This window comes from Cavia porcellus, unplaced genomic scaffold, assembly GCF_034190915.1.
Source record: "Cavia porcellus strain 051 isolate PalLab524CR breed Dunkin Hartley unplaced genomic scaffold, mCavPor4.1 scaffold_30, whole genome shotgun sequence".
In the NCBI taxonomy this organism is placed as follows: domain Eukaryota; kingdom Metazoa; phylum Chordata; class Mammalia; order Rodentia; family Caviidae; genus Cavia; species Cavia porcellus.
Genome location: NW_026947513.1, coordinates 48,336,939 through 48,409,027, shown reverse-complemented (window position 1 = coordinate 48,409,027; position 72,089 = coordinate 48,336,939). Strand labels below are relative to the sequence as shown.

Here is a 72,089-nt window from a genome sequence, read left to right as displayed (position 1 = left end):
CATGTCAATAAGAAAATGCTTATTTTACCTGAGATGTCCAGTGAGACTTGGGGTTCCAAGAGTCACCTTAATGGGGGCTGTGAACCCTAAGCCCTGTCAATCTTCTCCATCAGTGAATTCAAGTAGGTCAGTCAAACCCAGAAGTGGAGGCATTGACATCATTGGCTCCTGTGAGGGCTGAAAAGCAGATGACTTACACTCTGGCAGAAGCAAAGTTGACCTTCCAGTGACCCTCTTGGTTGCAGAGGGGACATAGCCGCAGAGGTGGCCCTGGGTTTGGGCAGGATTGTGCTCAGTGTGCTTCTTTGTTGCACTTGAAGCGGGGTCCCATATGGGCTTGGGGTTGGTGGCTGTCTTCTCAAGTGGTGTGTTGCTTTTGAACCCGAGTGCTGCAGTAAAGAACTGACTAAAGTTTGGCCTGAAGTTTGATTTTCTTCTAGATCATTTTTGGCCTGTAATTTAAGTTCTTCCAATTTATCTTGTTTAAGTTGTTGGCCTCTATTATTAAAAACAAGAAAGGCTGCATCTAAAAGATATTTTAGTGGGGACAGAGGGCCCAAGTTATACTTTTTCAATTTGACCTGAATATCTGGAGCTGCCCAGAAAATGAAGTGATAATTAAGCAGAACAGCCCCTGCAGGGAGTCAGGGTCTATATCAGTAAACTTAGAAAATGCTTCCATGAGCTGAGTTAGAAATGCTGCAGGAGTGTTAGGGATTTAACTGAGTGCCATAAGCACCTATCAAGTGTAAGGTCATGAGTTCAATCCCTAGCACAAAAAAGAATGCTGCAGGATTTTCATTGGCTCACTGAGTTTGTTCTCACAATTTTTGCTAATTAACCTGTTTTCAGGAAATCTTGTGGAGGACTTACATAAGACAGTCAGTCATTTGAGCTATATGCTTGGAGCTATCTGCTCCAGGTTCGTAATTCCATGAGAGGTCCTGATTTGGGATTGTTGTCACCCCAGCAGGAAGTCATGGTCAGTATGGTGTCATTCATCTGTTACCATCTGAGCCACATGCCACAGTTGGGATCACTGCACAGGTGAAAGAGTAGCAGAGAGAATAATTTGGTTGTCTTCATATGTTAACTTACACACTTAGAAGATAAATTTAAGTTGTTTAGTAAATTCAAAGGGACCTGCATCAAAAGAGCCAACAGTGTCAGAAATATGTGAAAGATCACAACAGAAAGTAGAATGTGAACATGAGCAAGACCCTCCATGCCAGCAATCTCACAGAGAGGAAGGAGGGCTTGGGGAGTGGCAGAAGGTGGAGGGGCCATCAAAGATGGTGTAGGGTCAGTGATGACAGAGGAGGAGACAGAGGTCTGGGCACTGGCAGGGAGAGAGGAAGGTGTGGCTGGTGAAGTAGGAGGGGCTGGAAAGGGAGGGGGTGGAAGTGAAGGAGAGAAGGCAAGCAGTCATTCAGGGGAGGTAGGCAAAGGAACAGGGGGAGATGGAGAGTCAAGGGAGAAAGCAGGGGGCAACTGGGAGTCAGTTACAGAGCAATAGGGTGATTAGTAATCAGCTGGGGATGGGGCTGAAGGTTCACATGAGTGTGGGGAAAGGAGTGCTGAGGTAACATTCTTCATAAGATCCAAAAAAGCAGAAGGTGGGTCCTGGTAATGATGCTAAGTCAAAAGGGGAGGGGGACCTGTGGAGCAAACCAAAAGGATTTGGGTCCGTTTACAAGCCTTGAGGAAATCAGGACCTGCCTGGAGTTCAAAACAGGCTTGAACATAAGGTACTTCTCCCCCATTTATCATTATGGTAGCAGTAGTTTTATAAATCTCTGGTACTATCATTATCAAGCGCTAGTCTCTGGACAACACTCAGAGTTATCAAAAGGATAAGCAGGCCAAGCAACTTGGCAAAAAAGATAAGTCTTTTAGGTCCAAGAATCTGTTTGAGTCCTAATGCCTCTAAGTGTTGCAAGAGACACATGAGAGGAGTCATTAGCTCCCATGTGATCTAATTAAGAGTGAGCCAGAGGGGTAAGGAAATAATGGTTTGCAAACCTGGGCAAGGCTGTCACCAACCACAGGAGCTCAGGTGAATGAAAGTCCCAACAATTGAATACTCAAGTCATCACTAGAGAAGACAAAAGGGGAGGCCCCAAAGGTCGAGTGAGGTGAGCGAGGAGTGTTTCGGTGTGGGCTCACAACTTAAGAGACAGGCCCCTGGAGTGAGAGAGTGGCTCATTTGGAGGCTGGCCAGTGGCCAGAGGTAGCTAATAATGGTAATGGCAGGGAACTCCTGAGAGAGAGAGGTCAGGGAAGGCTCCCCAGAAGCAACATGGCCCTGAACACCAGAGTCTAAAATGGCACCAATTGATTGAGAATTACTGATACTCAGTCTATGCATTGCAGAAATAAAATGAGAGGAGACAAGGAGCAGCAAAAGCCTTTAAGGCAGACATGGGAGAGTCATCCACAAAGAACATGAGGACTCTGCAGGACAAGGGGAAGGGAGTTGCTTATATGGACTTTTACTGGGGTGGGGCTTGGTTAGGTGACATTGATGGAGTGGTGTTCTATGAAAGCATGGGGTTGGGGAACCTTTGGTGCACACTGGAAGGGAAGGCAGGGAATCTGCCTTGGATCAAGGAAAATGAAAGCTGATAATATGTTCTTCTGTGACTCCTTTGCCATGTTGGACCTCCCCTATGATGACTATGCAGGCTCATGTGAGTAAAACCCTATCAGGTAGAACTCTTAAAGACAAAGGGATAGGCAGAGAATTCATAAACAAAAAACAAGCTGCAAGAAAAATACTTTGCAGAATCAACAACTGGGATCTCATTTTACTAAAAAGCTTTTACACATCAAAAGACATCTCAAACAAAGTGAAAATAAAACCCATGAACTGGAAAAAAATCAACTGCTCCTCAGACAAAGGACTTTTATCTAGAACATGTAAAAAATTTTAAAAATCAGACCCCCAAAATTCAAAGACCCAATCCAAAAATGTACATTTGAGATGAATATACACTTCTCAGATAAAGAAATACAAATGGCAAATAAATACATTTAAAAATGTTCAGCATCATTGGTCATTAGAGAAATGCAAATTAAAACTACACTGAGACTCCATCTCATTCAAGAAAGAATAGCCACATTCAAGAAAACCACAAGTAACAAATTTTGGAGGGGCTATGGAGAAAAAGGAACACTTCTACATTGTTGGTGGGAGTGTAGACTGGTGTAACCACTGTGGAAATCAGTATGGAGGTTTCTCAAAAAGCTGCGATTGGATGTCCCATTTGACCCAGGTATTCCACTTCTGGGCACATTCACAGAAGCAGTGAACACATCATACCACAATTATATATGTGCACCCAGGTTTATAGCAGCACATTTTGTGATAGCCAAATCTCAGAACAACCCAAATGCCCAGCAGCTGAGGAATGGATTAAAAAGATGTGGTGGTTTTTATATCATGGAGTACTACTCAGCTATAAAGATGGACTACATTGAGGCTTTTATAGGTAAATGGATGTGAGTTGAGACCATATTCACAAGTAAAATAAATCAAACTCACATGTATAAATACTGTAATATCTCCTCAGTGTAACAAACTGCAAGAATAAATAAAATACAAAATTTCAATTAATATGGTGAAAGGGTAAGAAACTGCTGAAATGGGAAAATAAATAGGGAAATGAAGAAAAGAAGGAAGGGAAAAGAGAAAAGATATAAATTTGAATATATACACTTAAACAGCTAAAACAACTGTACTACCAATTCTACTAGTTCTTGGAACAAAATAGTTAACAATAATAATATTAGATCAAATTTGTATGTCTATATCTGGTAATCTGAGTAACTCTTTTGAAAATAACTATGCAAAATAACAACTTTTGTTATGTTCCTACTACTTTGTTTTGAAAGACTATATTGTTATTGTTTGGGGTTCTTTGTTATTGTTATTTATTTGTCTCTTTTGTTTCTTGTTTTTTCATATTTTGCTTTGTTTTGTTTTTCTCTCTAATAGAAAAAGGATAGATGTACATGTATAGGCTTATACATGCCTAGAGTTTCTCCTAAAGAGTTTATAAGAATTGATTTTATTTTTTTTATTTAGGGGGAAAAAAGCAAAACAAAAAAGTGTGGAAATAATACAGAATTTCAAAAAAATAATGGTCAGAAATCACTACTTGATAAATTAATATTGCTATTTTAGAAGTAGTTGTTAAAGGTACAAAATCAAAGCATAAGAAGGGAACAATTAAACAATGACAGGACAAATAATTCTGCTTGATGAATTAACAAAAACATAATAGTATGATTATCTATCTTGCACACTTAAACATGCATAAAGTTATATCCTTTAGGGCACTTTTTTCCCTTTCATTATTACAATATTTACTATACATTTTATTGTATTACTTTTTCAGTTTTTTATTACTATTTTTGTACTAGGGAGATGATATGATATTTACAAATGTGAGTCTGATTGAGATAGTCTAAAGTTGCCTCCTTTATCTATAGAAGTCTCAAGATCATCCTTTATATAGCTGAGTAATATCCCATTGTATAAAAATAACACATCTTTTTCATCCATTCTGTGGTTGATGGGCATTTTGGTTGTTTCCAAGATTTAGCTATTACAAATTGTGCTGCTTCAAATATGAGTGCATGTATATTGCTTGACCTGACCTTTTCAATTTTTCTGGAAAAATACCCAGGAGGGGAATATCTGGGTTGAATGGAACTTCCAATCCTAGTTTTTTGAGGAATCTCCACACTGATTTCCACAGTGGCCGCACCAGTCTACACTCCCACCACAGTGGAACAGTGTTCCTTTTCCCCACAGCCCTGCCAACATTTGTTGTCAGTTGATTTCTTGATGGCAGTAATTCTTTCTGGAGTGAGATAATATCTCAATGCTGTTTTAATTTACATTTCTCGAATGACCAATGATGGTGAACATGTCTTCATGTATTTATTTGCCATATGAGAAATGTGTGTCCATCTAGATGTCCATTTTTGGAGAGGATCTTTGAATTTGGGGGGCTTGATGCTTTTCAATTCCTTGTATGTTCTGGATATAAGTCCTTTGTCTGAGGGGTTGCTGGCTAAAATTCTTTGCCATTCTGTGGGCTTTCTTTTCTCTTTGTTGGTGATTTCTTCTGAAGTGCAAAAACTTTTCAATAAAATGAGATCCCAGTTTTTGATTCTTTGAAGTACTTCCCATGCATTACGTTCATGAATTCTTTGCCTACCCTTATGTCTCCAAGATTTCTACCTATCTAATCTTCCAGTAAATGTAGTGCTTCTGTTTTAATATTTATATCTTTGATCTAGTTTGACTATAGTTTTGTGCATGGTGATAGGCATGGGTCTAGTTTCAGTCTTTGGCATGTGGAAAGCCAGTTTTTCCAACACCATTTATTAAAGAGGCTATTCTTCCAGTGAACAATATCTACTATACATTTTATTGTTTAGCACCTTTGTCAAATATAAGGTGGTTGGGTGTCTTTGTAGTTGTGTTTGCATCTTTTAATCTGTTCCATTAGTCCTCGGCTCTATTTCTTTGCCAGTACCATGCCGATTTTATCACTGTAGCTTTGTAGTGTAATTTCAAGTCAGAAATTGAGATGCCTCCTGTCTTGCCTTTGTTGGCCAAAATTGTCTTTGCTATTCTAGCTTTCTTCTGTTTCCAAATGAATTTTAAGAATGTTTTCTCTAGATCTGTAAGATATGTCAATGGTATTTTGATTGGGATTGCATTAAATCTGTATAAAAGTTTTGGGAATATGGCCATTTTCACAATGTTGGTTCTTCCGAGCCAAGAGCAAGGAATATCTTTCCATTTTCTAATATCCTCTTCAATCTCCTTTTTAAGAGTAGTATAATTTTCAGCATATAGGTCTTTTACATTCTTGGTTACGTCGATTCCTAAGTATTTCATTTGTAGATGCTATTGTGAAAGGTGATATTTCCACAACTTCTCTCTCAGTCAGTTTTTTGTTTGTGTACAGGAATGCTATCGATTTTTGAGGGTTGGCTTTATATCTAGCTACATTGCTGAATTGTTCATTACCTCTAGTAGTCTTTTAATGTGGTTTTGGGGTCTTCTATGTAGAGTATTATGTCATCTGCAAATAGTGATACTTTAAATTCTTCCTTTCCTATCTTTATTCCTTTCATTTTTCCCTCATCTAATTGCACTGGCTAATATTTCCACAACTATATTGAATAGGAATGGTGATAGTGAACATCCCTGCCTTGTTCCTGATTTTAGAGTGAAAGCTTTCAGTTTTTGTCTATTTAGTAGAATGCTGGCTGTTGGTTTGACATATATGGCCTTTATCAAAATAAGGTAGATACCATCTATTCTGAGTTTCTGTAGGGTTTTTAACATGAACGAGTGTTAGACTTTATCAAAAACATTTTCTGCATCTATTGAGATGATCATGTGATTTTTGTTTTGGGCTCTGTTGATGTGGCGTATTACATTTATTGATTTGTGTATGTTAAACCACCCCTGCATTCCTGAAATAAATCCCACTTGATCATGCTATACAATCTTCTTGCTGATTTGCTGTATTCTAATTTGCCAGTATTTTATTGAGAATCTTCGCATCAGTGTTCATTAGTGAGATTGACCTATAGTTCTCCTTTTGGATTAGGTCTTTCTCTGTTTTTGGTATACTTGCTTCCAGGAATGACTTAGGGAGGATTGCTTCCTTTTTAATTTCATTGAAGAATTTGAGGAGTATTGGCATTAAATCTTCTCTAAATTTCTTGTAGAATTCAACTATGAATCCATCAGGACCTGGGCTTTTTGTTGATAAGCTTTTAATCATATTTTCAATTTCAGTTTCTAATATTGGATTATTCAAAATTGTCATATTGTCTTGATTAAACTTTGGTAATTGAAACACTGCTAGAAATCTATCCTTTTTCTCTGTGTTTTCCACCTTATATGAGTAAAGAGTTTCAAAGTAGATATTCATGATCTTTTGAATGTCCATGGGATCTGCAGTAATTTCTCTCTTTTCAGTTTTTATTGTGTGCATTTGAGTTTTTTCTTTCTTTTTCTTGATAAGGTTGGCTAGAAGTTTATCAATTTTGTTTATTCTCTCAGAAAACCATCTTTCATTCACTAATTCTTTGCATTGTTTGTTAGACTCAATTGAGTTAATTTCTGTTCTGAACTTTATAATTTCCTCTCTTCTATGAGCTTTGAGTTTTACTTACACTTTTATTTCTAGAAGCTTGAGAAGTAGCATTAATTTGTTCATTTGTGCTCATTCTGTTTTCTTGATGTCACAATTTGTTGCTATATATTTCTCTCTCAGGACCACTTTCATTGCATCCTACAGGTTTCAGTATGTTGTTTCTGCATTTTCATTGAATTGTAGATATTGCTTAATTTCTACTATAATTTCACCTGTAACCCATTGATTGCTCAGTAGGTTGTTATTTAATTTGCATGTATTTATGCAGGTTTTCCAATTTTTTGCCATTAATTTCCAATTCCAGTGCACTATGGTCAGATATTATGCATGGTATATTTTCTATCCCTTACATTTACTTAAAAATGTTTTATGGCCTAATATATGGTCTATTTTGGAGAATGTCCTATGCATAGCTGAGAAAAATGTGCATTCTGATGTGGTTAGGTGGAACACTCTATAAACAAATACTAAGTCCATTTACTCACAGATGTAATTTAGTTCTGTTATTTCTTTAATGACTTTTTGTGTAGTTGATTTATCTCTTTTTGACAATGGTGTATTAAGGTCCCCTATTACAATTGTGTTCTTGTATATTTGGTTTTTCATGTCCATTAGTATTTGTCTTATATAGTTGGGTGCTCCTATATTTGGTGCATGTACATTTATAACTGTTAGTTCCTCCTCTTGAACTTTTACATTAACAAGTATATAGTGACCTTCTTTATCTCCTTTGATCATTCTTGGTTTGAAGTTCACATTGTCTGCAAAAAGAATAGCTACCTGCCCTTTGCTTTTTTCTGACTCCTGTCACGTGGAATATTGTTCTCCATCCTTTGATTTTTAGTCTGTGAGTTTTCTTTTGAGTCAGATTTGTTTTTCTGTATACAGCATATTGTGAAATCTTGTCTCTTGATCCACTCTGTCAATCTATTTCTTTTAGTAGGTGAATTGGGGCCATTTACATTGATAGATATAACTGATATACACTGGCACAACTTTATTATTTTCCTGTTGTTTGCTTTCTGCTTTTCCTCCCTGTTTAATTACTTTCCGTGTGTGGTGGTTTCTTTCTGTTGCTGTTCTGGAAATTGTAGTCACTTTTATCACTATCTAGCATATCTTTCAGTACTCTTTCTAGGGTTTGTATGGTGGACATGAATTTCTTCAGTTGTTCTTTGTCATGGAAGTATTTTATTTCTCCATTAAATTTCAAAGAAAGTTTTTCAGGGTACATCAATCTGGGTTGAAAGTTTTTTTTTTTCTTTCAGGGATTGAAATACTTCACTCCAAGCTCAAATTAACTTGAGGGTTTGTGTGGAAAAGTCTGCCAATCATCTAATGGGCTTTCTTTGAGAGGTCAGTTGTGTCTTTTCTCTAGCAACTTTTAGTATTCTGTTTTTATGCTGTATGTCTAGGATCTTAATTACTGTACATCTGGGTGTAGAGCTATGTTGGTTGTGCCTATCTGGCATTCTATATGCCTCACTTGTCTGTATATCTGATTCTTTCCCCATGTTTTGGAAATTTTCAGCTATTCTATGAATAGTTTGCAAATGTTATTTTCATTGACTCCTGCATCTTCACTAATGCCTATTAATCTTATATTGTTTCTCTTGACATCATCTTGAAGCTCCTGAATTGTCATCTCATGCTGTCTTGTTATTTTTAAAAGTTGTGTCTTTTCATGATCACTAGCTGCAGTCCTGTCTGTCCTCAAGGTCTGAAATTCTGTCCTTGGTTTCATTTAAATGGTTTCACCACTTTTCAATAGAATTTGTTATTTCTTAGATATCTCTTTGAATTCATTTCATGCATTCTACTTGTTTTCTATTGTTCATTCAAGGTTTCTATCAGTTTCTCATGCTCTTGTACTTTTTTTTATCTATGTCTTCTCTAGCTGTGCTGATCAACTCTTTTATTAAAGTTGTCATTTTCTGTCTTTACATGAGAAATTGCTTCTAATTTAATATCCTCTATAACCTCATGGATTTGATTCTTTATTTCACTTTCTATCTTTTCAGAAATTTCATGTGTATGACTTTTAAAGTCCTCTACTTCAGTGTCTCCTATACTTACTTCTGATGCACTAGATGTTTGAGATTGCATTTTGTCTTTTCATTTTGTCATTTTCACCTTTTGGGTAAATATTTGGTCTTTCAATCCCAACAGTCTCAACTGTCCATAGTGTGAATTTTAGGGTCCTACTGTGTGGTTGATATTTGTTCTATTGTTGGGTATCACAATGAAGAGGAGAACCAATCTCCTGAATTCCTCCTACAGGCCTGTTGGGTGAGTCCTATTTTCTTTCTGGGCTAGCTAGCCTAAAAATATTTTTTAAATTTTTTTCAAGAGATTAAGACAAAAGAGGACAGAACAAAGCAGATCAGAACAGAACAATGTAAGCAACACAGTATTTCACCACAAGACAACCCAGGATTAATAGAACTACTATAATGTCTCTTTCTTTGAAATAGTTGAGCATAACTTCATATACAATAGTATCTAATGTAACAAAATAGTACACAACCATTCAAGAGAATGAAAGTATTACAAGGCATTCAGAACCAAATAACAGAGAATGAGCAATGGCTACTACATTATCTCATTTTCCATAGAAAATTTGTTTATACTATCACACATAATAAAATACAATATGATAAAACCAATGGAAACAGAAGAACAAAAGCATGGTAGGACTTCAGAGTAAGATGATATTAGAGCCTAGAAGTATTGATATAGGTCAACTCTGTTCCTGCTGTTACTAGGCCTTCAGGTTGTTGTGGCCACCAGATCTCCCTGTCTGTAGTGTTTGTGTCAGCTGAGGCCCTACTGGATCACTGGGGGTCTCATAAGCTCTTTTAATTTTCTCTAAATTGGGGGAGGCCTTATTGGCACACTCTTTTACCTGTCTGATGTTCTCTGGGAAGGGATTACCCATTCTCTTGCCAGGTTTGCCAATGTTTTACAGTTGGAAGGAGTTTCACTTCCACTCCTATTTATCTACTGCAGACCTCTATTTTGAGAGCAAACTCACCACACTGACTGGAGCTTGCTGAGGTCTTCTGTTTGGGTGAGGGGTTCCTGAGTCTCCCATGCAGCCAGCATGGTAATCCACTGTAGTCCAAGGTTCTGGGAGAAGGGGTTGGATCCAAAGATCAGCTGCAGTACTAGGTCCATGAGCTAGAGGGTTACCAAAGGGGTGGGCCTGCAGCAGCAGTCCTAGGTGGCTCAGTCATGCCATGGGCTTCCTAGGTGTTCCTGGCCAAGGAGCAGGCCCACAGTGGCAGTCTCCATTATTTAATTCTTTAACCAGAAGTTGCCAGCAAAGCCAAAATTGAAGATTAGCATTGGAAACAAAATTCTAAACATTAACACCTTGCAGGCTTGGTTTGGCAAAGAATGGGCCTGCCACACTGTGGGCCCCATCACTTCTGTGTCATTGCCCAGTGGAAGACAAGGTGTTTCTGTTTGCACTAACTGAGTCTAAAGAATTTAAAAGAAAGAAGCTATTCTGACTTCAACATCTATTTATAGAAAGTTAAGCCCTTGAGTTTCTGCTTCTGTATCTATAAAATGCAAACAAGTTCTACTACACTGGCTGGTTACCAAGTTCAGTGGAAGATTTTGTGTGCAGTACTCTGCAAACACCTGGCACACAGTAAGTGCCCCACGGTGTTGATGCTGACGCCATTTATTTTGTTGTTCTGTCTAAACTCACTTTTCTGATTTTAAATATTGTTTTGAAGTGAAAAATTGTCTCCTAAGTTCAAATGTGTCGAAGTGATTATGCCTGTCTGTTACTTTGTTCACTCTCTTTCTGTATTCATCCTACACATTAGTGTTTAGTGATTTTCAGTGACTCCTTGAGGGTAAAGACCCCTGGGAAAGACCTGCCTCCTGACGCTCACTGTTGTGGCCACCATGCCACTTACTTTCCCTGTACACAGTGGATACTTAGGTTGTAAATAGAATTTCTCTGTGTAATAAATTTGTCTGAAAGGTTTGACATGTAATGTAGCTGAAGAAAAAAGAAATGATACAGGTTTAACAGTTTTCATTATTTCACATGAACTTTTAGGGAAGATGTTCGATCTTTGAGAGAAATGAATTTGTTTATGTCCTTTGAATAAACACTATAAATAATTAACTTTTCTGGTGACTATATTTTTCTAAGGCCACTATGACTTTGATAAAATCAAGGAGTTTATGACAATGAAAAAAATATTGTTTACAAATTACATTCACTAATGAATACTAGAATCTAAAGCAAGTCATGTCAATTGGCTGTATTTTCAACATTAAGACATGAAGACCTTATAATAAACTAATAAATAAAGACCTTTGGTGAGTACTGGTCTGCAATGTTGCATTTCTTGTAAATGTTCAATGGATATGTACAAAGTTCTAAAGTGACAAGGAGAAGCTAAATATATATTGCTGCACATCAAACAAGTGATCAGGGTTAAGAGGTCAATGTTGGGCACATTTTAAAGCCCCTGAGGAGAGGAGTTAAAAGTTAGAAACAAGCTCAAGAGAATGGGTCCAAACTTACTCAGTGCTTATTGTATGTCTTGCTTTGTGACTTTCAAGTGTACTTTAGTGTTACTATTTCTTGAATGAAAAACTAAAACTCAAGTCTTACAATTTGCTCATGGAACACCGGAGGAAAGTCAGGTCTTTCTCACCCCAAAGTCCTTCCACTTAAGAGCTAGTGTTAATAGAGTTGCAATAATCCTCAGGGATTATTTACTCTTCCTGCCATGTATTTCTTGAGTCGATGGTAGAAAACAGGTAGTTAATAAGCAGAAAATTAAGATACATGTAAAGTCTAAAATTTTGGAAAGAGAAGATGACTGATTACTACTTTATTTGTGTACTGAGTTTCCTCATTTATAAATGGGGATCTTGGACTAGAAATTCTCAAAGATTGACAGTTCATTGCTCAATTCTGCTACCCATATATTCTCATTTCTGATTCTTTAAGCAAATAATTTTTATACCTGTGTATGTATAGATGACATATCATAGGTGAGAGAGATTTGCTTCAAAAACAACCAGTAGCTCTGTGGGACTGGGAAGACAAAACGACCAAAGGAAAAATCATCTTCAGCCTATTTCCATCATTCTTTCTGGCATCCTCTAAACAGCCCTGATGCTGAGTGCATCTTTTTTCATGTATTCTTCAAGTTGTTACCTTGGAATCTTAACCTAAGCCCCCTGGAAGCATCAGAAGTGGATCTGATAAGTTAGGTCCAGCTTTTGAGTGAATGCTGTCAGCCTGCATCATTGCAGACTAAGCAGCAATCGCTTCCTTGTTTCTGAGCAAGCTCAGCTCAGATTCATTCACAGCAATACCACAGAACAGCCCCTGTCAATGGACTGGAGTTGACACTAAAGGGAAAACAAAAATTCATGGATGCTAAGCAAAATCTTCCTTTAAAAGAAAGCAAAAACTCCTCCAAATTAACTATCCATAGGAAACTTCCTCTCAGAGATGTTTATGATTACTGGTATGAAATTCTCGAAAACATAAAAAGATGTTGAGTTCTCTACTAATGCTAATGGTGGAACATTATAGCATAATACAGACAAATAGGGGGATTATTCAAAGCCACAGGGATGGGTTTTTTGAAACCACTCAACAGAGTCCATGGAATTTTTTCTTTAAGACAAATGTTGGCCTTTAAAAACAGAAAAGTACAAGCCATATGATGATTTTTAAGTAAATACTATTTGCACAGAATTCTCCCTGGGTCATTGAAAAAATATTTGACAAGACCTTGGGAAGATCCCATGATCCTAGTGGTGACTGTTCACAAGCATGCAACCAGCAATCACTCTTGAGCCATGAGGGGTATCACAATTACCACCCTCTCTAGCATTAGAGAATTCCTCCTGCGTTGGGTCTGGGTAAGTTATATTCATTAGTATGAGTTTTATGTGATAGTACAGAGAAAGATTCACTTGCCCTCCACATGCTCACCTCTCCAGGCACAATATGTCATCTAAATAATCCATTCCTCTCCCTCCTTTCCTCATGCTACACTGCTTGTTGTCTGAAATAGCAGTGGAGAGATTGTCATATGGCAGTTTCTTGTTGTAACTGAATCCATAAGTTGGCAACTTCCTGGATCTCAGGTTTCATATCTGTTGCTCTCAACAGAGGACACCAAGTATAATACAAGCATTAAGTGTGTGTTGTATGTCTTAGTTACTTTTCTATCATTTTGGGACAAAATACTCAGCACCAAAATTAAGGAAGTAAAGGTTTATTTAGCTCACAGTTTGTGGAGGTTTTAGTCCATAATCAGCTGGCTCCAAGGCAGGGTAGCCTGGCACAGGGACAACACTTCAAACTGGCAGAAGACATCAAAAGCAACAAGAGCAAAAAGGGGTGAATAAGCCTCTTTTCCTCCCTTAATGTGTAAGGAGGCTACCACTCCCTCTGGTGTGTGTAGCACTCACACCACCTCCATGCCCTCCTCTTGCACAGGATGAGGACGTTTATAAAGTGAGGACTCTAGACCCATACTGAGTCCTTTAAACTTCTAGACTGACAAAATGTGTCAAGCATAACAGTAAAAAACTGAATTGTTCATTGTACCGTTTCATTTCTGTTTATTAAGTCTATCATTCATTATTTAAACAAAACTTTCTCTCTTGCTATTCTCATTACTAAATGAGGGTTTTTGTAAAACATAGTTAAAGGGAAAAATATCTTAAATGCCTATTATCTTCCGTTATGTATGGAGTAAATTGTGTGACGCTTTCATTCATTTCTCTAAAGCCTTAGTGATGTGATGATCACTACTACAGCTGCATGAAGAAATAGAGTAAATAAAATGCAACAACTGTGAAGACAATAAGATTCATTAAGATGCCCATTCTGGTTGACTATTATCTTCTTTTAAAGTTCTGTAATGTCTCCAGTGTTTTGGTTGTATTCTTTACTGTTTTGTTCAATTTTATTATAACTGATGATTTAGGAAATTCTTCTTAAGATAGCAAGAGGCAGTATGGTAACCATACTAGTATTTTGATCACCTAGTATTTTGTTTTTACATTATGTATTATGTCCAGCTTTTTAATTTGACTGTCTCTGTTCTGATATGTCGCATATGGTTTTATTCTCTTCAAAAAAAGTAATAAGAACTGTGGGAGTAATAAAAGCCAAAATGTGCAATTGTCATTGTACAAAAGAAAAGAAAAGAAGGTGCTCTAAAGGTTATAACTGCATATATGTTTGAGTGTGTAGGATGGATAACCATATTATTGAGTTTTCTTTTTTTTTTTTTAGATCATTGAACAAAACTGTTTGCACTCTCACTGTTTGAAAGTCCTGTTTGAAAGTCCACTTTATATGCTTTAATTTTGTAACTTGAACAACTATTTCTAAGATGAGAATATGTAATCTATTAACTAGTGATTTCTTACTGTTTATTTTTAAAATTTTGTATTACTTGTACCCTTTTTGTTTTTTTCTTTTTCTCCTTAAATAAAAAAAATGCAAGGAACTTATCCAAGGCCCTACAGGTTGCCAAGAACACTTTGAAGTCACACTTTGATGCATGTGCACAAACACACACACACACACACACACACACACACACACACACACATCTACCTTCAGATTAGAAGGAGTGCTTGAGCCCCTTGAACTACAGCATGGAGTGCCTGTCATCCTGGTACTTGTGACAGCATAAGCTACTGCTTTCTTGCTGTCTTCTTCACTCAGCAAGAAGATGAGCCACACTATCTGGCTCATACCTGTGTTCACAATGTCTGATACATGATAGGATTTAATAAACATTTGTTGCTTAAATGAGTAAGCATACAAAGCCCCGCTGCGTTCTAAACACTACATCAGAAGAACTCCATGAATATCCTTATGTATAAAACCTTACAGCTTTAGAGCATGATCAGAATAATCAGGCCATGAGCTCACTTCTTGGGTTCACCTCTCTGTTGAAATCACCACTAATTAGTGACCTGGGGTTTTAGTGTAGGACTGAGGAGGAAAACCACAGTGCTGCTGACACCGTGGCTGCTCCTGCATACTCTAAACACCAGACTTGGCAAGAACTACCATGTGGTCCTATCAAGGAGGTCATGTAGGCAGTGGCTAAAGAATATTGCTGTGGAATTAAAGAACATGAACTCAAACTTTAGTTTTGCCAGTTACCAGTCTTTATTGCGTGGAACAGATTAGTTTATCTCCCCAAATCTCAGGGAGATTGTAAATGGTACCTTGTATAAACTCGTTATGACTAAATGAGATAATGCATGTAAAGTACCTGGAACAATACCGAGTACATTGAAAACGTTGCCAGCAGTGAGTAGGATAAGATGTGCTAGCAGAGGTGCATGCTTTCAACATTCCATCTCCTCCGTGGTGGCATGAACAGGGTCTGGTAGCATTCTGTCGTCACAGGGCTAAAACAATTATAACTTCCATGGAGTAGGGCAGGTACCACCAGTGTGCAAAAGACATTGACAGAATGAATGAATGATACTGCTTAATTTGGTGATCAGGTTGATAGATGACATCAGTGTGAGAAATAACTTTATACGTTTGTTTCATTGCTTCAATAACACAATTTCAAGTAAAGATTTCAGAAGAATCCTTTTGCTTCCTTCTTCTCATGAAATGAAATTCACTACCAGAAACATAGGAAGCATCTACATTTGTCTTTGCTGAAAAGAAAAAAATTAATTTTATGAATCTAAGGAATACAAAATGTTACAACTTGGGCAAGAGAAAGTCATATATTTACTAAAACAGCTAGAGGTACTGATGTGTTGTCTCTTATATTTGAAAACCTGCCTTCTGTTGTGATGCTTGTGTCTTCTTCCTGCACAATACTGCAGCAAGACTGTTGGATTTTGTGTCAATTCTATCTCAGTAGACAGTTTGTATCGACATTTTCAGAAAAGTTTTATAGAAGGGCTACTGGGGCCTGTCTGCCTCCCATTGCTGAGCATTTCCCTCTCCGCTGTGCATCAGCACTGGAAATGCAGTGGTCACCCTTCTGGTCCATACCACTGAAAGCAATGGCAGAAAGGCAGAGAACTGGGAGACTTTTTCAGAAAACTACTTGGTAAGTACAGGCAAAAATGCACAAGTGCTAATCCATAAACAGTGCAGGTCTATCGGGAGAAATGTGAACTCCAAGGTAGTACAGGGGCTGGAAGCAAACAGTGAAGCAGGAGATGAAAAGCCAGCGAAGACCAAATCAGCAGCAAATTCCCTCGGCCCAAGATTGAGGTGAAAGGAATTACCTCTGGTGCTTTCCATTTCATGTTTCTAAGTAGCCTGGCTTAGGAGCCAATGTCTGGTCTCTGAGAGGAGAAAGAAGAAAATCACAAAGGAAGAAAATTTTAAGACACTCAGATTTTATTTTTGAAGGGTGAGTTACCCTGAACTTTGGGTTGAAAGTAAATTGCTTCTGTATCACATAAAAAGGAACATATTTTCTTCTTACTTGAAGACCAACACTCAAGTCCTTTTCTGAACTCTCAAAAAGTCCATCTCTCTCTTCACCTGGTACTAATACCTAAATGCTAGATATTGGTTAATATCCCCTAACTAAAATTGAGCATATTTTTTAGAAAAACTAATACTTTGCACCCCTCCCTATGATATTCCCATAGAGAGTAGAATATTCTCAACCAGATCAAAGAACTGAGTGCTGGGTACAGTCATGAGTGTGCCTGAACCATAAGTGTTGCAATAAAATGGGTTCTCCTGAGAAACGAGAAAGGAAGTTGGAGACAATGAATGGGCACGTCCACAAAGCTGTCCAGTGGGCCGAAAGCAGCTCCACAGTCACTGGAGCAGCATCTTCCTGCTTCCCTCCCTTATTCCTTATCCTTCCTATCCCTCATGGAATCTCATTTGAGGATGCTGGAGAAGCTGCCTCCGACAGTCTTCAGGCTTCACTTTCTGACCATCTTCCTGCTCTTCTCCCTTGAACTTGATTATGATTTCTGTGACAAGTCACTTTGACTCTCTATTGAAACTTAACACAGAAAGGTAAGAATCAAGAGAATATTAAAAATAGATACTACCATTGTCATTTACAGATGGTAAACTGTGATTCAGTTTAAATTACATACAAAGGAGGTTGGGGATTCAACTCAGCAGCGTAAGCGCTTAACTGGCAAGTGCAAGGTCATGAGTTCAATTCCCAGCAAAATCAATAAATAAACAAATAAATCATGTGCATGGCCAAGAATACAAGGATTAGAATGTAGGTTCTTTTGACAGCATTTTCTGACTGTGGAGGAGACAGTGCCCAGTCAAAATGCTGTCTGTATTTTGGCTGTGGAGCATCCCTGTTCCCACTCATAGACATGCGGGTACTGCAGAAGGGAGGCAGGGCCTTGTAGGGAGTTCTATTTTATTTTATTTGACCAGGAACACTGTTGAATTTCAGTTGAAATTAAATATAACTACCTTTTCATGAAAACAAGCTTCTGGTTCTGGAGCTGTGCAGCATTTCTTCACCCCAGTGATGAATTGTGTCAACAGAGATAGCAGCTCCTTGTCAGCAAGTTGAAGCTTCAGTCTCACTAACTGGATAAGAAACCTATAGCTCAAAGATACCAAATGGAGTTACTAAACGATTTCCTCCTGAAGCTTCTCTTCTCCACAATGCTTGTTAAAGAATCACATGTTGTGGAGTGTCAGCTTTTATGAATAAAAACAGTAAAAATATTGAAAGTGTCTTCTAAAACTTTAATGTTATACTTACAAAAAGGACTCTTTGGAGGCTTAGGTAATTGCAGACAAAATTATATAAAAACAAGACCATATATTAAGTCTTTGTTATGCACTGTATTACAGAATATATAACTATATTTGATCCATCTAGAAAACCCACATCCAAAACAACCCTAACCCCCTTCCCCAAAGGTTGAATGCTGTTTCCACTACACTTGATACAGACATTATCTAAATAGAATAAAAAAGGTCTTACTTCTCTGGCTTAGAGAATGAAAGTAAAATTACTGTCCCTTTGGACATCTCTTTTTTTCCAAACAGTAAAAAAAAAAAAAAAAAATTCCCCAAACAAATACTCGCATTCTCATACGAAAATCCAATTCGTTTTGAACCTGTCCATTAGCTTTGTTCCTAGCTGCCATAATGCATGTTACCAGCTCACAGGCTACAGGGCATTCCAAGTCCAGTAAAGGAAAAGACAACCCAGGTTTGTACTTATAAACAACAGCAATAAATATGCACCACTGTTTTTCTGAATAGGAGCAAGTAGACAGTTGGGTGAATGGACAGGACTGTGATGCCAAAAAGCACACACTCTTTATAATAAAAGTTCTCACTAAATAAAAAGAGGAGGAGGGGAGGAGACCAATTGTACCTGTATTTTTTTCCCTGAAGCTCCTCATTCTGAGACTGACACCAGTCGACAGGAAAAACAGATAGATCTTGAGAAAGCGGGGGAGGTATGTATGTTTTATCAGGTTTCAAACTCTCAAAGCAGGGCCTTCTGAAGGCAAAATTGGCTGTACAGCAGTGGTCCACAGCAGGATTGATGGTTCGATTTTCATTTATTCCACATAATTCTCCAAGAACTAAATCTGCCTATTACCAAGGAGATTTGGGATTGGGTATTATTTTAAAACTTGTACAACATATAAAAAATTATGATTAAGTAGTTCTAAGATTACTGTTTTAAACTTACTCAGAAAAACACACGCCTTTGTGACACTACACTATGTACAAAGAAAGCTATAAGTTGGAGTTTTAATCAGCAGCATGACAAAAGTTTAAGCAAGAGCATTTTGAATGCCTATGACTTTTTTCATAACATACACATTTTTGGTTTGTTTTTTGTTTTTTTGTCTTTTTCCTTTTTATCAGTACCGGGGATTGAACTCACGACCGCCTGCTTGCAAGGCAGGTGCTTATGCCGCTGAGCTAAATCCCCAGCCCCAACATACACATTTTTAATTGTGAGCAGAGAGCTGTGAACAGCCAACTCAAAGTGGCAAGTAACCCTGTGTATTGTCCTGAAGATGCAGGGCAGAAAAGAACAGATTTCTTAATGAATTCAACCCTCTTGTGGCAAGAGGGAGAATTTGTAACGTTACTTAAATCCATACAGCATCCAGATTGAGTTATAGCTCAATGTAGGGAGCTTGTGTCACATGCATAGGACCTGATAACTATCATCACAACAAACAGAGTAATACTAAGGTTCTCTGCATCATTTTGAAACAACATTGAGATTCCTAAATCTTTTTTTCTAACCAACCACTTATTCCATAAACAAAAAGTTAAAGCTCCATAAATAAAAAGTAGAAGGATAATTTAGAGAATCTTTGAAGACTCTTTAAGACATTCTTTAGCTTTTTTAAGATTTTCGCAAGGAGCCAAAAGGAAAATGTGACCTCCATTATTTGACAAAGATGAAAACAAGGAGGAAATGAAGGCAGATAAATCAACAAGTAAACATACTCTTTTTTCTTTACTTTTTTTTTTTTTCAATACTATTCTCACTGTAATGGTTGATTCATTGTGTCAACTTGAGAAGTTTAGAAGTTTAACTCAGCAGGGAGGCAGGATCTTGTGCTTTGTAAACATTTGTGAGTGCTACACTTGCTGGGGGAGGGGAGTGGCCTGACCTGCTCCCAAAGCAAGGGAGGAAAGAGGTTTGCTTCCGCCTCCTTCGCTTGTGCTGTTTTTGCTGTCTTCTGCTGCCTTGAACTGTTGCCCCTGTGCCATATCATCCTGCTTTGGAGCCAGCTGATTGTGGAGTGAAACTTTGACAAACTGTGAGCTAAATAAACCTTTCCCAATTTAACTTTGGGTCTTTGTATTTTGTCCCCGTAATGAGAGAAAAGTAACTAAGATACTCACCAAATCATCAACACAGGCAAACTCATCACTTAGTGTGCAGCAGGTAGTCAGAGCTGTCACCATCTCCTTGCCAAGAGAGATCAGTTCTTCAGTGGAAAGCTGGGGGGCTATTTTTGTGAGCTTAATAAGATAGCTAAAAGAACATATGTCTGTTTTTTTCTGAAGAAAATCAAATGCCCATTTGCCATTGAATAGCTACGCAAACTCAAAACCTTCATTGGTATGTGCAAGGTGAACCTCTGTTCTCACAGATCGCAGCAAAATGTCTCTTTACTCTGTTTCCTCCAGCACCCATCCTCTGCATCTCTACAGTTTTGCTTTCTTTCTAATGTCATGGTTATGTAGATTTTCTTATCTTGGATAGTAAGAAAAGTCCAGCTTCAAATTTTTTATATGGTTAGTAAATATTTTAAAGAGAGAACTTGGAAAATGCATATTGAGAATGAGATAAAGGAAACTAATGAATTGACTGAATTCTCTGCTAACAATCATAGTTACGGAAATACTGAAATCACTTTTTAAATTGTGCTTTGTTTTAAATTGAAGACTTTTAGTTTCAACAGATGCCAACTAGTGTGATAATTCATTAAGAAAACCTGAGATAACTGCATATAATTCATGAACACTTGCAAGAACACTGAAAGAATAAAAATTGCAGTGGTAAGCAAATCTAGAGCTATTTCTACAAACTCAGTTAAAATGGCTCAAAATCCTGGGCAAAGCATCTCCTGCCTGAGAAACTGTTGCCACCTGAATTTTGCTCTGCCCTACCTGCAAACCAGGATGAAATGCAGGATCTTCATCTAGAAATGAGAAAGCCAAGGTCAAACAGAAACTAGAGCAGCAGTTTAGCCTCTAGCGTTGCCTTCATTTCTATCCTCATGTCCAGGAAAAGCTCATGTGACAGCTCAGTGTGCTTTCCTGACAATTGCATTTTAATTCCTTCCCAGAGTTTATAAATTGGCCATAACTGAAAGGCTAACCTAGTTTATTTTACACTTTGGGGAATTTTACACTTAGTCCACTTGTGGAATCAACTTACTGATATTTCAAGCCATCTTCCCCCAAGTTTTGGAAATGTTTACATTCTTGTTGTACAATCTGAAGGCTTTTCCCAGTTGTTTCATTAAATTTGCCTTCCTGAAAATTAAAAATAATCATAGTTACATTTCAAAGTCCAATTGCTCATCATTTTATACCTTCTTAGATCTTTTAGAGTTGCAAATATAATTCAAAATTTATACTGACAATGACTATATTTGATTCTTACCTCACAATGATCAGAGAGGTTATGCCATTGCTGTTAAGAAAAGTTTCCTTGTGAAATTAGATGACTTTTCTATGACTCAACTAGTAATTATTGCTACAAAATATTTTTCAGACTTTATACCTTTTTCTAGCAATTTAGATTTGGAACTTCAAGCTTTCAATAGTTTTCTTCAAATACTTGACAGCTCCTCTTTCACATGACATAAAGTCTAACATTTACTGTGTGGTCACTGGAAAGAACTACACCATAAGAATGGATGCAGTGGGACAGATTGTATCTCCATGAGAAAACAGTATTTCCTAAAATCATGGTCCATTTCAGGACCAGAACAGACTACATCAGCTGATGATGTTGCTCTGCCTAATGATGATCTTACACTGAATCCAAACTAGACTCAGATTGATTAATCACATTTTATATAAAATGTGATTTATTAATCACATTTATTTATTTATTGACTCCAAAGAGGGGAGTAAAAATCTTCAATATAAATTTTGAGTGTTTTATTTGTTACTTTTCAAAGTTTTGAATCTACAAACCTACCACATGACGGTAACAATCTGTGGGTGTCTCTCTGCTGCAGCAATCCCCCAGAAAATCCTCATACACTCCAGTAATTCTCAGAAGCTCTGATGTAGACAGGTCTGGATGTCTTCTTGAGTATTCATAAAGAAACCTGTAATATGTGAGATATTACATATATTAAAACAGAGAAAGATACCCAGCTCCATTTTCTAGTCAAATGCAATACTACCACTGCTGTTAAATATCAACTTCTTCCTCTGGTCTGGTCAGGAGGTCTTTGAGGAAGATAATTTCAACACAGAAGACCATTTTATAAAAGTTCTTTTGTTTTCTTTTAGACATTTTTTAGTTGAGACAACAACATTAATAAAATAATGTAACACATGAGAAACATTGCCACCAGTACTTTAAAAACACACATTGAATATAATTCTGTTGGAGAATGCATCCAGAATTCCACCTTGAAACTGTGGGTATGTGATTTTCTCCTTATTCTCAATCTAACATGGCAGATATAAGGCATGGGTCTCTGTCCATCCTGGCACCTGGGCATGAGGCAATGCACCTTTCAGCTTTAAACCTTTGGCAGTGGTTTCCATGGTCAGGCCACAGTTTCATCACCATCTCTCACTTTGACCTTCTTGACTAATCTGGCTTCCTAACATGATCTCTCCAGAATCCCTTTGTTGCCTCAACTCATGTACAAGGTTATTTTCCAGTGCCAAGGCAGCGGTGCTTCACCTCCAGAGTCAGAGCCTCTCTTAGCATCTACTGTGAGCCATGGGCTTCATCCCAGGGCAGTAATGGGAAGGACACAACTAAAAACACATTCCAAAAGTGTTGCAAACACAAAATGCTCGAAGCCTACTGAGGGGTGGGGTATCCATTGCATTTTAGCTCAGATATGAGCACCTGAGAGACTGCAACTTAGGACAGATTCTGACTGGAAGAAGATGGCGGCTTGCTAGGTAACTGGGTAGAGAGCCTCTCTGGGAAAAACAACTCAGACGCTGAAATTTGACAACATGGAAAGGGCCCGATGAGTGGAGAGGGATCCTCATGACCCCAGGAGGAAACTGAAGGAAAAAGAAAAATAGGAAGAGGAAGGAAAAATGTGGGTGAAGGGCTGGAGCCGGATGTGCTCACTGAGACCCATCCTGCACTGTGCTGGGAGCACTATGGAGTTGCACAATCCAGTCGGGCTGAAGCTGCAGCTGCCGATAATGGGAGGACCTTGGCAGGAGGACGCAGCACAGCACGGAGTGGAGCCAAGGTGGAGAGCTGCATTAATTCTTGGTGAGTGCTGCAAACTAAGTCCTGCAGTGGGTGTGGCTGGCTGAAAGACATCTTGGAGTGGGGCAGAGTCCAGCGCTGCGGTGGCATCAGTCAGCCACCCCTGGCCCAGAGAGGACTGGTGGGATCAGCTTGGACTGAGTCATGCCCCTGGTGAGGACCCAGGAGCCAGGGACAAAACTGTCTCAACCCTGTGACGTCCACCACAGCACAGCCTAAGATGCTGAAGGCACTTGCCAGTTGACTATCTTAGAGGACAGGGACCAGCCTGCATCGTTCCCGTGTGAACCTCAGATAACAGTAAACTGGAGAAGGCAGCAAGCCCCCAGCCAGCACACTTCAGAAAAACTGTAGGCCATCCGGAAAGGGCCTGAGACCTCCATGAAGAAAGATATAAAAAGATTAATTAAAGAAATGCTAAGCCCCTCTCAAGAAAACACAGATGGAAGAATGGAGGAACCCAGAAAAGGAAGAGAAACCTTTGGTGAAGAATATAAACAAAATCTAGAATACATGAAACAGATCCAAAGAGATTATCAGGAAACTAAAAACTCCATTGAAAGCTGGCAAAATGCCTTGACAGAAACTAAAGTTAGCCTTTTGAAACTTGAAGAGAGACTTACAATGTGTGATCATAAAAGAAAAAAACCTATTAAAAATAATGAGGAACTAGGAAGTAACAATTCAAAGGCTAGAAGATGACAAGAGGATCTATAACTTAAGAATAAAAAATGTGAGTGAAGAAGCAGGAGTACCACAAATTAATTACAAAGACTATTCATAGAAATAATTAAGGAAAACTTCCCGAGCATAGGAAAAAGAAATGATATCCAGATAAATGAGGTGTACAGAACTCCAACCAACTACAACTAAAACAGATCTACACCCAGAAATATAATAATCAAGATCCCAGAAATCTACCACAAGAACAGAATATTAGAAGTGGCCAAAGAAGCAGATCATCAATAAAAATCAATAAAATAACAACAGACTTATCAACACAAACTCTCAAATCGAGAAGTGCCTGGGGGGAAATAGTCCAACCCCTGAAAGAAAATCACCTCCAACCCAGATTGATATACCCTGAAAAACACTTTCTCAAAATTAATGAAGAAATAAGATGTTTCCAAGACAAGGAGGTACTGAGGGAGTTCATGGCCACTAATCCAACCCTACAAAAAATACTGAAGGACATTCTAGTGAGGGAGAGGAAAAAATACCAGGATTCCAGCAATAGTGAGAGGCCTCAATGAATGGGGCAGACAGTGGAATGAAGGAGTAAAGTGGACAAATAATAGCAGAATAGAATAGCAGAGATGCGGCAGAGAAGGTAGGCTATAACCTTTAATATAGATAGCCTTGATACACTAACAAAAAGAAACAAAGAGTAGATTAGGAAGCAGGCAGGATCCATCGAGATGCTCTGAATAGGAAATATACTCAACCTGAAAAAAGGTTAATAAGCTGAAAGTCAAAGATGAGAAAACGATGCTCAGTGTGACGGGGAACCAGAGAGAAATAGGGACAACTCGTCCAGCAGCCGCAGATAGGTTGGAAAGTTATGACACTTTTGTGCAGTGTAGAACTACACAGCTAGAAGGAAGGAAAATCTTGTGGCTTTAGTAAGTAAAGGAGTTCAGCTCAAGATCAAGCTCAGGGGTAAAAAGGTTCAGCACCACTCAGATAAATAATGAGTTGACCCCATAATCTAAAAACTAAAGAGCTAGTGGACCCAAAATATACAAAGGATCCTGAGAAAGTTCAGAAAGGTGAGGAACTGCCTAAAAAAGGAAGGCAGAGGACACTGTTAATAGTGTATCAGAATTTAAAAGCCACAGTAGTCTTATCACTCTGTTTAGTTTGATTTTATTTTGTCCCAAACTGTCTACTCATACTAGATTTGAGAGCACAGACAGCTATTCCAAAAATAGCAGGCTATACCACAGTAACTATCCTTAATTTCCTATTCACTTAAACTGAAGCCCTGTATTACTTACATTGTCTTACTATGACTGATCTGATTTGAAGCTGGTTTATTAGAGTGCTGTTTGCCTTGACTGATTTTATTTGAATTTGGTATGCTTGATAATATCAAGTTAAGAGTAGAGGCAATTACTCTGAAGATGACAAGATATAATAAGATAACCATTCTGGTTTGATTATTAACTGCTTTTGAAGTCCTACAATGTCTCCAAAGTTGTATTTTTATTAAAATAACCATGCAATGCTATGTTCAATTACATTATGTCTGATGATGTGGGCAATTCTATTGAAAATAACAAGAGAAAGCATAATAACTACTGTAGATCACCTAATATTGTGGTTTTATATGTCTTTTTCATTTCATGTTTCTCTAGGAATTTGTTTTGTTGTCTTGTTATGATGTTTTTCCCTATAATACAGAAAGGATATACACATAGAGATTCACACATGGTGAGAATTTCTAAACAGCTTACAGGAACAGGTTATATAATGCACAATGTAATGAACAGATACTCTAAAGAAGAAGAGACACTAAGAATCCCAGTGCTAATTCTGTAGTGTGATATAAAATCTAGCAATACACTGTTCAGAGTGATATTAGTCTAGTCTCTTATGTTCAATTTCAGCATACGTAAAGATAAGGACAGCTACTACGAAGAGAATGTGAGACACTATGGCAGTCATTATTGACTTCCTCAATGTCAGGTCTTGAAGACCTAAAAAGCCTTCATCATCCTGTTATGGTTACATTAGTTCTGTAATGTTCAGTATCTATTCAATGTGTGTGAAGATGGGACAACTACTTGGAAGAAAACTACAGCCAAAAGGTAGACAGTGAAGATCTCCAGTGGACTTGCTTTGAAATCTGTGTTTCCTAAAATTGTTTCCTTATGATCTGTTTTGTTCCTTTTTGTTATGTTTAATCTTACCCTCTTTTAAAAAATGTTTTAAAGAAAGGACTGGTTCTGACCCAGCCTTCTCATTCCCTTCCCTTCCTCCCTGTGCATCCCTAAACACTGTACTGTCACAGTAACAGTCACACCTATGAGAATGAAGATGATGATGATGACGGCAGTGATGAGGATTGCTTCCACTTATGGCACACATGTGTCAGACAAAATTTCTAGTTTGGTTGAGTTTAATTTATCACTCTCCATGGCTCATTAGAGGTGACATAATTCAGAAGTAAGAGCAGGAGTCTGGAGCCAGATTGGCTGTGCCAGGTATTAGCTGTGTAACTTAGTGCAAATTTCTTAACCTCTCCATGCCCACTTCATCACCTGTAAAGTGAGAATGATAAATGCATACTAAGTTCAGAGGGTACTTTTTAAAAACCTAGTTGTCTAGTAGATGAAAACATAAAGCTCAATAAATTTTTGATAAAAAGTAGCTGCTTAGGGGCTGGGGACATACCTCATAACACAGCACCTGCCTGGCAACTGTGAGATTGTGAGTTCATTTCCTGATACGCAAAAGTAAAAAGTAGATGTTTATTTAACCCAGACCTATGTCTTCAGTCTAGATCTCTTGCAGGACTCAGGTTTATGACATAATTGCCTCATGCAAGCCTCAGCTACTCTACAAGTACTTCTAAGTCAGTGTGCACTCAGTTCCTAAACATGTGATTTTTCCCACAAAGCCTGCTTCTTCCCCAATGTGATCCATCTCATTGGATGAGAAAGCCACACACGAAGTTATGTAAGGGCCAAACAGAAGTATCCCAGGTGAAGGTCCTAAAACATAATTAAGATGTTTCCTCTCTTTCCTTCAATGGAAATACTTCAAGATTGTTCAATTATTTAGGATGCCTGTGATCTGGCTCCGTATCTCTCTCAGTCCCCTGATCTCTCAGTACAGACCCTCTGATCACTGCCACGTATACCAAGAACTTCACACGCCAAACCACACTCTCCCTACCTTGTCTGTCTAGATTACCAAAATTTCTTCAAGTAGCACTTCCTATTGAGCCTTTCCAAGATCTCCAGATTTAATTGACTGCCTCTTCAATTACTTAGCGCATAGTCCTAGTGCTATGTGTTGGAACTAAAAGAACATTTTTATACTTATTCAAAATAAATCTGTCTCTTAATGGTTTCAGGAAGTAGAAAACCACTAAAGTGCTTGGAATATATTTCATTTCCAATAAATGTTGAATGAATGAATATTCATATATGATACAATACAGCACAGAACAGTTGACTTGTCCCAGTGATGCAACCAGATTCAGATTTAGTTCTCACAGTGTAACATAAAATGCCATCCCACCAGCCAGTATATTTCAGTTAGCCTGCTAGTAGCGGTTCCTGTCACCGTTCTTGTTAATTTTATTTCTTAGAAATGGTTGGTCACTGTGATGCATATATGGTCACTAAATGCATGATACACTGTGTCAACTTGAAAAGTTTAGAAGTTCAACTAAGGGACTAAGCAGTGAGCCAAGTTCCTCACCTTGCAGACATGCTCATCCTGTGTAAGAGGAGGATGAGGAGATTGTGAGTGTTGCCCCTCCCTGGAAGGGAGTAACCTGCCTACAATATGAAGGAGGAAAAATTGCCTGCTCCCCACCATTTGCTTGTGTTGCTTTTGCTGTCTTCTGCTACCCCTCTGCCGTGACACCCTGCCTTGAAGTCAGCTGATTGTAGACTGAAACCTCTACAGTGAATTAAATAAGCCTTTCCTTCCTTAATTTTAGGTGTTGGGTATTTTGTCTCAGCAATGAGAGAAAATAATGCATATTGTAAGAATCAATTAAAAAATAGCAAGTACACTACCTATGCACATCCCCTGTATAGATCCCACAAACACTTTTCTCCCTAAGCCTTTGGGGCCTGACAATTTTATAACTCCCATTCCTTGAGAATTCTACCCTGGTAAATGACACTGCAGCTTTCTAACCAGAAAAAGGAAAGAAAGATTTATTTTGTTCTGTTAGAGGACCCCACATCTGACCTGCCTCCTCCTCACTTCCAACAGCCCCACGCTGCCCAGGCAGCCCCCAGCCCTCCACTGCCAGCCCAGGCTCTTGCACCACAGCCTTCTGCTCTCCCAGATTCCACAGCTTCACTACCAATAACACCTGAGCATCTCCTGAGCCACAAACTCACTTCCCGTCATGTGTCATCAACATTGATAAAAGTATTGGCAGTCCCATTGGCCTCTAGGACGTGGACTGCAGCCTAGTCAGCCACTACCTCTCAGCTGAGGCTCCAACTCACCTCCAGCTGCCATTCTGCATCTGCTCTGAAGCTCAGGGAGGCACACCCAGTCAAGTATTCCTGATGTATTATCAACCTTCCACTCCACTGATCTCCTAAATTGGAAACATCACAACCTGTCCTATTCAGAGAAGGCCCAGGTATGTACTTGCATCCATTTTCCAGACCCTCCTGACAATTGTCAGCAACTCATTCTGACTCTGTTTAACACCAAGGAATGCCACTATATTTTAGATGGAGGTCAAGTCTGGGTAAAATGAAAATTCCCCACCACTGTGGTTGATTCTGATGCTTGGATGAGCTCTTCCCTAAATGTGTCCAGATTGGGACTAGAATATGGAAAAAGGCCATGAAGCCTTAGATCAATCAGTACCACACTGCTCTACTAACAAGCCTCAGAGAGGGAGGCAAAAAACCAATAAACATGTCTAAAATTACTGAAGTTACTCTGGAAATTTTATTATGATTCTGTGAAGCCTACTGGGTCTAAATATCCTTTGACCCTAAAGCCCCTGAGACTCAACAAATGGTTAGTGCTGTCTTTGTTGTATAATCAGCCTCTGCCATCAGGAGAAAAATTCCAAAGCCAGCCTTACTTGCATTCAGGACCATGATCCTAGACCTGATCTTGACTCTGTATTCTAGGAAGAAGGATGACATTTACATGAGCCTGAAATGCCTGATAGTCATAACCCTGAAGTTTTAAGAGACTTGTGTCCAGGAGCAAAGGACTCACTCTCCTGCTATTAACCATGTCTCCTTTGGTGATCTAACTCTGTCCTACTACAACCCATGTTGCTGTTAAGAGATACTCCGTGTCACAAAAGGCTCAATTTAGCATCCAACCTCACATCTCTTGCTTGAAACAGTGTTGACTCCTGATAGACTATCAACCTCTCTCCCTTCCAGCTCCATCACAGTCACCCACACAAACAGTTAAAATATATTTATTATGCCTGTAGAGCCAGTTCAGGATCTCCAGGCTGTCAGTTCCACTGCAATTGCCCTCGATATACATTGCCTCAGTCTGCTAACCACAGTCTGCTACCCACAGCCTGCTGTGTACCTGTCTGGCAGTCGTCTGCCACCCAAAGCCTATTGGTATACCTGCATGAACCTGAAGAATGAGTTGTTATGCCTTCATTTGGGCTCCTGTCAGCCAGCCCCTCTTTGCCTTCAAATGAAAAGACCCCAGTTCTGAACTCGAAGGTTAATCAACCTGGACTCAACCTCTCAGAGATTCAAAAACCTGTTCACCTTGCTAGTTTCCCAGATGACTGCACTTCTGATTAACGACACCCAAGCTGCCTGATGGAAAGACACAAAGACTCTGCTACAATATCTGAAGAAACTGGCTAAAAGATATCTTGGGGAAAGGTTCAGAAATTCCATATATAACTGAAACTAAACTTTTTTATTGGTAAGTGATGATATGTGACTTCAAAGACTCTTAGTCAGACTGTCAGCTCCTGGAAGCACCCAGGAGCCTATTTGTGTAAACACCTGACCCAGTCCCTAAAGGTTTTGTCCCTGATTTGCCTCTATTCTCTAAGAGCCAATGTCCTTCTGATCAAGAAAATAGACAGGCTCACCTTAGTCTGAGACCTAAGGTTCAGGTGTCACATACTCTACTAGACCTCCGAAATGACTGTGGACCACTCAATGCTGCCACATACCTGTCCACCAATCTGGGCCCACCAGATCATGATTGCCTGGCACTGACTGATGAAATGTTCTCAAGATTTCCAGACTTAAAAATGACCCCCTGACAGATGCTGAGTGCATCCTGTTTACAAATGGAAGTACATCTGTTAAGAATAGAGTCTGATAAGATATACATGATGTAGTCACCTTGGACAAAGCTATTTCGACCAAAGCTCTCCAGCAGGAATGTTCTGCACATCAGAGTGCTTCCTGAAATTGTTTGGAAAATGTCAAAAGTGATTCCAAACCTGCACTCAAAATAATCCAGTCCAGAGGCCTAAGCCATCTCTGAGTATCAGATTGATTAAAACATCAACCTGAGCCAGAAAAGTACTTCCCGGTACTTCTAGGTCCATCTTAACCAAAGCCAGACCTTCCCTCACCAAATGTTCTGCAAGTTCAAGCCACAGTGCTAGCGTCAGTACCCCTGCAGCCAACCCAGGCTTCAGAGTCTGTTATTGGCCCCGACCTCCACCCAGCAAACAGATCGATTTCACTAAAGTGAAGCCTCATAAGGGCTAACATATCTGTTGGTACTTATATACACCTACTCAGGCTGGTCCAAGGCACTCCCTATCTGCACTGAGAAGACTACAAAACTCTGTAGGATCTTGCTGTGAAAAATAATTCCCAGATATGGTCTACCTTTCACCACTGGTAGTGACAACAGACCTGAATTAGTAGCAGAGATAACTAAATAAAAACTACGTCCAGCATATAGGCCACAAGCTATAAAAAGTTTAAAAAAATATTCCTGCAGAAACAGCTTGTAACTAGCTCCATAAAAGTTTATTGAAAGGACAGTTATACCTGTAGTCATGCCTACACACACACACACATAACTCAGTCTCATGTTAACTACCTCTACAAGTTTCAAAAATCCAGCTTTAGATTCACCATTCCAGAGTTAAAAGAGCCCATCCAGATGTCTATTGGAGAGTTTACCTGACCAGAAAGTTCCTCTAAAGTTTACTCTAAAGAGACCACACACTCGAAGCCCTGATCTGGTCACTGGACATTGTCCATGCCTGGGATGAGGACACTGTTCACAGAATTGTTCCATACGTATCTTCCTTTATTTTGTGCCTTTTCAGGCTGTTTTCCCCTGTCCTTGCTTTCATTTCATCCCTGCTCTGTTGCTAGCTGTGGCTTAGAATAAAAAATAACCAGTAAGGCCCTTTCCCTTATTCTACAGTTGACCAAAATATGAAAAGTGTCCTAGGCACATTGGACATGCTCCAGGGTCAAACTGAATCCCTTCCTAGAGAAGTGTTAAAACATGTCTCTTCCTAAAAACAACTTAAGGAGGGATTCTATAATAAGGAAAAACTTTCCAATTTGGGGGACCTTGACTAAGAACCCATCCTAGGACCACTGACAGCCCTAATGTTACTGCTTCTAGTTGGGCCTTTAGCTCAAAAAGATGACATGTAATATGCTCAAAAAAGATTTGCCAGGGAAACTAAAAGAATAGGGGAAATGTAACACACAGTGTCCCCTTAGCCAGTATACTTCAGTTAGTTACCCAGGTAGCCTTTCCAGTTCCAGGTCCCATTACTTCTACTTCTTAGAAATGGATAGTCATTGTGATGCATAGTTGGTCACTATGATGCATACTGTGAGAACCAACCAAAGACACCTCTGTACCTCCTACTTTACAGACCCCGTAAAAACCTCCATCTTCGACCCTTCAGAGTCTGACATTTTTATAAGGATAGATTCCTTACCAGTGCCTGTCTAACAATAATTAAATCTGCCTCCAAATCCTGAATGCCATCTCAGTGTTTCTGTTATTATAACAATGGGTTGTCAACCATATGCCTTTCCCTCTCCAATGAAGAGTAGCTCAGACCAGCAGCTAAACCAATGACTTCCTAGCCAGACCTTCTGGGCTCAATCCTTGCTCTGCAATTTTCTACTGTGAATCTCCAACAAGTCACTCAACTTCTTTATATCTCAGTTTACTCATCTTAGAAATAAGAAGAAACACTTCTTATTTTAGATGAAAGGAGAATTGAAGTATAAAATATTTAACCTATTGAGCAAATATCAAGTTCTCAATAAATGTTAGCTATCGCTATAGAACAGCTTCTTTTTCTTAATATTATGTGAAAACATTATAGCCTATAACTATGATTGTCAAAAATTATATGATACCCAGTGAACTAAGCGGTTGCTTATCACACAAAATTAGCCAACAGGAGCAAACTTTGCAAGTTTCTATTTGTCTTATCAGTGTTAACAGACAGTTACATTACTTGGCAAAGAAGTTGTCTGGGTCTGTATCTCTCTCTTGACACAAATGTTCACTGCCAGTAAGTTTTGCTTCTGTTAGAGACACATTCTTTGGTCTGTCATCTTTATTCGAGTTAATTATGCAGTCTTCACGTTCTGGTATTTTCTTCTCACAGCACTCTTTGATTTTGCTGGAGATGGAATCTTGTTTTGAACAAATATGGCTCATAACCTTGCTCTGTACCAAATAAGAACAAAAAATGGCTTTATTTTCAAAGTTTCCTCAGGGCTGCACCCTTCATAATGGAATGGTTGTATGCAAAACCAGTCATGAGCACAACATCTGGAAAAGCCTCATCAGTCAATTTAATAAATAATATTTATTTAAATTTTGTATTCATGAAATACACATGAAATTTCATATTAACACAAACTTTTTCTCGTCATATAATTATAAAAATAAGCTATATCACAATTCACATTTATTCTTAAGTATAAAACTGTTAAATACTCTTATTCTTCTGAGTTCTTGGCATCTTATATTCTAAATAGTATTGCTTTCCCATAAGAATTCACCTGTGTTGTCAATGGTGATCTTTAGAGACATGCCAGTGTAGTATTCTACACTTGGTCTTCATTGGGCTGAAACTCCATTGCCAAATACATGGCAAAAACTCAATAAATATTTGATAAATGAATGGAAGAATGGGAAGCAAATAAGCTATGATAGCAGCTACCAGATAGGTCTCAAATATAGGAAGCTCTTCTACTCATGATATTATCTTCCTATGGACATGATGAATTTGAATTTCTTCAAAAATGTGAAATAGAAAGCTTTATACTCTCCTCTGTCTCTATCCTTCCTCCTGATTCAGACTCCTCCATAAAGTTAAAAATTAAGGAGAGTTTAAGGGCTACCTAATTTATACACTAGCTGGATAATTTTTAAAAGCTGATCAAATCCCTGGTCCCCCTTCCAAACTGTCCAGAATGAGTCTGCATGTTCTTCTCACTCTGATATAGCCTTCGTCGTTGTTTCTGACCTCCCTGAGTATATACAACCTGATCCCACTGGAATCTTCTGGTAATCTAAGGTGAAGCATGGGATGAATCTGAGGGCTGAGCTGAACAACAGAATGGGGCTCAATACCATGTTTCCAACCAGCCACACAGAGCCAGTCTGCAAACATTCAGTTTGCTGAGCGTATTGCTGTTCCTGGCCCAACCTATCATGTAGTCTCTGAGAACTCACTTCTATTTTTAGTTAGACAGAATGAAATTTGAAATGTAATATGACCCCTTAGTCTCAGTCCCAAATTTCACAGAAAATCTCAATTGTATCCTAATTTTACAATTAAATTTAACATTATAAAATGCACATTTCTATAAATAAATAAATCATGAGTAAATTCCTTTAACGAAGGTACAGTTAGGAATAAAATAATCCTTTGACACCTAATGTCCACTGCTTGAAATAAAATGAGCATATCTCAGTACTCAAAAATTCAAATTATTTAATTAGTATGCTATCTTCATCTTAAGTCAAAATCACTATGATAAAACCTAATTTCAATGAATAAAAACTCAGAATTTTCTAAGTGAAATTGTATTATCATTGATTGCAAGACCAGTTTAAATTATGCAGCAATATATTTACTAGTATATTACTGTAGAAGATTGTTTTAGTTACCAGAGGCCAGGGATGAGGACACTGGGTAGATGCTGCTGTAAGGACACGAAATTTTCATTTGACAAGAGCAGTAAGCTCAAGAGATCAGCTATACATCATGATGACTATAGCTAATAAAAACACTATGTACTTCAGAAGTTCTGAGAAAGTAAAGTGTTTTTGTACCGGGGATCAAACTCACAGGTTTGCACAAGCCAGGCAGGTGCTTGCACTGCTGAGCTAAATCCCTGGCCCGAAGAAAGTAAATTTAAGCAAAGGTTTCCCTCACAAAAATTGTAAGTGTATGAAGAAATGCATATGTTAAGCAGCTTGATTTGCCACCCCATAGAATATACAGATACCAACATAATCATGTTGTATGCTATAAATAAGCAAAATCTGAAAAAAGGAAAAGAAACAAAGATCCCAACAGTATTTCATTTTAAAATTTGAAAAAAAAGAGACAAAGACACCAATATTATTTGAAAATATTTAGAAAACTGTACCTAAAAATCCTGATGAAATTTTCAAGAAAACAGCATTTTAAAGACATAATGATAAGTCATTCTTGGGCTTTACTACCTCTTTCTAACATCTCCAAGAGGGTTTGTGTTATAAAGGAAACTTCAATCTGGAATAAATATATTTTCAAAATTATAAATTCATAAATTTTATGTTAAGATGTTTAGTCATATAAAATACAGTCATGATAATAATCCCATGTATTTTTTTTAAAATATAGGGGAATTCATTAAAAATGTTACTTTTGTTGTGTGTTATTTTTAATAATATATTAACATTCTGTTTTCATTATAACGAAGTAACCACAAATTAGGGGCAACTGTAGAGTAAAAAATAGTCGTTTTCTTCAAAAAGCAAAACAAACAAACCAAAAAAACCCTCTAGTTTGTATTGATGCTCAAGGCCCAGGAATAGCCAAATCATGAGCAAAACAGCAAAGCTGTACCTAAGCACATTACAAAGCCGTGGCATCCAAACACCCAGCACTGGCGTAAAAAACCAGAAAGGGCAAACAGAGCAGTGCGTTTATGACAAACTCTTTTGGAGATGTTAGAAAGTAGTAGTTAAGCTCAGGAACGCCTTCTTATCATTATGTTTTTAAAGAACTGCTTTCTCTACTTTCATAGGGATTTTTAGGTACAGTTTCCCAGAAGCAAACTCACACATCCACAGCTAATCAATTTTCCACAAAGGTGCCAAAACTTACACTGCAAACAGAATAGCCTTCTTAGTAAAATATTCTGGGAAACTGGATGCTTTATGCAGATGAATGAAGCTGGACCCCTGCCTCTGACTAAACACAAAATTCAACTCAGAATGGAGCAACAAAGAGCTACCCCCACCCTGAAGTTGTGAAACCACTAGAAGAAAACAGAAAACTTAATACTTTGGTATAGGAAATGATTTTTTGAATAAGACCTCCAAAAGCACAAACTACAAAAGTAGAAATACACAAATAGAATTGTATCAAGCTAAGAAGTTTTAGAAAAAAAGAACAGAACAAGAGATCTACAGAGTAAAGAGGCACCTGACAGAACAAGGGAAAACATTTGCCAACCATTCATCAGACAAATGATTACTATCTAGACCATCTAAGGAAAAATATTGAACTACAAAACTCAGCCCTGGGTTTAGCTCAGCGGCATAAGCACCTGCCTTGCAAGCAGGCAGTCGTGAGTTCGATCCCCAGTACCGATAAAAAGGAAAAAGACAAAAAAAAAAAAAAAAAAAAAACTCAGCTCTACTTAAAAATAGACAAATAATCTACATACACATTCCTAAAATACAAGTGGCCAATTTCACTAGACACAGAGAAAATGCAAATCAAAATCACAAACAGATATATTGGTTATATTCAGAAAAGCAAAAAATTCCAAATGCTGGTAAAATATAAAGAAAGGAAACTCTAGTGCGCTGCAGGTAGGAATGTGAATTGGTACAGCCATTATGGAGCCCAATATGAAGACCCCTCAAAAAATTAAAAATCAGCCTACGTGATCTAGTTACACCTTTTTGGGTATATATTTGAAATAAATGGCATTAGTTTATTGAGGAATTATCTGCACTGCATTTTTATTTATAGTAGCTAAGATGTGGAATCAACCCAGGTAATCATCAATAGATACAGAAAATGTTGTATATTTACAAAATAAATGGAAAGAGATAGAAGGAGGTTGGGTAATAGTTACCAAAATACAGTTAAGAAGAATAACTTCTAGTGTTCTAAGTACTATGCTTTGTTAGTACCATAAATAGATACATAAATAGATAAATATGTGCATTTGTGTTACAATATGTATGATAGCATGCTGTGTATCCCATAGATATGTACAATTATTATATGTTAATAAGAAAGAAAAAATAATTGCTAAAACTCAGTTTATCAATATGTTGCTTGATTTTAGAGAATATTTACCTGGTCATGGATGCACTGCAAAACATCCCCTTCGCAGCACCCATAATACATAGAAGAAACATCTTTCAGAAGAGAGGTAAGTTCCCTAAATTCAATCTTGGGGAATTTTTTACTGAACACAGCAATGTTTCTGAAACAAGAATTGAGAGCCACTGAAATGGTGTGAACAGCAGGTACAAGGGGGCGCTCTGAACTGAAACAAGCTGACCAGTTCCTACAGCGTGAGACTATTAGTGTTGCACAGACAACTCTATCAAATAGCTGGAGGGGGCTTCACAGCCCATGGGCTCACTCTGAAAATCCTAGGCGGCTACTTAGGACCTTAGCATCCCGTATTTGAACAAAAAAGACTTTCTGCTCTTTTCTGTAATTGTTACAGAAAGACACTGTGTGAAGGTCATCATTCCTGATTTGAGCTTGTGACAGGCATAGATAATCCGTCACAGACTGACCAAAATATCTCAGAAGTACCCCCTTGTTTTTGAGGCTTTCCCTCCCCAGTCTTCTTTCACACTGTCCTAATAAGCTGGTTCTGAGCTATCCTCATAGACACATCCACCTCAAACCCCCTAAACACTCAGAAAAATAGAAACAAAAGTTCAACAAGTATTTAACAATAATGGAACACAGACAAAGAAATAGAAGTAGAGATAAGATATATATTACAAAACTCACATAGAGTTTAAGACTTTCGGTCCAAATTTCATAAGGGCCCCACAGACATTTTTTTGATAAGAAGAAAATGCTTTTAAATACTGTGTAATTGGTGTGGCCTGAAGGAGAAAAAGAAAATTCTATTGAAACAAAAGCAAAATCTTACTATTTGCTTCTTTTAAACTACCTATCAACCAAACTTTTCCAGGATTTTTTCAGAGACAGAAAATCTATTTTTATTTTATTTATTTTATTTTACTATAGTTAGAGATTGAAAAATGTGCTGTAACACGTGTGAATGGTGAGGCCAGGGCCCGGATGCTGGCTTGCCTGCGGGGTACAGGTACGGTGCTGGCCTGGCCAGGCAGGTTATGGTGAGCTGCCTGTCTGTGCAGATGGCTCCATCACCATCAACAATGTCATTAAGGCCTTGTTAAGATTTAGTGCCATCTTCCACTTCAGATTTTCATTCAAGAAAGATCTCTTCCAATTACAAGGAAAACAAAGCCAAAAGAGAGGCCCTAAAAATGAGTAACTGTCTTATACCAGTCTTGAGTAAACAGAATACTCAGAAGAGCAGCTGGTGGCCAATGGATTGGGAATCAGTGACCATGGCAGGATGGTGTCAAACCTGTAAATGACTCTTGACCTGATTTTGTGCTGAGTGAGGATGTAGAGGCCTCATCTTGGATGGCTCATTTTCTCTTTAATGGAGCAAATCCAGTACTCACCTTTTCCTGAAAACAGTTGGCTTTCTGTTGTTCTTCACAACAGGTTTTTGCAACTTCTTCAAAGCGAGCAGCAACAGTAAGAAGTGTAGGGGCGAAGACAAAGGGGTTCCTTCTGGCAACTTCATATATATATCTGTAAAAAATTTAAAAATTTTTAAAAAGGAGACAAGAAGAGAAAGGGAACAAACAAGAAAAAAAAAGAAACAAGGAAAAGAAGGAGGTGGAAAAGGAAAGGGAAATTGTAAAAATGAAAGCAAAAGGAAGAAGGTTTGTCATAATAGAAAAGTTCTACGCAGGTCAGCATGATCCAGTCCCCAGTGAAAACTGCACTGAGGACTTCATCTCCAAGTCCCTGCCTCCAAGTTCGGGGCAGTGATCACAGTTCTGACCCTGAGCACTGATCTGTGAATACTCTCCTTGTCCCTTGCTGGCAAGTGGACAGCAGCTCTCCCTTCTGTGTTCAAACAGTGGTCACACACAGCCCATTCCAGATTCAAGGATCCTATTTACAGTACTTGTGTTTAAATAAACCCGTGACAGTTTTCAAAGCACCTCAACTTTCCAGAAAAAAACTCTGCTTCTGCAATTAGTGAATAAAAGACAGATCTTTGATCATCCATTTAGTAATTTACCATTTACCTGAAGTTTAAGAACAAAGTTGCAATTTCCCCTTGGGAAGAAGAAATTATTTCTTCTTGTGCTTCATAGCAATTTAACACTAAACATACTTCTCTGTATCCTGGGGCTTATTACATTAGAAGATGCACATCACTAATGTGAAGGTTTTCAAAGAAGAGCGTTTGCATCAAAAGCCCCCCTCCCATCATGTGTTCAAGGAAGGTGATTACACTGCAGAGTGGGATCAGTCCACCAGTAACTTTGTAGCTGGATGGGCTGTTAAAAGGTGCCACTGGAGTTCCAGGTGGGGTCTAGCTGGGGAAGCAAGACAGAGTATGGTTTTGAAGGGTCTACCTTGTCCCCCCCCACCTTGCTCTCCCTCGAGCTCTCTCCCTAGCTCTCCATTTCTTGGCTGCCATGAAATAAGCAGCTGTCCTCCACTTCTTCCACTATCATGTTTCACTTGGAACCAGTTGATCTCTGAAACTGAGCCAAAATAAACCATTTCTCCTTGAAGTTTAATCAGGTGTTTTTTCCAGTGAGGAGAAACTGACTGATACAATTTCTCTCATTTGTATCTGTCTCCTCAACTCTGAGCACAGAAAGCATTATGTATATTGGATAAATTAATGAATAAATAAACCATGTTCCTGTGAAAGAATAATGTTTCAGTTAAATCATTTTGCTATTAAAATTGAACTTACTGATTTAGAAAAGAGTCTCTGGTATTTTTATAAGCCTCACATTTCTCTTCAGGATCCAGAGTAGGGAAAGGAGGCAGAAATCCTACATTGGCTTTCTTGTTATAAAAGAAACAGAGTCTTCTTTTAAAGTCAACTTTCCTACAGCAATGTGAAAAGTTATATTTCTGAGGCAGCCCCTCCATGGAACACATCATTTCCTGTAAAACATTATTCTGAACAGCAAAGAGGAAAAGAATGATTTTTAGTCATGATAAAGCTATTCTGCCTTCTGAAAATGACACAATAAACCAATGCTATCTTTTGAGAAAGAGATGGCAATTTCCCAATCCTTACCAAAACCATTTTCACTCATTCCCTTGTCAGCCATCTCGCATTTTGGGAAATCTATCTTGCCCAGGACCCCTTAACCCATTACTCTTTCGTGGCTGCTCGCATTGTCCTTGCAGTTTGGCTTTTCTCATTTCCCAAAGTAGCAAGTGCAGTGTGTTAATGTATTGGAGAAGGATTTACTAGTATTGTTTAGTAGTACTAGTATTGTCTAGACATAGAGAAGTTGCTCCCCCAAAAAGGGGAGCAATCATAGGGCATATGTTGAGAGGAGACACCTAAGAATGGTGCCTCCTTCCTTCCATATTCTTTTTCAGGCTATTAAGCCTCCGATGCCTGGTGATCCACTTTTGGAACACCCAGAACAATGGAACAAAATAAAAGATTTTTTTTCTCTTCAATTCCTGTTCCTTGGATTTTTCTAGGTACCATGTATGAATTTCATGCAAGAATTCAAAAACTTGCCATCCTTGGCATAAATGAGTTAATTGCCTTCCTGCCTGTCTTCATGGGATACTGTGTGAAAAGCATATTTATATGTATTACAAGCACACACCCAAGTCTTCCAAAACATCCTAATGCAGAATTGCACTTCTTCTGAAGAAAGTGACCTGTCATAAATTCTGGAATTGTTAAAATAAAAATTACGTGCATAGGCATCTTTCTTTTCATAATTCTAAGCCAGAAATTCTCTAAACTTTGACAAATCACCTCATGTATGCAAGAATTGCGAATGATTTACTCACAGCCAGTTTTGAACACTCTGGAAGTGTCTTGTCACCCAAGCACTTATCTTTGTATTTCATCATATCTTTGATCAGCATTTCCATGTCATCAAATGTTGCTTCCTGGACATACTGAGCAAATGCAATGATGGTCCTACAACAGTCCACATGGGGCACATGGTGACTCCTGGCAGAATTTCCACAGATGTCTAATAAAAATCCACAGCAACAACCACTTGCTGAATTAAATTATTTAAGAATTAGTGCTATGAATTTGGCATATTCTTGACAACTTAATCACCTCATCAAGATTTTATAATTAATGTTATATTTACTTTTTTCATATGATATTTATATAATTATCTCTGAGAAGCATTAACATTTCTGGAACCTGTCAGATAAGATTACAATAAACATCATCAAAAGGAATCTAGCAAAGAAGCCAAAAATATACACTAGATAAAGGACTTTTTAAATAAATTGTGCTGGGTAAGTTAGATATTCACAGAAAAATTGAAATTAGATCCCATCTCTCACTATGTATAAAGGTCAGTTCAAAATAGATCAAAACCTAGGCATGAGACATGAAATTTTGAAACTACTAGAAAAAAACAGAGGAAACCCTTGTTGCCCTAAGCACAGGCAAAGAGTTCCTTTGTAGGGCTCTAGCTGCACAGAAAATAATAACAAGAATCAATAAATGGGATTGTATCAAATTTCTAATTTTCTGTACAGTGACGGAAACAACTAACAGAGTAAAGAAACAGTCCACAAAATTGGAGAAAATCTTTGCCGACTACATTTTCAACGGAGGATTAATATATAGAATATATAAATAACACAAAAATCTAAATACCAAATAGTCAAATATGTCAATCAATAAATTGGTTAATTAATTGCATAGATGTTTTGCAAAAGTACAAATGACCTATAAGTACATGAAAGACAATTCAGTATCTTTATTCATTAGGGAAATGCAAATCAAAACTACACTAGATATCATCTTGCTAAAATCAAGAATATAAAAAACAGTACATGCTGGTAAGGATATTGGGAGGAAAAAAGACTTGTCCACTGCTAGTGAGAATGTAACTAGTATAGCAACTGTGAAAATCAGTGCACAGGTTCCTCAAAATACAAAAAATAGACCCATTTATACCACTTCTTCCTATATATTCAAATAGCTTTTTCTAGGGACACATGCGTAACTATCTTTATTTTGACACAATTAAAAATAACCAAGATATGGAACCAGTCTAAAGGCCTGGATATGGTTTATATCTAGATGTTCCCCTCAAAATCTTATGCACTCATAGGTGGGTCTTTTCAGAGGTGTTTCCATCTAGGGTGTGTGAATATGGGTTAAATTAGTCCTCTGATTAGTTTAGCACTGAACTGGGTATAGATAATTTTTGTAAAATAAATAGGCATATTAAAAATACATAAGCATTTTTAAAGAATAGAAATTTTTAAAAGACTAAAAGAAGGAAAAAATTGTGTACTTGTTGATATTACAGAAATTTATGGTGCTTGTTATATAAAAACATTAAAACTGTATTTGCAAAACAAGGAGTCCAGCGAAACTCACATGGATGCAGTGTTCTCATTTATAAATTTCTGGGTAACATTGAAGTTATCTGAAAAACAAGCATATTTATTTATATATCCTGGCATTTTAACATTTTCACTATAAATAGCTATATAAGGCATTTAAGAATGTGAAGTGTAAAACACAGCAGTATAAAGTAATTTAGTGCATCTAATAAGGAAGATAGAAGTCATATGAACCAAATATGATGCTAATCAACTAACTATACATTTAAGAAACACTAAATTGAATTGATGCGAATTAATCTCAATCCGACCATATTTTAGATTTGCTATTGATACAAATGCCAAATACAACACCATCTCCTTACCTAATGGCTTGTCATTTACAACCAAAACTCTAGTAATATGAAGATTATGGGTAGCTGATGTAATTCCAGAACAGGGCCTAAAGGGACATGCTATGGCTGGCTGCAGGTCAATGCAGTTTATGGTATTAGTCAGATGCAGAATCCCTAAACTCACAGATTTTTTCCCAATGAGTACATAGTGACCAGAAGACACTTATGTATGTCCAGACTACAGTTCTGGAGTCTTTATGTCTTGCAAAGTATGCTGAACACCATGAGGCAATGAACAATGACCAAGAAAGATTTCTCCTCTAGATCTCTGGGTCCTAACCACACACAGCAGATGCCTAGAGTTGTACATGTGACTAAACTCCAATTTGAAAAGTGCTTAAGTACTTTTCAGGAATGCTTTAAGATCCCTGAATAAAGAAAAGGTTTATGTGGGATAGTAATATGCTCATTTCCACACAATCGGGTGTGCTATGTCTTATATGTCAGAATCTCCCCCAGTGACTCTCAAATAGGACAAGATAAGAACTATTTGTCAAATGGATGGAGGAATAATGTTCAGAAAAAGTAAACATTAGGAGACTTCTTGCAATATTTTTATTGAGAAGTCAATATGAAATTAATTTTGATAGAAATAGAAATGAAAAGGAAAGTATAGGTGCAAAAGATATTATACAAACAATAATTGACAAGATTTTTAAAACAAGGAGAGGAAGAACTCAGGAATGATCATTCTCACCAAGCGCTATGACATCTCACTAGCAGGCACTTGGGACTGTGAATAAAACAGATCCACACTGTCAGGGTCAGTATCACATAGGACCTTTTGTGAAAACTACAGAAAACTCCAACTCCCAGGTCAGAGGGAGTATTTAAAAAAACTTTCTTTGAACAAATGAAGTTAAATGTTTTCCCATTTGAGTATGAGAAATATAAAGGTCACCTCCTCCTCCAGGTTTACACTGCCTTGAATAGTATCAAGGGGGTTGCAGAAAATGTACAGTTGGACAGTGATTAAGGTCTTGTGTGCTCTCAAAATATTTACCATCTAGTTAAGAGGTTCACACTGGGCAACCACATTCCTCCCCAAAAATCTCAACTCATGTATGTTGTTCCATTGTTACCATAAATAATACACATTTCCAATAAGCACCAGTGTTGTGATATTCACAGCATATCTCACAGCAGCACTTTCTATCTTGCTATCTATCAGTTGCTGACCACTTCCTGAGTGTGAAAACTGGCTGCCTACAGACTAGGTAATGTGATTAGCAAACTCAAATTCCAGAAAAGATTGATGAGATAACTGAGCTCAATAAATAAACATAAGGAGAGGGAGAAAAGGGTAAGAATTAAACTGAAAAAAAGTTTTAAAAAAGGAGAAAATATCCTAATTCAGTCATTCCTTACTGATACGCAGATAAATTTCTTACCGACTTCTTGAAGCTGTGTGGGCAGGGTTAGGGACTCAATCAAAATGAACAAGAAGAAAATAAAACCTGTAAATTTTAACTGCTGCATTTTTTAAAAAAGAAATAATATTCACAAAAGAAACCACTGTGGCTGAGGTCTCAGGTTTTTATGTCTCTGGAATGTCATTAGTTAACTAGTAACCTGTGTAATCTGGTTTTGAAACACTACATATTTGATTTCCATTTGATCACATCACAGAATTTCCTGAGAATTATTAACCAGAAAAAAACAATCCTCTTTATTTCACTGGAAATAATCTATTGGGTTGGAAAAAAGGTCCACAAAATCTTCAAACACTATAAATATTAAAGAAAAAAGACTAGAAAAGATAATAAATCAAGTAAGTACAACTAGAAAGATATTAAATTTCATTCTTATTCAAGAGAATTTAAAAATAATAAAATTCATGTCTGATAGGATTAGAGCAAAAAAATAATAAAAATATCTGAAATTGAAATTCATATCAAATCAAGTGCTGGCATAATGAAAGTTTTTGGAAAACAAATCTATAGTAAGGATTGATAGTCTTTAAAATAGTCACATCATGTGAACCAAACATTCAAATTCTGTGACCCTATACTACAAACATGATTTTACATTTGGAAATATTTTCACTGCATAATGTTAGTGTGAGCTTATCATATGTGGCTTTTATTATGTTATATACATGATTTGCTGAAAGTTATTGTCATGAATGAATATTGAATTTTGTCAAATATTTTTCTGTCTTTATTGAGATGATCACTAGGGTTTTGTCCTTTATATTGGCATGTAGTTATGTCATACATCTCGATTTATTAATGTTGAACCATTCTTTCATTCCAAGGGTAAATCCCATTTGCTCATGGTGAACAATCCTTTCAATGTGCTATTGAATTCAATTTGTTGAGAAATTTTTATAAGAAGTTTTTTCATCACTGGTCAATGGAGATATTGGACTATAATTTTCTTGGTTTATTTGTTTGTTTGTTTGTTTTTATCAGTACCAGGGATTGAACACGCGACAGCCTGCTTGCGAGGCAGGTGCTTATGCTGCTGAGCTAAATCCCCAGCCCCAGTTTTCTTTTCTTGTAATGTGCGTATCTGGTTTTGATATTAGGATAGTTTTGGTCTCATAAAATGGATTTCGAAGAATTCCCTCTACTTTTTGTTTTGAGGAGTTTGAGAATGATTGCCATTAGTTCCTGAGATGTTTGATAAATTTCAGCAATGAAACTAACCTACAGAAAGTGTGTTCTCCTGCATGGATAGAATGTTTTGTATGTCTATTGCACATTTTGTCCCAAACCAGGCAGGACTTGCCTCTCTATTTCTGGTAGCGACTGGCTCTGCATCATGCATGTGCTATGCTATTGGCTGCTTTGATCATCACTGCTAGACAAAAACTAAGACACTATTCAGCTCTGCATGCTGGTTGTTGCCATATCTCCATTATTTGTTTCTTCAGGCTCCAGGTAGCTTAACCATGTCTTTACCCTCAGCGTTCTACACAAGGCAAGATAGCAATGGGCCTCCTGAGTCCTGTCCTAGAGTGCTGGGCTAGCTAGATTTTCACCTCTAGTGCTCCTTCTCACTGCTGTTACCATAAACCCAAGAAAATCCTTCAATGTGACTCTGCATCTGATGGGAGAAACAGTGCTGTCAAAGTAATACCTTCCTCCTTAGAACGTGTTGGTTTGGGTTTGAGTTCTGTGATCTATGCATTTGTCTTTGTCCCATTTGCAGCTGCTAGAATTTTCATGAAAATGTTCTGCCATCTTGATGGTACGTTTCTTCTAAATTTTTCAGTCTATTGCTGTGACTCATTGCATAAGCTCTTCCAAATATAAATTTTTCATAGATGCCAAATCTTTGGTCTTTATGAAGCTGATGGCATTCCTCTCCAAGTAAATCTTAAGCTTCAAATAGTCTTATTTAGTACAAATTCTCATATTATCTTGAAACTGTTTTATATACCATGCATAGTGATTCAGGTGAGTAACTAGATTACTGTTTTCAGGAATCATAATGTTCAGTGTGTAAGAAAAGAGATAATAGCAGTTCAATCTAAAACCCTGCACCATTTTTAATGAACTTTATAAAGCACCTTTTTGGAGATGTAGTTGATATACATGAGTTGTATGTAAAATATACTGCTTGTGGCATGAAAGCGGAGACTCAAGCATACCGAGCTGCAGTGATGACAGGAAACCCTGGAGCCCTCTATGGAGAGGGCACCAGTGGAATGGAGCAGGGATGCACCGGGCTGCAACAGCAGCTGAGTGACTCCCATCCAAATGTCCCCATGAGAGGATGACTGAAGGGATGCCATTTTGGAGTGGTACCAGCTCAGCCTAGGATTTGGAGCAGTGTTATGGTTTGATAACTAGTGGTCAACTTAACGACAGCTGGATTACATCAGCATGCATTGAGAGAAGATGCTCCACCTGAGAAGGGTTGCCAGGATAAATAGGTGGAGAAGAAGAGAGGTGTGAAGAGGGATTGAGGCATTATGGAGGCATTGTTAGTTCTCCTACAAGTTGCTGTCTGAGCTGTTGGATCTCCTGGAGAAGCTTTGGTCTTCACATCGAGCATTGCTTCCTGGCTCCGGAGGGGAAGACATGTGCTGCCTGGTCTCCAGGGTGAACTCGTCACGCTGCTTCCTGGCACGTTCTCGACTGTGCTTGTCGTCAGAGGAGCTCGGGGCCTCCGTGTCGCTGAGGACAGCTGTGGTGCCTTTCAGGACAGCCCCGCTCTTTGTTGTGAGTATGACTTCTCAGCTCCAGTGTAGAACCCTCATCCCACTAGCACAGCTCCTTCATCCTGCTGGCATGGACTTTCTGGCTTCCACCGCTGACCCTTGGGTCTTCCCGGCACGAATCCGTAAAAGAGACTGGTGTGAGTCCTTCTTGTGGGCTCTGGACTTCCAGTTGGACTCGCGGAGGCGTTGTTCTGAGCTCTGGGTTTTTATCTGGACTCATGTGGGACATTGCCATGGGGTTTAGGCTCTTGACTTAAATAATATATGTCGTTGGTGTTGTGGATAGATTTCCTGCATTCTCCTGTGTTAACTTTCAGTGACCATTATAAACATATCATAAACTCCATGTCCTGACCTGAATTGTTCTCTGTGTACAACCCCTGACTAAAACAAGCAGCTTTTTGGGGTTGGCTTCATCTCAGGACTCCCAGTGTCTAGGTAAGGTGCAGTCTTGGGAGGAGCTCAGGGTTGAGAAGCAGAGGTCAAGAAAAACCCGGAGAGTTATGGGATGAACAATTCAGGTCACAGACCCACAACTAAAGACGAGGATAACCTGAACTTCTGCAGAGATGAATTGCCACCCCCACTATTTCTATTGAGGCTGGCTGAAATTACACAGCACCATACTCTAATCCTACTGTAGGCTTTCTGGGGTCCTACAATATGGATCTGGGCTCAATCTGCTTCCTTTATCTACCACAAACATCAAAGACAGACTCTGAGGTAGACACTACCACAAAAGTGTAGACCACAGAAGATTATCACGGGTTTGAAATCACCAAGAAATATCTCTTCTTGAAATTTTTGCCTTTAGTTTTTGTTTTTGCTCTCTCTTTTTTGCTTTCCTCCTCTTCTTCACTAGTCTGCAAAACTTAAGTCATTTTCCTTTGTCTTCAACCTTGCTTCTAATCTCTTTCTCTTCTTCTGTTTCTCTATTTTTCCCTCCTATCCCTTTTTAAATTTTCTCCCCAGAGGGTAAAATTGCTCAGTTGAGAGGATATTGACTGCATATGGTTTTCTGTATTGTTTTACATTCTGTTATATAACTATAAAACTTGTACCTATGATGAAAGATGAGAAATTAATAGTTACCACAGTTTGCATTTTCTAGACTATGCTAGATTCTTTTGTTATCATTGACTGTATTACTTTGCCCATGGTGGCATAACTGTTCTAATCAGTTCTTCTTCCTTGTATGCCAAGCGTTAAATCCGTATCACAGTTTTGGGAATATGACCATTTTCACAACGTTGGTTCTTCCTATCCATAAGCAAGGAGTATTTTTCTATTTTCTGATATCTTCTTCAATCTCCTTTTTTAGAGTGCTATAAATTTCATTGTATAGATCTTTTATTTCCTTTCACTGATTCCTAAGTTTTTCTTTTCTTTTCCTTTCTTTTCTTTTTTGGATGCTATTGTGAAGGATATGGTTTCTCTAATTTCTCTCTCAGTCAATGTGTTGTTTGTGTGTAGGAATGCTATTGACTTTTGAGTGTTGACTTTCTATCCAGTTATGCCATTGAATTTGCTTACTAATTCTAGAAGTTTTTTGGTGGGAATAGTGGACATTCTTTCTCATTCCTGATCTTAGAGTAAAAGATTTCAATTTTTTTTCCATTTAGTATGATGTTGGCTGTTGGTTTGTCATAGATGGCTTTTATAAGATGGAGGAAAAGACTATTTATTATGATTTTCTATGGATTTTTTTATCATGAATGAGTGTTGAACTTTATCAAAAGCTTTTTCTCATCTAAGAAGATGATCACATGATTTTTGTCTTTAGCTCTGTTGATGTGGTGTTTTACATTTATTGATCTGTGTATGTTGAATCATTCTTTCATTCCTGGGATGAATCCCACTTGGTCATGATGTATAATCTTGATTTGCTGCATTCTGTTTGCTAGTATTTTATTGAGGTGGTTTTTAAAAAAAAAAAAACTATGTTCATTAGGGTTATGGGTCTGTAGTTTGCTTTTTTTGGTTGGGATTTTCTCTAGTTTTGGTAATCAAGTAATACTTGCCTCTAGGAATAAATTAAAGAGAATGCTTCCCTTTTAATTTCAGTAAATAGTTTTAGGGGTATTAGCATTAAATCTTCTCTAAATTTCTTATAGAATTCAACTGTGAATTCATCAGAACCCAGACTTTTCTTTGTTGGTAAGTTTTTAAATATGTTTTCAATTTTATTAACTGATATTGGATTCTTCAATATTTTTATACCTTTTGATTCAACTTTGGTAATTCATACTTCTAGAAGTCGCTCCTTTTTTTCCTGTATTTTCTGTCTTATGTGAGTAAAGATTTTCAAAGTAGGTAATGATCATCTGAATTTCCACAGGTTCTGTAGCAATTTTACCCTTTTCATTCTTATTGCATGAATTTGAGCTTTTCTTTCCTTTTGTTTTATAAGATTGGCAAGTGGTTTATCAGTATTATTTATTCTTTCTAAAAACAAACTCTTTGATTCATTTATTCTTCATACTATTTTGTTAGTTTCCATTGTGTTCATTTCTTCTATGATCTTTATAATTGCCTCATTTGTATGGCCTTTCATCTTAACTTGTTCTTCTCTTTCTAGAAGCTGTGGGTGTAGCATTAGGTTGTGTATTTGTGTGCATTCTGTTTTCCTGATGTGAGAATTCTCTGCTATAAATTCCCCTCTTGGGGTTGCTTTCATTGTGCCCCATAGGTTTCCATAAGTTGTATTTGCATTTTTGTTTGATCATAAACATTATTTAATATCGTCTTTAATTTCATCTGTGATCCATTGGTTTTTTTAGAAGAGTGTTAGTTAATTCTTTGCAGTTTCTTTTGTCATTAATTTCCAATTTTATTACATGATGGTCAGATAATATGCATGGGATAGTTTCAATTCCTTTGTATTTACTTAAGCGTATTTTATGGGCTAGTGGTCTATTTTAAAGAATGTCCATTGTGCAGTTGAGAAGGATGCATATTCTGATGCTGTTGGGTAGAACATTTTATAAGTCTATTCATTCATAGTTTTGATTCAGTTCTGTTATTCCTTCGCTGTTTTTTTGTTTTGTTGTCCTGTGTCTTTGTGACAAAAGGTGATTTTTTGTTTTGTTGCCCTGTCTCTTTGCGACAAATGTGATTTTTTGTTTTGTTGCCTGTCTCGTTGTAACAAAAGATCCATTACAATCGTGTTACTGCTTATGTTTTTTCATATCTATTGATATTCATCTTATATAGTTGGGGGCACCCATATTTGGTGCATATATATTAATGATTGTTATTTCTTCCTCTTGAGTTTTTCTCCTAACAAGTACATAATGACCTTTTTTTTCTCTTTTAATCATTATTTGTTTGAAGTTCACATTGTCTGCAAGCAGAATAGATACCCGGCTTTTTTCTGGGTTCCTGTTGCAGGAAATATTGTTTCTCATTCTTTGACTTTTAGTCTGTGAATTTCTTTATTTATTTTTTTAATTTTTTTATTTCAAAGAGATTAAGACAAAAGAGGACATCACAAAGCAGATCAGAACAGAACAATGTAAGCAACACAGTATTTTTACCACAAGACCCACCGGTAATTAACAGTGGCTACCATAATGACTCTTTCTTTGAAATAGTTGAGCATAACTTTGTATATAATAATATCAAACATAATAAAATAGTCTAAAACCATTCAAGAGAATGGAAGTATTACAGGACATTCAGAACCAAATAACAAAAAACGAACAATGCCTACTATATTATCTCATTTTCAATAGAAAATTTGTTTATACTATCACACATAATACAATCAAAAAAGATACAACATGGTAGAACCAAAGGAATCAGAAGAGCAAAACCATGGTAAGACTTGAGAGTACGATGATATTAAATCAGCACTGGCTATTATAATGTCTTGTTTTCTTCAAAATAGCTGTTTATACTATCACAGATAATAAAGTCAAATAAACCAAGACAAACCCATTCCAACTAATGAATAAAAATATTATAAGGCTTCAAAACAATGTAATGGGGAATCATGATTACCATAAACTCTTATGTACTCTTACCATTTCTTACACTAGGGAGAATATACAGTATTTATATATGTGAGTTTGATTTATTTCACTTATGAGTACAGTCTCAAGCTGAATCCATTTATTTATAAATATCTCAATGTGATCATTCTTTATAGCTGAGTAGTACTCCATTGTATAAAAATACCACAACATTTTTATCCATTCCTTAGTTGATGGACACTTACATTGTTTCCAAGATCCATCTATTACAAATTGTGCTGTTGGGGCTGGGGATTTAGCTCAACAGCATAAGCGCCTGCCTTGCAAGCAGGCAGTCGTGAGTTCAATCCCTGGTACCGATAAAAACGAAAAAGACAAAAAAACAAATTGTGCTGCTATAAACAAGGGTGCACATATATCACTGTGGTATGATGTCTTTAGTTCTTCGGGGAATATACCTAGAAGTGGAATAGCTGGAACAAATGGGAGTTCCAATCCCAGCTTTTTGAGGAATCTCCAGACTGACATCCATACTGGTTGCACCAGTCTACACTCCCACCAACAGTGCAGGAGAGTTCCTTTTTCCCCACAGCCTCGCCAGCATTTGTTGTTGGTAGTTTTCTTGATCCTGGCTAATCTATCAGGAGTGAGATGAAATCTCAGTCTTGTTTTAATGTGCATTTCTGATGATGAACATTTTTTCATGGATATATTTGTCATTTGTGTTCTTCATCTGAGTACTGTGTATTCATCACAGATGCCCATTTTTTGGATTGGGTGCTTGAATTTCAGCGGTCTGATTTCATTTAATTCTTTATATGTGCTAGACAGAAGTACTTTATCTGAGGGACAGTTCAGTAAGACTTTTTTCCCAGTTTGTGGGTTTTTTTCACTATGCTGGAGATTTCTTTTGATATGCAGAAACTTTATAATAAGACATGATCCCAGCTATTGATTGTGGGAGGTATTTCTCAAGTGGTTTGATTACTTTTCATGAATTCTCTACCTACCTCTATGGCTTCAAAATTTTTACCAAATTTGTCTTCCAACAGATTTAATGTTTCTGTTTTAACATTCAGATCTTTGATTTTAGTATATGGTGATAGGCAAGGGGTCTACTTTTAGTTTTCAGCATAGGGATAGCCAGTTTTTCCAGCACCATTTATTAAAGAGACTGTCCTTCTTCCAGGGAGCATGTTTGGCTCCTTTATCAAAGATAAGGTGGTTGAGTATGTTTGTAGTTGTGGTTGTATCTTCTAATCTATTCCATTGATTTTCAAATGTTTTTATTCCAGTACCATGTTGGGTTTATTACAGTAGCTTTGTAGTATAACTTCAAGTCAAGGATTGTGATGCCTCCTGTCTTGCCTTTGCTGCTTAGAATTGCCTTGGCTATTCTAGGTCTCTCATTCCAGATGAATTTTAGGAGTGATTTCTCTGTATTAAAGAGGTATGTTGATGGTATTTTCATTGGGATTGCATTGAATCTGTATAAAAGTTTTGAGAGAATGGCCTTTTCACAATATTTATTCTTCCTATCCATGAGCAAGGAAGGGATGTCTTTCCATTTTCTGAGATCGTCTTCAATTTCTTTTTCAGGGCATTATAATTTTCCCTCCGTAGATCTTTTACTTCTTTCATGAGAATAATTCCTAAGTATTTCATTTTTTTGGGGATGCTAGTGTGAAGGGTGTGGCTTCTCTTATTTCTCTCTCAGTGGTTTTGTTGTTAGTGTATAGAAATGCTTTTGATTTATGAGTATTGATTTTGTATCCAGCTACATTGCTGAATTTATTTATTATATCTAGGAGTCTTTCAATGGAGTTTTGGGGGTCTTCTATGTAGAGTATCATTCATCTGCAAATAATGATAATTTAACTTCCTCTTTTCCTATCTTTACTCCTTTTATTTCTCTCCCTTGTCTAATTGCTCTGGCTGTATTTCCAGTACTATTTTGAATAGGAGCAGTGATAAGGGACATCCTTGTGCCTGATTTTAAGGTAAAGGCCTTCAGTTTTTTGGCCATTTAATATTATGCTGGCTGTTGGTTTGTCATGGATGGCCTTTATCACATTGAGGTACAGAACATCTATTCTAATTTTCTGTAAGGTTGTTTTCATGAATGAGTGTTGGACTTATCAAAAACTTTTTCTGCATCTATAGAAATGACCATGTTATTCTTACTTTTGGCTCTATTGATATTACATTTATTGATTTATGTATGTTGAAACATTCCTGCATGCCTGGGATGAATCCCACTTGGTAGTGGTATATAATCTTCTTGAAAATTTTCTGCATCCTATTTGCCAATATTTTATTGAGGAGTTTTGCATCTGTATTCATTAGGGAGATTGGCCTGTAGTTCTCTGTTTTAGTTGGGTCTTTCTCAGATTTTGTTACTACAGTAATATTTGCTTCCAGGAATGACTTGGAAGGATTTCTTCCCTTTCAATTTCATTGAAGAGTTTGAGGAGTGTCGGCATTAGATCTTCTTTGTATTTCTTGTAGAATTGTGCAGTGAATCCACCTGGGCCTGGCTCTTCTTTTCAGGTAAGGACTTAATTACATTTTCGATTTCATTAATAGAAATTGGGTAATTCAGCAGTTTTACATCTTCTTGACCTAGCTTTTGTACTTCGTATGTTTCTAGGAATCTGTCCACTTCTTCTGTGTTATCGAACCTATGAGAGTAGAGGTTTTTGAAGTAGGTGTTGATGATCTTCTGTATTTCCACAGAGTCTGTAGTGATTTTGCCTTTTTCATTCCTTATTGCATGAATTTGAGCTTTTTATTTCCTCTTTTTAATTAGGTTGTCTACAGGCTTATCAATTTTATTTATTCTTTCAAAGAACCAACTGATTGATTCATTGATTCTTTGGATTGTTTTCTTAGTCTCCATTGCATTAGTTTCTGCTCTGATCTTTATAATTTTCCCCTGATTATGGCTGTGGGCTTGACTGGCTCTTCTTTTTCTAGATGTTTGAGGTGTAGCATCAGGTTGTTTATTAATATTCATTCCTTTTTTTTTTTTGTCATTTTCCTTTTTATGGGTACCAGGGATCGAACTCATGACTGCCCGCTTGCAAGGCAGGCCCTTATGTCACTGAGCTAAATCCCCAGCCCTATATAAATCTCAGCTGGTAATGATGTATTATGTCTCTCTCTGTCTCTGTCTTGTCTCGGTCTGTCTGTTTCTCTCTCTCTTAAAATTTTGGTGAATTCAATTTGCTAAATGTTGTCTAGAATTTTTGCATTGTTCTTCACATACAAGGTCAACATACTATGGCCCACTGGCCAAACTGAGTCTGAATCTATTTTTGTATAGTGTATGAGCTAAGAAAGCTTTTTGCATTTTAAAATATTAAAGAAAAAAGACAAGAGAGAAGGATAAAAAGAGGGAGAAGACTATAGATGTTCCGAAAAGCCTAAAATATTCACATGTTCATTTACAGAAAATAATCCATGACTTCTTTAAAGATTTGTTGGTTTTCTGGTTGGTTGTTTGTTTAGCAGTATTGGGTATTAAAACCGAAACACAATGTATATTAAGCAGGTGTTCTGCCACTGAGCTATGTTACATTTTTAAAACAGAGTCTCACTAAGTTGTCCTTGTTGACTTTGAACTTGAAATCTTCCTAACGTGGGATCCAGACTGTCTGGGATTATTTATGCTCCAGCATGGCCCACAGTTTTCTTACATGCACCATCCATCTGGTTTTGAAATAATGCTGGCCTCATAGAATGAAATGAAAAAGATTCCTTTCTCTTCATTTTTTTGGAAATGCTTGTGCATATTTGGTATTATTTCTTTCTTGAAGATACATAATTCACCAGTAAAACAGAACTTTTCCTTGTGGGAATAACTTTAACTAATATTTCCATTTCCTTAATAGATACAGGCATAATTACCTTCCATATTTTGTATTGGATGAGCTTCGGATAGCCTGTCTCTTAGGGAGGGAATTTATTCATGTCAAATTTACTAGTATAATAATTTTTCTTTATTATCAGTTTTGTATTTGTGGTTGTGTTACCTATCTGATTCTTGATGTTGACAATTTATATTTTTTTCCTTATGGTAAATCTTGGTAGGGTTTTCTCAATATTATTGACCTCAGAAAACCAGCATTGTATCTCATTGATTTTATTGATTATTTTTTCCTGTTTTTTATTTTAATGATTTTCTTTATTTTTATTTTCTCTTTTTTCTATCTCCTTCAGGTGAATAGTCAAATTAATTGATTTTTAGATCCTTCTTCTTTTGTAGTAGGCCCTTAGTGATATAAATTCCCTTTAAGTACTGCTTTAGTGGTGTTTTACAAACTCTGATATGTTACTATTTATTCTCCTTCAAATCAAAATATATAAGTACCCTTTTGATTTCCTCGCTGGTTGGTGAGTTGTTAGATGTGTAGTTTCATTCATGTGTACTTGAGGACAGATGAGTACTTAAGGATTCAGAGGTCTTACTGCTAAAGGTTAACTCTATATTATCAAGCAATTCTCTGATTTTTTTGAAAGCAGCATCATTTAGGGAGACAAATTCTCATATGATAGTCCACCAGTCCGAGGGGAGAAAGCAGGCAAGCAGGCAAGAAGTCAAAAGAACTGATTTTTTTGAATGAGTAGTCTTCACCCACCTATTTTCACCATTTGCTGACTTACCAGAAGTTTATTTTAGACTTATCCTAATATTTCCTATGCATACTGGGAATTTGAGCACTTCTGATTTATACACAGTAGTAGCAATAAGAAAAGTAATAGTCTTTTTTGTAACTTAGTATTTAGGCAAAAATCAACCTTCTTTGACCAATGTACCCTGTTTAAGGCAGCTCCCCCTGGTTATCAACATTTCTTAATCCCCACCCCTACACACAGCAATTTTTGAATCTTCCTCAGTTATTTCTTATCATAGTTTTATTTTAATTTCTCATATTAATGCTTTTGTCCCTCTTTCTAGGGTAATTTTTATCAGATGGGATGGCAGCCCTGTTACTTCACTATGTTATAGTCCATAGCATGTGGCATTCATCAACGCAACCAAACAAACGTTTCCATCCTTACTGTATTCCAAGCATGGTTCCAAGTGTTAAAGATAGCAGAAATGAATTAACAAATAAAAACCCATGTGTTTGTTAAGCTTATACTTTATGGAAGGTAAGTAGAAAACAAAGTCTAGCATTTATCTAGATAGCAAGAAGTAAGGAAATCTGGATGTGATTGCACAAGCATCCAGCAGATGACAAGGAAGAGAAGCTTGAAGTTGGAGACAGAGTGAGCCTCACACGTATCTGAAGATTTTCCAAGCAAGAAAAATCACAAGAGCAAAACCCTGTGCAGGAATTCATATTGTAACTTCAAATAACAGTCAGGAGGTCAGTGTGCCTGTGCAGCAGATTAAGAGAAAAGGTCAGAAACACATACTCATACAGGATCATCGTAGAGCATCCACACTTACTGTGAGGAACATTGGAAGTACACTAGAGGGTTCGGAGTGAAAATGTGACATTGACATTTGAGAAGGCATGTCTGACTCTATGGCCGTTGGTGGACACACCTGGATTGGTGATCTCATCCAGACAAAGTTCATTTAATACAATCTCCGTGTTGACAACACATGTGCATGTCTTAAGGCCAGATTTCTCCCTTCATTTCCAGACTCATACGTCAGCTTCTTTCTTCATATTTCTGTGCTTGTAACCCACAGACCGCTCACACTTAGCACATTGCAAACTGAACTCCTAATACTTTCCTTATGTCAAAAAGTGTTTCCTTGTCTTGTCCATTTTTCTGTTTGTTCAATCCAGGAACCAGCAGTAATCAGTAATTTCTATATTCATGTTCTTCCCCATTTAATCCAAGAGTAAAACCTGCCAGCCCCACATTTAAAATACATCCAGAATAAACTATTTCTCAATAGTCATTCCACACCCAGTCATGACCCACTTGGATTATTACAACAGCTTCCTGACTCATCAAAAAATGTCTTTGCCCTCTTCCAGCTCCGTGTACATCATAATTATCAAGATGGTTCTTTACTCTAGCTTATTCAGCTTACATGCTGCAGCTCATGGATGCCTGGATGAATTTAGATTCAGGAAGAGTCATCTGAGACACCTCATGTAGAGGTCAGATAGTTGAGGAGCACACAGCAAAGAAGGTTAGAAGTCATCAGTGATGGTGCAGGGAGATCCAGAAGTTGCAAGAGGAAAGAGTTTCTAGGGACAGAATCAATTGTTATGTTAATTTCCTATTTTTAAAAATTCTGTATCATTTTTATCCTTTTTTCTGTTTTGTTTTAAAATTATAAAAAAATAAATTGTGTGAAATTCTACTGAAGGAAATCAGGTAAGAGAAAATAAAGAATTGATTATTGGATTTTACAGACTAGAAGTCACTGGTAATCTTGACTGGAGCTGTCTTTATTTGCCTAATTTATTCTGTGAAGAAGTAGGCATGTTCTTAAATCTCCAATTTACTGATATTTCTCATAATGTATTTTCATGTTTTAATTATTTTTATTTATTTCTTTTTTTAAATAAAACAGCAGTTTTTTTAATTTTTCTAACATGTGGGAATATATAAGCTAAGAAAGACAATGCTACCAGTTCACAAGATTATTTCAAATCAAAACCAAGAAGTTTCCATGAAAGGTTTATATCTATATTATTTGATCAAATTGTCATGCCTATATCTTGTAATATGAGCAACTATTTAGAAGATAAAAAGAGGCAATGCATTGCACTCACCTTTGTTGTTTTAAAATTTTGTATTGCTTTTATTGTATTGTCTTTAAAATAAAAAGAAATTAACAAGGACATTTAAAATTTTACAAATTGTGCTGCTATGAACATGGGTGCAAATATATCACTGTGGTATGATGTTTTCAGTTCTTCTGGGAATGTGCCAAAAAGTGGAATAGCTGGATCAAATGAGACTTGTAATCCCAGCTTTTTTTTTAAATTTTATTTAAGAGGAAAAAGAGAAAAACACAAAACAAAACAAAGCAGTGTAAGGGTACACATAATACAGAACTACAAAAAAAAAACATAACAGTAAGAAATCACCTGTTAATAGATTACATATTATCATCTTGGAAATAGTTGCTCAAATCACAGTATCAAAGAATACAAAGTGGACATTCAAACAGAGAGACTGCAAACAGCTGTGTTCAATGATCCAAAAACATTAATATAGTCAGCTATTTAACACCCCTAAACACATTTGCTGTTATATCCGTTAGAGCTCTTTTTTTTTCCCCTCTCTTTTTTGCAAAAAATTTACACATTTTGGATTTTATTACTCCTTAGTTCTTATTACTTTTTTGGGGGGGGGGGAGAATAAAGTCAAATATGGCAAAACAAAGCTGTCAGTCAAAACCAAGGATAGACATAGCACTAGATGTAGAATAGAGTACAAGGTTATCAACAATGGTTATCAACGTTGTCTCTTATTTCCTTAAAAAGAATTGTCTATCTCATTAGATATTATAAAGTTGGACAAAACAGTAGAGAACAAGACCAATAAAACTTAGGCATTGTAAACATTACAGGACTTCCAAAGGAGACAATAGTCAAACCAGAATGGGCATCTTAGTGAATCTTATTGCCCTCAAAGTAGTTGCCTATACCCTCAAACTTGATACTATCGTACAGAATGGAACAGAGTCTAATCAGTCAAAACAAGATCGTGGGAGTATTACAGGACTTCAAAACAAGTTAATAGGAAATCAAAAAGAGTTACTATTATATATCCTAATTTTTTTTAATTTTTCCCCTTAATTAAAACAAACATAAGAAATAACTAAATAATTTTTTTAAAGAATAAGGGAGAGATTGAGTTAAAACAGGACATAACAATATAACAATAGAGGTCAAAGCATGACTGTTTCAGCAACCTCGTGCTTCACCACTAAATAACCCGATTTAATAGTAGTTACCATAGTGTCTCTCTTTTTCTTTGAAATATTTGGATAAAACTTCATATACTATAGCTTCAAATATTTCCATATCAAGAAGCCCAGAATAAAGACTTTCTAATTAATAAGTGAAAATTTTATAAGGCTTCAAGGCCACATAATGGGGAATCATGATTACCACATATTTTTATATATTTGAATCATTACTTACATTAGGGAAACTATTCGGTATTCATACATGCGAGATTGATTTATTTCACTTATGAGTATGGTCTCAAGCTGCACCCATTTATTGATAAATATCTCAATGTGATCCTTCTTTATAGCTGAATAATACTCCATTGTATAGAAATACCACAACTTTTTTATCCATTCCTCAGTTGATGGACACTTGGGTTGTTTCCAAGATCTGGCGATTACAAATTGTGCTGCTATAAACATAGGTGCACATATATCCCTGTGGTATGATGCTTTCAGTTCTTCTGGGAATATGCCTAGAAGTGGAATAGCTGGAATAAATGGGATTTCCAGTCCCAACTTTTTGAGAAATCTCCAGACAGACCTCCACAAAGGCTGTACCAGTCTACACTCCCACCAACAGTGCAGGAGAGTTCCTTTTTCCCCACAGCCTCTCCAGCATTTGTTGTTGGTTTTCTTGATCCTGGCCATTCTTTCAGGAGTGACATGGTATCTCAGTATGGTTTTAATTTGCATTTCTCTAATGACCAATGATGATGAGCATTTTTTCATGTATTTATTTGCCATTGCATTTCTTCATCTGAGAATTGCGTATTCATCTCAGATGCCCATTTTTGGATTGGATCTTTGAATTTTGGAGGTCTGAGTTTTTTTAATTCTTTATATGTTTTAGACAAGAGTCCCTTGTCTGAGAGAGAGTTCACTAAAATCTTTTCCCAGTTTGTGGGTTTTCTTTTCACTATGCTGGAGATTTCTTTTGACATGCAGAAACTTTTTAATAAGAAGTGGTCCCAGTTATTGAATTCTGGGAAGTATTTCCCGTGTGGTTTGAGTCCTGTTCATGAATTCTCTACCTACTCCTATGTCTCCAAGGTTTCTACCCAATTTGTCTTCCAATAGATTTAGTGTTTCTGTTTTAATATTCAGATCTTTGACCCATTTAGATTTTAATTTAGTACGTGGTGATAGACATGGGTCTAGCTTTAGTTTTCAGCAAAAGGAGAGCCAGTTTTTCCAGCACCATTTATTAAAGAGACTGTTGTTCTTCCAGTGAACCTGCTTGGCTCCTTTATCAAAGATAAGGTGGTTGAGTGTGTTTGTAGTTGTGGTTGTATCTTCTAATCTATTCCATTGATCTTCAGCTCTGTTTTGATTCCAATACCATGTTGATTTTACTACTGTTGCTTTGTAGTATAACTTCAAGTCAGGGATTGTGATGCCTCCTGCTTTGTCTTTGCTGCTTAGAATTGCCTTTGCAATTCTAGGTCTCTTCTGCTTCCAGATGAAATTTAGGAATGATTTCTCTAGATCTATCAGGTATGTTAATGGTATTTCTATTGGGATTGCATTGAATCTGTATAAGAGTTTTGGGAGAATGGCCATCTTCATAATGTTTGTTCTTCCTATCCATGAGCAAGGGATGTCTTTCCATTTTCTGAGATCATCTTCAATTTCCTTTTTCAGTGTAATATAGTTTTCACTGTACAAGTCTTTCACTTATTTCGTAAGAGTAATTCCTAAATATTTCATTTTTTTGCTTGCTAATGTGAATAGTCCAGTTTCTCTTATTTCCCTCTCTGTGATTTTGTTGTTTGTGTATAGTAACGCTATTGATTTCTGAGTACTGATTTTGTATCCAGCCACATTACTGAATTTATTTATTGTATCTAAGAGTGTTTCAATGAAGTTTAGGGGGTCTTCTATGTAGAGTATCATGTCATCTGCAAACAATGACAACTTAACTTCTTCTTTTCCTATCTTTACCCCTTTTATTTCTCTTTCTTGCCTAATTGCTCTGGCTAGTACTTCCAGTACTATATTAAATAGGAGTGGTGATAAAGGACATCCTTGTCTTGTGCCTGATTTTAAAGTAAAGGCTTTCAATTTTTGGCCATTTAGTATGATGCTGGCTGTTGGTTTGTCATAGATGGCCTTTATTATATTGAGGTAAAGACCATCTATTCCAATTTTCTGTAAAGTTTTTATCATGAATAAATGTTGGACCTTATCGAAGGCTTTTTCTGCATCTATAGAAATGATCATGTGATTCTTATTTTTGGCTTTATTGATATGGTGGATTACATTTATTGATTTGCGTATGTTGAACCATCCTTGCATTCCTGGGATGAATCCCACTTGGTCATGGTGTATAATCTTCTTGATGATTTGCTGGATCCTATTTGCCAATATTTTATTGAGGATTTTTGCACCTGTGTTCATTAGGGAGATCGGTCTATAGTTCTCTTTTTTAGTTGGGTCTTTCTCAGGTTTTGGTACTAGAGTAATATTTGCTTCCAGGAATGACTTAGGAAGGATTGCTTCCCTTTCAATTTCATTGAATAGTTTGAGTAGTGTCGGCATTAGGTCTTCTTTGTATTTCTTGTAGAATTCTGCAGTGAATCCATCTGGGCCTGGGCTCTTCTTGGTGGGTAAGAACTTAACTACATTTTCTATTTCATTAAAAGAGATTGAGTTATTCAACAGTTTTACATCCTCTTGATCTAGCTTTGGCACTTCATATGCTTCTAAGAATCTGTCTATTTCTTCTGTGTTATCAAACTTTTGAGAGTAGAGGTTTTCGAAATAGGTGTTGATGATCTTCTGTATTTCTATTGGGTCTGTAGTGATTTCTCCTTTTTCATTTCTTATTGCATGAATTTGAGCTTTTTCTTCCCTTTTTTTAATAAGGTTGGCTAGGGGCTTATCAATTTTATTTATTCTTTCAAAGAACCAACTCTTTGATTCGTTGATTCTTTGGATTGTTTTCTTAGTCTCTATTGCATTGATTTCTGCTCTGATTTTTATAATTTCCTCTCTTCTTTTGGCTTTGGACTTGACTTGCTCTTCTTTTTCTAGCTGTTTGACGTGTAGCATCAAGTTATTTATTTGTATTCATTCTGTTGTCCTGATGTGGGAACTCAATGCAATAAATTTTCCTCTCAGGACGGCTTTCATTGCATCCCACAGATTCTGGTAAGTTGTATCTGCATTTTCATTTTCTTTTAGGTATTGTTTAATTTCTTCTTTAATTTCTTCTGTGACCCACTGATTACTCAAGAGTGTGTTATTCAGTTTCCATGTGTTTGCGGGATTTTTGCAATATCTTTTATCATTAATTTCTAATTTCAGAGCGCTATGATCCGATAACATGCAAGGGACGATTTCAGCTCTTTTGCACTTGTTTAAGTATGTTCTGTGAGCTAATATATGGTCTATTTTAGAAAATGATCCATGTACTGCTGAGAAGAATGTGTATTCTGATGTTGTTGGGTGGAACATTCTGTATATGTCTATCAAACCCATTTGTTCACAGGTATGATTCAGTTCTGTTATTTCTTTGCTCATTTTCTGTCTGTTTGATCTGTCCCTTGGTGTCAATGGCATATTAAGGTCTCCTGTTACAATTGTGTTACTGATAATTTGAGTTTTCATTTCTGTTAATAATTGTTTTATATAACTGGGTGCTCCGGAGTGTGGTGCGTATATATTTAAGATAGTTATCTCTTCCTCTTGGAGTTTTCCCCTTACGAGTATGTAGTGACCTTCTTTGTCCTTTATTGTCATTGTTGGTTTAAAGTTCACGTTTTCTGCAAACAAAATGGCTACTCCTGCCTTTTTTTGGATTCCTGCTGTATGAAGAATTGTTTTCCATCCTTTGACTTTCAGTCTGTGAGTATCCTTCTGGGTTAGATGGGTTTCCTGTAAACAGCATATGGTTGGATTTTGTTTCTTGATCCATTCTGCTAGTCTGTTTCTTTTGATTGGTGCATTGAGACCATTTACATTAATGGTTATTACTGTTAAATGTTGGTTAATTGTAGGAATCTTATCTCTCTGCTGTTGCATCTTTATCTTTCTGTTCTGTTTAATTATTTGCTTTGCTTTGTGGTTTTTTCCTTTGTGTATCTAAACTATCTTTCAATATTTTTTGCAGGGTTGGTTTGGTGTTCATGAAGTTCTTCAGCTGTTCTTTGTCATGGAAGTATCATATTTCATCATCTATTTTGAATGATAGTTTTGCAGGATATATCAGTCTAGGTTGGAAATCATTTTGCTTTAGGATCTGGAATACTTCACTCCATGCTCTTCTTGACTTTATTGTTTGTGCTGAGAAGTCTGCTGTGATTCTGATAGGTTTTCCTTTATAAGTGATCTGTCTTTTCTCTCTGGCAGCTTTTAATAATCTATTCTTGTGTTGGATTTCTGGGATGGTGATTATTATATGTCTGGGTGTACTTTTATTTTGGTTATGACTATTTGGAGTTCTATATGCTTCACTGATCCTGATGTCAGTTTCTGATCTCATGCTTGGGAAATTTTCAGCTATTACTTCTCTAAATATCCTCTTGATATCCTTTATGTTGTCTCCTTCTTTTTCATTAATCCCTATCATTCTTATGTTATTCTTCTTTGCATCATCTTGCAGTTGTTGAATTGTTGTTTCCTGATTCCTTGTTATTTTTAAAAGATTTTTCCTTTCCTGCTCACTAGCTGCAATCCTGTCTTCAAGGTCTGAAATTCTATCTTCACTTTCATTAAGGCGGTTTTTACAACTTTCAGTGGAGTTTTTTATTTCCTGTATATCTCTGTGCATCTGCATTATGTATTCTGTTTGTTTCTTATATTGCTCGTCTAGGGATTCTATCTTTTTGTTTAGTTCCTCCAATTTTTTATCTGTGTTTTCTTTAGATATATTTAGAATCTCTTTCATTTCTTTTATCATTTCTTCTTTTATCTGGGAGATTATTTCGAGTCTGAATTTCTTTAAAGATTCCTGGAGTTGCTTGTCAATTTCAGTAGCTATTATGTCTGATATATGAGATGGATGGGATATATTTTCTTCTAAATACATTCCTCCTAGGGTTTCTTGAGATGGGCTGGGGGTTTGAGGTTGTAATTTGGTATTTTGTTTTGTCATTTTCCTATATTTCTGTGTTTCAAGTGTTATTTGAAAGCTTCCTCAGGATCTGTTGAAAATCCCCTTCTATGTTTGCAGCTACTGAGACTCTGGCACCATGCTACCCCAAGCCATTGGGCCTGAAGAACCAATGGCCCTCCTCTGCCTGCTCAGAACTCCACAGTTCCAGACAAGCTGGGCCTCAGAGACACTGTGCGCCCACCTGCCCCTTGGAAGCTCCACAGGTCTTCAATCGCAGCCAGGTTAGGGTACTCACCACAGCCCGCGGTGCCTCAGGAGCCTGTGATCCCTCCCTGCTTGCAGAGATATCCACAGTCCTCCAGACACACAGAGAGGCCGATACAGGCACTCCAGGTCTGCCCAGCTCCTCCTCTGCACACCGATGGCTAGGCGTGGCAGCAAAACAGGCTGGGCTGGGGGGGGGAGGATAGTTTGGGCCCGCCCACCCATCGGGAGCTCAGCAGTTCTCCAAGTGCAACCAGGATGTGGAGGCGGATGTAGAGGCCTCAAACCCACCTCTCCCCTTCACTGCACCTGGAAGCCTGGAGGGACCCAAACAGTCTGGGCCGAGATATCCACAGTCCTCTAGACAAAGGAAGGGGCTGATGCAGGCACCCCAGATCCACCCAGCTCCTCCTCTGCACACCAATGGCTAGGCACGGCAGCAAAACAGGCTGGGCTAGGGGGATAGTGTGGGCCCACCCACTCGTTGGAAGCTCAGCAGACCTCCAAGTGCAGCTGGGATGGGGAGGCGGATGTAGTGGCCTCTAACCCACTGCTCCACTTCACTGCACCCGGAAGCCTGGGGGTCCGGAACAGTCTGAGATTTGGGCAGAGTGTGCTGAGCACTCACCACAGGCCAAGGTGCCTCAGGAACCTGCGATCCCTCCCTGCTTGCAGAGATATTTACAGTCCTCCAGACAAAGGAAGGCTTGATGCAGGCACCCCAGATCCACCCAGCTCCTCCTCTGCACACCGATGGCTAGGCGCGGCAGCAAAACAGGCTGGGCTCGGGGGATAGTTGGGCCCGCCCACCCGTCGGAAGCTCAGCAGACCTCCAAGTGCAGCCGGTATGGGGAGGAAGATCTAATCCCAGCTTTTTGAGGAATCTCCAGACTGACCTCCACAGTGGTTGCACCAGTCTACACTCCCACCAACAGTGCAGAAGAGTTCCTTTTTCCCCACAGCCTCCCCAGCATTTGTTGTTGATGGTTTTCTTGATCCTGGCCATTTTTTCAGTAGTGAGATGGAATCTCAGTGTGGTTTTAATTTGCATTTCTCTAATGACTAATGATGCTGAGCATTTCTTCATGTATTTATTTGCCATATTTATTTTTTTCATCTGAGAACTGTGTATTAATCTTGGATGCCCATTGTTGGATTGAGTATTTGAATTTTGGGGGTATGATTTTTTTTAATTCTTTATATGTACTAGACAGAAGTCCTTTGTCTGAGGGACAGTAAACTAATATTTTTTCCCAGTCTATTGGTTTTCTTTTCACTATGCTGGGGATTTCTTTTGACATGCAGAAACTTTTTAATAAGAGGTTATCCAAGTTATTGATTCTGGGAAGTATTTCCCATGTGGTTTGATTCCTGTTCATGAATTCTCTATCTATCCCTAAGTCTTCAAGATTTTTACCAAATTTGTCTTCCAACAGATTTAGTGTTTGAGTTTTAATATTCAAATATTTGATTCATTTAGATTTTAGTTTAGTACATAGTGATAGGCATGGGTCTAGTTTTAGTTTTCAGCCTATGGAGAGCCAGTTTTTCTAACACCATTTATTAAAGAGACTGTCATTCTTCCAATGAAACTGGCCCCTTTATCAAAGATAAGGTGGTTGAGTGTGTTGGTAGTTGTGGCTGTATCTTCTAATCTCTTCCACTGATATTCAGATCTGTTTTTATTCCAATACCATGTTGACCTTATTACAGTAGCTTTGTAGTATAACTTCAAGTCAAGGATTATGATGCCTCCTGCCTTACCTTTGCTGCTTAGAATTTTCTTTGCTATTCTAGGTCTCTTCTGGTTCCAGATGAATTTTAGAAGTGATTTCTCCACGTCTATGTGGTATATTGATGGTATTTTCATTGGGATTGCATTGAATCTATATAATGGTTTTGGGAGAATGGCCATTTTCACAATATTTATTCTTCCTATCCATGAGCAAGGGATGTCCTTCCATTCTCTGAGATCATCATCAATTTCCTTTTCAGTGTGTTATAATTTTCCCTGTATAGATGTTTTACTTCTTTCATGAGATTAATTCCTATGTGTTTCATTTTTTTGGATGCTAGTGTGAAGGGTGTGGCTTCTCTTATTTCTCTTTCTGTGATTTTCTTGTAAGTCTATAGGAATGCTACTGACTTTCGAGTTTTGATTTTGTATCCAGCTACACTGCTGAATTTATTTATTATATCTAGGAGTCTTTCAATGGAGTTTTGGGGGTCTTCTATATGGAGTATCATGTCATCTGCAAATAATGATAATTTAACTTCTTCTTTTCCTATCTTTACTCTTTTTATTTCTCTCTCTTGTCTCATTGCTCTGGCTAGTATTTCCAATACTATGTTGAATAGGAGCAGTGATAAGGGACATCCTTGTCTTGTGCCTGATTTTAAGGTAAAAGCATTCAGGTCTTGGCCATTTAATATGATGCTGGCTGTTGATTTGTCATAGATGGCCTTTATCATATTGCGGTAAAGTCTATCTATTCCAATTTTCTGTAAGGGTCTTTCCATGAATGAGTGATGGACCTTATCAAAAACTTTTTTTGCATCTATAGAAATGATCATGTGATTCTTACTTTTGGTTTTATTGATATGGTGTATTACATTTATTGATTTATGTATGTTGAACCATCCCTGCATGCCTGGGATGAATCCCACATGGTCATGGTATATGATCTTCTTGATGATTTGCTGCATCCTGTTTGCCAATATTTTATTGAGCAGTTTTGCCTCTGTGTTCATTAAGGAGCTTGGCCTGTTATTCTCTTTTTAGTTGGGTTTTTCTCTGGTTTTTGTATTAGAGTAATATTTACTTCCAGGAATGACTTAGGAAGAATTGCCTCTCTTTCAATTTCACTGAAAAGTTTGAGGAGTGTCAGCATTAAGTTTTCTGTGTATTTCTTGTAGAATTCTGCAATGGACCCATCTGGCCATGGGCTCTTCTTTGCAGGTAAGGACTAACTACATTTTCAATTTCATTAATAGAAATTGGCAATTCAGCAGTTTTACATCTTCTTGACTCAGCTTTGGTATTTCATATGTTTCTAGGAATCTGTCCATTTCTTCTCGGCTATTGAACCTATGAGAGTAGAGGTTTTTGAAATACATGTTGATGAGTACAAAAAGATGTTGGATAGATAACAGTTGCCTACAGAATCTCCCTGGGATAGTCAACTTAGCATTCAACATAATAGAGTGTGGAGAGCCCCAAAAAGTAGGAGATGAATTCTCTCATCCCAAGAAGAAACTAAGGTGAGAAGAACCAATCAAACATACATTCCAGGTGTTATTACTGGAACATCTAAAGGTTCAGTACTACTGCTGCATGGGGAGCCGAGCCATCTGAGGACCCGCCACTTCAACTCACTGGAGGCACAGTCACACTGAGGTCGGAGCTCAGCCAGCCAAATTGAGAGTTGAGTGATGAGTGATGGGAGTGGAGCCATTCCACAGAAATGGGGGCTCTGATGGATGACATTCTGGATCTGGGAAGGACTGGAAAATACAAGGGGTAGCAGTGATTTCGTCAGTTGTTCTCTTTCCGAAAAGGATTGGTGGAGTGAGCTAGGCCTGGGTCATGTGACATGGCTGAGATCCAATAGGTTGTTTGAAATCCTCTAAGGCGGCAGCACACACTAATGCAGTGAAGCCCCAGAAATTTGACTGACTCGGAGGGGAGGCAGCGCATAGTAATACAGTGCAGGCCTCAGCATCTTGACTGATCTGAAGGGAAGGGGCCAGCATAAGCTGTCCCTGTCTGCAACTCACTACACACTACAGTGGGAAAGGTCACCTAGCCAGTGTGCTTCAGAAAAATTGTAACCAACAAAGAAAGAAACTGGGACCTCCTGAAAGAAACAAAAAAGATGGGAAGAGGAAGCAACTAGAAAAAGTCCCCGGGTCCCAACCCTGAGAACGTTGACTCAGAACACGTAAATACAAAGGAGAATGAGAACAGCAAATATGCAATATCAAACATGGCACCAGAGCACATAAAGAAATATCTTTGGGACCTCACAGACGAGTTCAAAAGTGAAATATTTAGCCAAGTAAAGCAAGATATAAGAAGATTAATAAAAGAGATGCTAAGCACCCCTCAAGCAGACACAGATGGAAGAAGGGAGGAACTCACACAAAGGAGAGAACCATTTGATGAAGAATATAAAGAAAATACAGAATACATGAAGCAGATTTAAAGAGATTACCAGGAAATTAAAAATTCTATGAAAGGTAGCAAAACTGCTTGAAAGAAACTAAGGATAGATTATCCAAACTAGAGGCCAAGTTTGCAGAATATATTTATTAAGAGAAAGAAAGCTTCTGTCTGGAAGTCAGACAGAAGGGATCCAAAGTAGGTTGCCAAGTATCCTGCCTTTTCCAGGAATTTTTACAGAGTAAAGCCAAGATAGGACAGGTCCAAGATGGCAAAAACATGGGAACTGGCAAGGTAGGTGGACATGAGGTAGGACAGAACAATAGCCAACCAATAAGATTAATTGTTCAAGTAAAATTGACCAAATTAGGGGGAGAGTCATATAGCAAGCAGGCATGATTAAAAAGCAGTGACTGTTTCTGTAGGGGGTTGGGACGATGACTCCTGGCTTCCTCAAAGTGATCCATGCCTATTTAGAATGTCAATCCTTGATGTTTATACTTAGGGTGTGGTTGTATTTGTTTTGCCTTTGTCTTGAGGTCTGGCCCACAGCAGAGGTGTCTGTCTCCTCCAAGGTTGCAAGGTATCTGATATTTGCACTGGCTGCTTTGAGGGTCCAGCCCTTTCTGATTGTCTATAATATTTCTAACTAACTCAGCTGCCTGTAACAATAGTAGCTTGTAGGTTTTGCTTAAATAAATTCAAAAGAGTCGAGATTATCCATCCCATGCATGCTATCATAATGCAAAGAAAGTAAAAGTCAATAGCAAAAGAAACCATAGAAATCATACAAACACATGAAAATTCAGCAATACAAATGAGTGGTCAGTGAGCCATACAAGATCTCAAGGCAGAAACTAAACAGTTCCTATATTCAACAATGCCAATGCAACATGCCAGAACATTCCCCCCTCTGAAGCAAAAATCTCAACTGCCATGAGGGAGTAACAGGCAATGACCAATCTTCAGACTGAAGGGAGTCGTAGTTAATTAGCAGTCAGGGATACTCTCTAGAGGTTCTGGCTAAAGGCCCTTGATAGACAACAGGCATTTTTATCTTGAGTAGGTGTGCAGCTTTATGTCAAGAGGAGACAAAGACAAAGAAATAATTAAGTATGTATGTGCCATATAGAATTATTAGGATAATTATGAGTACAGTTAACAAGAATTCCTACCAAGAGAAGCTAGTAATGGCTTTCCATAAGGAGGATAAGGATAAGGTCTAGGGAATCTTAGAGTCTGACATGTCATTGATTGTCATCTAAAATCTTGAATAGCTATTGAGATATTAACAGAAAAATCAGGAAGATACACCTACCACTCAGGTTTTACAATTTACAAGTACCTCATGCATTGCTGATTTTGGAGAAGACTGTCCCATTAACTTTACTTCTTCATTTAGGAGACAGAGACCAAATGCTGTGTCATTTAAGGCCTGTTGAGTATAATTAAGGACTGAGTATGTATCATATAATTCTCTGGACAAGCGAGGGGATTCCAGTAGAAGGAATCTAGCATATTTGTTATTTGCTTCATCTGTATGATGCCTTGGAGTTTGTCACCTTTTAGACAACATTAAATTTTACTTAAAGCATACATAATCAAAGTATGTATACAAAGGCATGTGTAATCAAATCATGAGCATTAGAACAGGTAAGTTTAGAAACTATTTCTAAGGAATAGCAATTGTAACCCATTGAAATTTATGTCCCTTTACTGATGGAGTTTGAATTTTGTCATAAATCCCTCTAAGTTTAGTTATAATTACCTATACATTTTTTATAACATATGAGAACTAGATTAATATACTATTTTGACCAATGAAACACTCTCTTCAGTTTTTAATATATGAACAAATGTATGTACTGTATCCATAAAAAACAGTCTCAGTATCATTAATTGGCAAGTAGATTGACAGGATTTAGACAGGATGAGAGCTGGGCTTTTAGGCACAACTTAAAAAAATGGGTGAAGAGAAAGTTATTAAGCAATTAATTACAATTAAGCAACATATATTTTGGTGACTGTTCATTGAAGTACAGTGCCTGGGAGGAAGGCCAGAATTAAGAAGGACAAAAAGACATGTGCCAATGTCCAACAATAGCCTCTCATCATGATTACTTAGGGCTTCTCCACAGAGATGACAGATCGATATGACAATCTGGCCAGAGGAAAGAGGTAGGAGTCCTAAGGCCCTTTAGTCTGATTGGACTAACTGATCAGATGGTTCTGAACTCTAAGGCCTTGGCCTCAGAGGGCAGTCTGACCTCCAGTCCTCACCGTCTACAGTCAGGGCATGGCTCAGGGGGCCTCTTACACTAGTCCCTCTTAAGGTGGCCTGACTTTCCACAGCAGTATCACTTGCGTCTAGTCATTGTGCTCTTCTTGAAGCCCCAAGAATAAGACTTAAAGTCTATTTCTTTAAGGTTACAACAAAGGCAGCCACTTTTGTCTCTTTTTTCTCTCTTTGGCTTTCTCCCAGGCCAGATTATAGAACATTAAGTATGGCCTGCGGAAGCCCCTTCCTTTGTCTGGAGGAGGAGGGATCCCGGGTTCCTGAGGCACCTCGGCCTGTACCCAGCCGCGCCTAGCCATCGGTGTGCAGAGGAGGAGCTGAGCGGATCCGGAGCGACTGCGGAAGCCCCTTCCTTTGTCTGGAGGAGGAGGGATCCCGGGTTCCTGAGGCACCTCCGCCTGTGCCCAGCCGCGCCTAGCCATCGGTGTGCAGAGGAGGAGCTGCGCGGATCCGGAGCGCCTGCGGAAGCCCCTTCCTTTGTCTGGAGGAGGAGGGATCCCGGGTTCCTGAGGCAACTCGGCCTGTGCCCAGCCGCGCCTAGCCATCGGTGTGCAGACGAGGAGCTGCACGGATCCGGAGCGCCTGCAGGGGCCCCTTCCTTTGTCTGGAGGAGGAGGGATCCCAGGTTCCTGAGGCACCTCGGCCTGTGCCCAGCCGCGCATAGCCATCTGCGTGCAGAGGAGGAGCTGGGTGGATCCGGAGTGCCCGCAGGAGGCCCTTCCTTTGTCTGGAGGACTGTGGATATCTCTGCAAGCAGGGAGGGATCACAGGCTCCTGAGGCACTGCGGACTGTGGTGAGTACCCTAAACCGGCTGCGATCCAAGAGCTGTGGATCTACCAAGGGGCAGGTGGGCGCACAGTGTCCCTGAGGCCCAGCTTGTCTGGAACCGCGGAGTTCTGAACAAGCAGAGGAGGGCCATTGGTTCTGCAGGCCCAATGGCCTGGGATAGAGTGGTGCCAGAGTCTCAGTAGCTGCAAACATAGAAGGGGATTTTCAACAGATCCTGAGGAGGCATTCAAATAACACTTGAAACACAGAAATATAGGAAAATGACAAAATGAAAGACCAAATTACAACCTCAAACCTCCAGCCCATCTCAGGAAACCCTAGGAGAAATGCATTTAGAAGAAAATATATCCCATCCTCCTCATATATCAGAAAAAATAGCTACTGAAGTTGACAAGCAAATCCAGGAAGCTTTAAAGAAATTCAAACTCGAAATAATATCCCAGATAAAAGAAGAAATGATAAAAGAAATGAAAGAGATTCTAAATATATCTAAAGAAAACACAGATAAAAAATTGGAGGAACTAAACAAAAAGATAGAATCCCTAGATGAGCAATATAAGAAACAAACAGAATACATAATGCAGATGCACAGAGATATACAGGAAATAAAAAACTCCACTGAAAGTTGTAAAAACCACCTTAATGAAAGTGAAGATAGAATCTCAGACCTTGAAGACAGGATTGCAGCTAGTGAGCAGGAAAGGAAAAATCTTTTAAACATAACAAGGAATCAGGAAACAACAATTCAACAACTGCAAGATGATGCAAAGAAGAATAACATAAGAATGATAGGGATTAATGAAAAAGAAGGAGACAACATAAAGGATATCAAGAGGATATTTAGAGAAGTAATAGCTGAAAATTTCCCAAGCATGAGATCAGAAACTGACATCAGGATCAGTGAAGCATATAGAACTCCAAATAGTCATAACCAAAATAAAAGTACACCCAGACATATAATAATCACCATCCCAGAAATCCAACACAAGAATAGATTATTAAAAGCTGTCAGGGAGAAAAGACAGATCACTTATAAAGGAAAACCTATCAGAATCACAGCAGACTTCTCATCACAAACAATAAAGTCAAGAAGAGCATGGAGTGAAGTATTCCAGATCCTAAAGCAAAATGATTTCCAACCTAGACTGATATATCCTGCAAAACTATCATTTAAAATAGATGGTGAAATATGATACTTCCATGACAAAGAACAGCTGAAGAACTTCATGAACACCAAACCAACCCTGCAAAAAATATTGAAAGACAGTTTAGATACACAAAGGAAAAACCACTAAGCAAAGCAAATAATTAAACAGAACAGAAAGATA

The 72,089-nt window shown here is 37.8% G+C and overlaps 1 protein-coding gene across 2 annotated transcripts; it reads right to left on the bottom strand.

Moving 5' to 3' along the window:
- Positions 1-15,366: 15,366 nt before the first annotated feature.
- Positions 15,367-43,635, bottom strand: Afm (afamin). 2 transcript variants are annotated; one of them, XM_063240515.1, is made up of 15 exons: positions 43,501-43,635; positions 41,749-41,797; positions 40,182-40,314; positions 39,109-39,320; positions 37,787-37,919; positions 37,077-37,174; positions 36,402-36,531; positions 32,319-32,533; positions 21,884-22,016; positions 21,113-21,210; positions 20,071-20,203; positions 18,569-18,792; positions 17,647-17,785; positions 16,470-16,529; positions 15,367-15,884 (listed from the first exon to the last, which is right to left on the bottom strand). In XM_063240515.1, exons 1-14 carry the CDS (start codon positions 43,586-43,588, stop codon positions 16,509-16,511), a joined length of 1,806 nt encoding a protein of 601 aa, XP_063096585.1. In that variant the 5' UTR covers positions 43,589-43,635; the 3' UTR covers positions 15,367-15,884; positions 16,470-16,508. The 2 variants fall into 2 exon arrangements, with proteins under 2 accessions (XP_063096585.1, XP_003467576.2); XM_003467528.3 differs by having other exon boundaries at positions 17,647-17,779.
- Between the last annotated feature and the right edge of the window lie 28,454 nt (positions 43,636-72,089).

Bases quoted from the DNA above. Each gene is read 5' to 3' on its own strand.
- Afm (XM_063240515.1), bottom strand. From the start codon at position 43,588: ATGCAGCAGTTAAAATTTACAGGTTTTATTTTCTTCTTGTTCATTTTG. The intron at 22,017-32,318 runs GTAATGTAACTG...CACATATTACAG, and splicing joins CCAGACAACTTCTTTGCCAA to GTTTCTTTATGAATACTCAA. The intron at 18,793-20,070 runs GTGAGTATCTTA...CCTTGGTAATAG, and splicing joins TTGCCTGTGTTGATGATTTG to GCAGATTTAGTTCTTGGAGA.